We start from the raw sequence: 72,089 nt of genomic DNA, 5'->3' as shown, positions 1-72,089 counted from the left end.
AGAAATGTCTTTTCAAGTCCTTTGTCCATTTTTTAGTTATTTTTGTTGTTGCTGCTGCTGTAAGTTGTAGGATTTCATTATACATTCTGGATATTAAGCCTTTTCAAATATATGGTTTGTAAATATTTTATCCCACTCCAGGAGTTGTCTCTTTCTTTTCTTGATAATGCCCTTTAGGCATGCACCCCCCCAAATGTTTAGTTTGATGAAGTCCAACTTAACCTATTTTTTTCCTTAGTTACTCTTGTTTGTAAAGTCATATCTAAAATCCATCCCTATAAATGTCATGAAAGTTTTCTCTCTTTTCTTTAAGAGTTTTATGGTTTGAGCTATTACATGGAAGTTGTTGAGCCAGTTTGAGTTGATTTTTATATATGGCATGAGGTAAAAATTCAACTTCATTTTCATGCAGAAAATATTTTCATTTGCATGTGAAAATCCAATTGTCCTAAAACCATTTTTTGAAGAAAACATTACTTCCCTGTTAAATGGTCTTAGTAACCTGGTTGAAAATCACCTGACCAGAGTTGCATGGATTTATCTCTGAATTTTTGATACAATTCTATTGGTCAGTATGTTTATCCTTAGTCCAGTATCAGTGTTTGGACTGCTACAGCTTTGTTGTAAATTTTGGTATTGGAAAATGAAAGTCATCTAACATTTGTTCTACTTTTTGAAGATTGTTTTGATTATTCAAGCCCCTAGCAGTTCCATATGAATTGGGGAGTTAGCTTTTCTGCTTCTGCAAAAAAGGCTTTTGGGATATTGATAGGAACTGTACTGAGTACATATCAATATGTCAATTGGGGTAGTATTGTTATCTTAACAATGTTAAGTTTCCGAGATACCTTTTCAAATATTTAAGCCTTCTTTACTTTCTTTGAGTAATATTTTGTAGTTTTCAGTATACAAGTCTTTCACCGTTGTGGCAAAATTTTTATATTTAGAAATATTAGATGTTATTGTAAGCAAAATTTCTCTGTCTCTTTTTCAAATTGTTCATTGATGATGTATAGAAATACACTGATTTTCATGTTTTGAGCTTGAAGCATATGACTTTCCCGAATTTGTTTTTTAGCTCTAGTAGCTTTGTTGTGCATTCTCTAGGATTTTCTGTATATAGGATCTTGTCATCTGCAAAGAGAGAGTTTTATTTTTTCCTTTCCAACCTGGATACCCTTGATTTATTTTTGTTCATTTGTTGTTCTGACTAGAGCTTCTAGTATAGTCATGAACAGCAGTGATGAAAGCAGGCATCTTTGTCGTATTCCTGATATTAGGAAGGGAACTTTAATAATTGAGTGTAATGTTAGTTATCAGTTTTTCATCAATGCTCTTTCTCATATTGAGAAAGTTTCCATCTGTTTCTAGTGTTCTGAGTGTTTACCATGAAATGGTGTTGATTTTTTAAAATAATTTTTTTGTGTCAAGAGAGATGATTTTGTATTTCATCTACTGAAAACTGATGGTCCAATTTGGGTCTTTCCTGAATTGCCTGTCTTGAATAGACTCTTTTTACAATGCAGCAACCACCTTCGATAGAAAAGGTAAAACTAATCTATTGCAAAGAAACCCTAACCAACCAAGGAACAACAGTAACAAAAAAAAAAAAACCAAGAAATATCCCCCTCCCCCAACCCCCAAATAACAGTCCCAGGTTGAGAAGCTTCATGCATATCAGGCGAGGATCACAAAGCATATGCTGTTAGTACTGTCCTACTGTCCTCCTCTGATAGTAGGAAATATGTTAAATACACAAAGCCCCTTTAGTGGATTCTTAGAACTCCTGGTATTGTAGTCTATAAACCCTTGCCTCTGAGTGATGGGCCTTCTCACCTTAGGGAGCTTGCTTTTCTCTGGGCAGAAATTCAGTGAATGTGGAAACCTTAAGAGATTATCACCTCACCCCTTACTACCCCACACTTGGCCTCCTGAGCCAAAAAAAGCCAACTGAGAAGGGATAAGTGCTGAGGCCCAGCAGGTGATGCTTCCATCATGTCTCCCTGGCTTTCTATGCATCAGAAATAGAAGCTATTATCTGCCCTAGCAAGTAAAGGAGCTGGTCAGTGCTCATCTCCATCAGCCCCTCAAGGAATGAAGCAAGGTATTTTGGTAACATTTTACTTTATATCTTTAAAATAGGAAAGCAAAAGAAAAAAACAGAAACAAAACAGTAGTGATGTAATCCAGGAAACCACAGAGTCACTTTGTTTCTTTCTAGAATCATGTGTTGCAAGTAATAGATCATTCAGTGTGAGAGGCAAGGTCCATTTTTATACCTATTTATGAGATTGAATTCCTAAACAGAAATTTGGTTAATAAGGAACAAATGATGTTGTAAATGGTCTAGGCTAAATAGAAAGGGATGAGTGCTGCTGGCATAATAGCAAAGAAATTAACTCTTACTTCACATATCTTATAGGTGTACAAATGAAGGATACGTTAAATTTGTGGTGTAAACTGAAGTGAAAATAAAACAATCTGTATGACTAAAACTCAATAAAATTTCTGCTTTTATCCTTTAACATTTCAATGTTTACATGTTCACTGCTTAAGTGAAATACAGTGTTTCATCAAATTTAAGAAAGGATTAGTTTTTCTAAGCTTTCTTGGCAAAGGTGTTTCAATTGTGAAACTGAAATGTTGACATTGTGCATATTCTCTGAAATAGTAAGAGGACTCAGTTGAGAATGTAACAAAAAAGGAAAAATGTGAAACAATGAGTTACAGGGAATTAATTCCAGATGTTTGAGAGATTAAATTGCTTGTCAGAAGACTTATGAAAAACATAGGCAGAAATACAGCCGTGTTCATGCAATGCTGCTTTATTTTAAATGATGACATATTAATGTATAAATATATGGCATCACCAAATATTAACTAATACCAAAATTTAGCTACTTAAAATAATTAAAAGCATTACTTTTAAGTACAGTTAGTATAATATCCCATAATGAATATGCATTAGAATATTTGAAGTATTATACGTGATCTGAAACATTGAACATTTATGCAAACTACAAACATGCATTCTATATTTTGAGTCATTTTGTTTTGTACAAAAACATATTACTATTTTGCATTTAAAAATTATTGTTTTTAAATAAAACACTAAGCTGCATTTCCTTTAATTACAACTCCCCTTATTGCTAGTTCTTCTGAAATCCTATTACATGCTAGGAGCCTATAATGATCTGGATTTCCCCTTTTGTGTGCTATTTCCCACAATTTGTTGGGAAAGGCCAGCCAGGCTGCACACAATCAAGACTCCCTAAGAGAGGACAGAGCAGAGGATGTTGTAGTCACTCCCTCCTCACCGCCAGCCATTTCCATTTTTGGTATCCCAGAACTCTCTAGCTCACCACTTGAAGGCAACACATGACACGTAGGCCCACCTCCCAGTGACCTCACCACGCTTACAACAGTTGTGTGAAGAAAGGTCATTCTAGGATGCTCTGCAGTTGGACTACAGGGCTGCACGATGCTGCACTTAAGGTAAGGGTAGCAGGTGCCAACTCTGAGAAGCACTGATTTTTTTTGTTTTTAATTGGGGTATAGTTGCTTTTCAACGTTGCGTTAGTTTCTGGTGTACAGCAAGGTGAATCATCTGTTCGTATATATCTATCCCCTCTTTTTAGGATTTTCTGGTGTACAGCAAGGTGAATCATCTGTTCGTATACATCTATCCCCTCTTTTTAGGATTTGCTTCCCATTTACATCATCACAGAGCCTTGAGTTCCCTGTATTGTACAGTAGGTTCTCATTAGTTAACTATTTTATACATATTATCAGTAGGGTATATATGTCAATCCCAATATCCCAGTTCATCCCACCCTGCCTTTCCCACCCTCCCCCTACTTTCTTTCTCTCTTTCTTTCTTTCTCTTTCTTTCATTTTCTTTTTCTTTCTTTCTTTCTTTCTTTCTTTCTTTCTTTCTTTCTTTCTTTCTTTCTTTCTTTCTTTCTTTCTTTCTTTCTTTCTTTTTCTTTCTCTCTCTCTCTTTCTTTCTTCCTCCCCCCCTCCCTTCCTTCCTTCCTATTTTCCTCTCTTTTTCTTTCTTTCTTTCTCTCTCACTCTCTTTCTTTCTATCACTATAGTCATCCTTGTAAGTGTAAAATGGTACTTCATTGTGGTTTTGACTTCCATTTCCTAATGTCTAATGATGTTGAGCATATTTGCATGTACTTTTTGGCCAGTTATACATCTTATTTGGAGAAATATTTGTTAAAATCACTTGCTTATTTTTGAATTTTGTTGTTGTTTTTGAGTTTTAGGAGTTCTTTATGTATTCTGGGTGCATACAATTTGCAGATATTTTCTCCCATTTAATAGGTTGTCTTTTTGCTTTCTTGGTAGTGTCCTTCGATGCACAAATTTCTTAATTTTTTGATGAAGTCCTATTTTTTCTTTTATTGCTTGTGCATTTGGCATCTTATCCATGAACTGTTGCCAAATTTGGTGTCATGAAGTTGTTCTTTGTTTTCTTCTAGAATTTTATATTTTTAGCTCTTACAACTTGCTTTTTGATCCATTTTGAGTAAATTTTTATAGATGGTATAAGGTAAGAATGAAACTTCATTCTTTTGCATATGGAAATCCAGTTTCCCAGTTCCATTTTCTGAAAAGACTGTTCTTTCGCTATTGAATGGTTTTGTCTATTTTGTCGAAGATCACTTGCCCATATGTGTAAGGTTTTATTTCTGTTCTTACGCCACTGCTGTACTGTTTTAATTGTTTTAGGAGTGTATTATGTCTTTTTTAGGTTTTTTCAAGAACATTTAACTATTTATGGTTCTTTGCAATTCCAAATGAAACTGAGGATTGGTTTTTCCATTTCTGCAAAAAAGACTGTGAGAATTTTGATAGAGATTGAATCGAATCTGTAGATCGCCTTGACTACTGCTGACATTTTAACAATGTTAAGATTCCCTATTCATCAACAGGGGATACATTTCCATTTATTTAGGTCTTTAATTTCTTAAGCAATATTTTGTAGTTTTCATTAGAAAAGTATTTCATCTCCATGGTTAGATTTATTCTTAAGTATTTTGTCCTTTTACATGTTAATATAAATGCAACTGCTTTCCTTATTTTGCTTTTGGGTTGTTCTTGTTATAAAGAAACAAAACTAATTTTTCAGTATTAATTCTCTAACCTACAACTTTGTCAAATTCACTTATTAGATTTAGAAGTTTTCTTAGGGTTTCTTTGGGATTTTATATATATAGAATCATGTCATCTGTGAGTAGAGGTAGTTTTACATCATTCATTCCAATTTGCATACCTCTCATTTTATTTTCTTGTCTAATAGCTATAGCCAAATCTGCCAGTATTATGTTGGATAAAACACAGAAAAAAGGCATCTGATCTTGTCCTTGATCTTAGGGGGCAAGCTGTCAGTCTGTCACTATTGAATATGATGTTAGCTGTGGGGTTATGATAAATACTTCTATCATTTAAGGAACTTTTCCTCTGTTCCTAGTTTTCTAGTTATTTTTGGTCATAAAAGTGTTTTCTTATTTTGTCAGATTTTTCTTTATCAATTAAAATGATCATGTGTTTTTCTTGTTGTTGAATCACCCTTATATTCCTGGATAATCACACTTCATCATGGTGAGTGATTATTAATATCCTGTTGGATTTGACTTGGTATGACTTTATTGAACATTTTTAACGTTTATATTAATAAGGAATGCTGGAGTCCAATTTTCTTTTCTTGTGATATCCTTATTTGGCTTTGATATCAGAGTAATACTGGCCTCATAGAAAGTGTTAGGAACTGTTACTTCTTCTTCAGTTTTTTGGAAGAATTTGGGTAGGATTCGTGTTAATTATTCTTTAAATATTGGGTATAATTCACAAGCAAAGACATTTGGTCTGGCTTTTCTTTGTTGGGAAGTTTTTGATTATTGATTCAATCTGTTTACTTGTTATCTGTCTGTTGAGATTTTTCTGTTTCTTTTATCTCAACAAACAGATAACAAGTAAACAGATTCCTGGTACTCCTTGGAGTCAATTTAGGTAACTTGTGTTGGGAGGAATTTGTCCGTAACTTCAAGGTTATCTAAGTTGTCATACCATTGTTTATAGTATTCTTTTATAATTCTTTTTATCCTTCTAAGGTCAATGGTAATGACCTTTCATTTCTGATTTTAGTTATTTAGGTCCTTTCGCCTTATTTCTTTGTCAATTTAGCTAAAGGTTTGTCAATTTGTTTTATTTTCTCCAAGAACCAGATTAAGATTTCGTTTATCTTCTCTATTTTTAATTTTCTATTCACTCTTTTATCTCCATTCTTGTCTGTATTATTTTTTTCATTCTGCTAATTTTAGATTTAGTTTGCTCTTCCTTTTGTAGTTCCTTAAGGTGTAAAGTTAAGTTCCTTAAGTGGAAGATGAAATTTTTCATCCTTTTTAATGTTGGCATTTGTAGCTATAAATTCTCATTGGAGCAGTTCTTTCACTGCATCCCACTGGCTTCTGTGTGTTATATTTTGATTTTTATTTATTTCCCTAACCATTTTCTAATTTCCCTGTGATTTCATCTTTGACCCATTGGTTAGAGTGTGTTTAACTTTCATGTATTGTGAATCTTCCAGTTTTCTTCCTCTTTTTAGATTTCTAACTTTATCTTGTTCTGACCAGAGAGGATACCTTGTATAATACTTATTTTAAAAATAATCAGTTGAGACTGATTTTGCAGCCTAATATATAGCCTCTCCTGTAAAATAACCCATGTATACTTGAGAAGAATATGCATTCTGATTTCTTTAATGGAGTATTTTGTAGAAGTCTGTTAGGTCTGTTTGATTTATTGTGTTGTTCAAGTCTTCTCTTTCTTACTTATCTTCCGCCTGGTTGTTGTAACCATTATTGAAAATGGGATGTTGAACTTTCCAACTGTTATTTTAAAAATGTTTGTTTTTCCCTTTAATTCTGACAGTTTTTCCTTTATGTGTTTGGTGCACCTAATAACATGCATGTTTACAATTGTTATATTTACTTGAACATTTTGTTCATATATAATGTCATCTTTGTCTCCTGTAGTCTTTATGAATTTAAAGTCTACTTTGACATGAGTTCAGCTGCCTAGCTCTATTTTTGGTTATTATTTGAATGGAATATATTTTTCCATCCTTTCACTTTCATCCTGTTTTTGTCTTTGAATTGGAATTTTACAATGAATAATCTGCTAACCTCCCTCTTTTTTTTTTAATAGAATTTAATTTATTTACATTTGAAGCAATTACTGATAGGGAACTAATTATTTTAATCATTTTGCTACTTGTTGTCTATATACCTTGTATCTCTTTTGTCTTCCATTTCCTCCCTGTAGCCTGTTTTTTTTTAATGGAATTATTATGATTCTCTTCTCATTTCCTTCTGTGTGTCTTCTATAGATATTTCCTTAGTAGTTACTGTGGTATTTTGTTTATCACCCTAGAGTTACAATAATTTTTTTTTTTATTAAGATGACTTCCAACTTCCGACCTTCTCTTGTTGCTTTTCTTTTTTTTAAATTATTTATTTATTTTATTTATGGCTGTGTTAGGTCTTCGTTTCTGTGCGAGGGCTCTCTCCAGTCGCGGCAAGCGGGGACCACTCTTCATCGCGGTGCGCAGGCCTTTCACCGTCGCGGCCTCTCCTGTTGGGGAGCACAGGCTCCAGACGCGCAGGCTCAGCAATCGTGGCTCACGGGCCTAGTTGCTCCACGGCATGTGGGATCCTCCCAGACCAGGGCTCGAACCCGTGTGCCCTGCATTGGCAGGCAGATTCTCAACCACTGCGCCACCAGGGAAGCCCAAGTTACAATAATTTAATTTGAATTTATACCAGCTTAACATCAACAACATAAAAAATTTGACTCCTATAAAACTTGCCTCCCCACTTTCTGTTCTTAATGCCATAGATTATGTTTTCATATTTTGAAGGGAAGCCCTGCCCTTTTTTTCTTTACTTTTACTTGAGATACTTATTTCTTTGTGTAGCTTTGATTTAATATATGTCATCCTTTCATTTCAACTGAAGGGATTCCTGTAGCATTTCTTACAGGGAAGTCTAATGAGAGTGAACTCCTTCAGTTTTCTTTTCTGGAAATGTCTTAATTTAACCCTCATTTTAAAATGAGAGTTTTGTTGGGTATCAAATTATTGGTTGATAGTTTTTGCTCTTTCTGCAAGATCAATAGAATATATTATTCCAACCCCTTTTGACCGCCAAGGCCTCTAATGAGCAATTGGCTATAAATATCAGATGGTATGTGGTGAGTTGCTCCTCTCTTGCTGCTTTTGAGATGCTCTTTGTTTTTGTCTTTGGAGAGTGTGATTATAATATAGTTCAAAGAGAGTCTCTTTTGTTTTACTTCACTTGTAGTTCTTTGAGTTTCTTGAATTTGTAAATTCACGTGTTTCCTCAATTTGTGATTTTTTCCAGCGATTATTTCTTCAAATAATTTTTCTGCCCTTTTCTTTCTCTATTCTCCTTCTGTATTGCCCACAATGTATATGTTGATCTGCTTGTGGTGTCTCAAGTATCTCTTGGGCTCTGTTCTCTTTATTATTTTTTCCTTTTTGTTTCACAGTCTTGATAACTTCAATTGCCTTATCTTCAAGTTTACTGATTGTTTCTTCTTCTTGTTCTAGTCTGCTTTTGAACTCATCTGGTATATTTTTAATTTTAACTATTGTAGTTTATAGTGGCCAAATTTTTTGTTCCTTTTTATAATTTCTCTTTATTGATATTTCCATTTTGTCCATACATCATTTTTCCAGTGTCTGTTTCTGTCTTCCTTTAGCTTTTTGAGTATCTTTAAAATAGTTGTTTAAGAGCTTAGTCTACTAAGTTATATGTTTGGCTTTTTCATATAAATTTTCTGCTGTTTATTTTGATGCTTTGAATAACCATTCAAATAGAATGTTAGACTATTAAATTTTGCAGGATTAGTGCCCAAGTTCCATGTTCACACCTCAGAGACTAGGGCAGTAATACACAATCAAAACACAAAGTCCTGGTATTTGGAAAACAAGGTCCTTATAGCCTGTTCTGTTTCTAGCAAATAATGCTGCAAATTCAGATTACCATCCCCATAGTTGCTTGTCATGGGGCTGAGGGTAAGGAGTGGGACAGCTCTAATTGACCAAAATTTTCTGGAAGTTATCATACAAGCTCAGCCCTGAAGCTGAAGGCATTCAGATAACTTGCAGAGGTCCTAACGTTTCACTTGAGACAGTTTCTGCCAGTAGCATTATTGTCCACATGCAGAGATGGATATTGGGCACTTCCTATTCTGCTATCTTTCCTGAAGTCACTCCTCCAGCATTCCTTTGGTTAGAGTTGTCATTATATATCGTTATCCATCCCTTTATCTTTAAAAAATTGATGTGGTAGGGGCATCTGTGTCTGAAAGCCCTGGAAAACTTCTCCAGGTCTCTCTGAGTCTCTCTGGTCCAACATTTCACAAGGTTGCTGTAACTTCAAAGAACTATACCTGCCATATGGCTGACAGGGTCTTGGTGCTCCGGGCAGGGATCAGGCCTGAGCCTCTGAGGTGAAAGAAGCAAGTTCAGGACATTGGTCCACCAGAGACCTCACTGCTCCATGTAATATCAAACAGTGAAAGCTCTCCCAGAGATCTCAATCTCAATGCTAAGACCCAGCTCCACTCAATGAGCAGCAAGCTACAGTGCCGGACACCCTATGGCAAACAACTAGCAAGACAGGCACACAACACCACCCATTAGCAGAGAGGCTGACTAAAATCATAATAAGGTTACAAACACCCCAAAACACACCACCTGACATGATCCTGACAATCAGAAAGACAAGATCCAGCCTCATCCACCAGAACACAGGCACCAGTCCCCTCGACCAGGAAGCCTACAAAACACACTGAACCAAACTTACCCACTGGAAACAGACACCAAAACCAATGGGAAATATGAACCTGTGGCCTGCAAAAAGGAGACCCCAAACAAAGTAAGTTAAGAAAAATGAGAAGACAGAGAAACACAAAGCAGATGAAGGAGCAAGGTAAAAAGCCACCAGCACAAACAAATGAAGAGGAAATAGGCAGTCTATCTGAAAAAGAATTCAGAGTAATTATAGTAAAGATGATCCAAAATCTTGGAAATAGAGTGGAGAAATCATCCTTTAACAAGGCCCTAGAAGAACTAAAGAGCAAATAAACAATGATGAACAACACAATAAATGAAATTAAAAATTCTCTAGGAGGAATCAATAGCAGAATAACTGAGGCAGAAGAATGGATAAGTGACCTGGAAGATAAAATAGTGGAAATAACTACCACAATGCAGAATAAAGAAAAAAGAATGAAAAGAATTGAGGACAGTCTCAGAGACCTCTGGGACAACATTAAATGCACCAACATTCGAATTATAGGGGTCCCAGAAGAAGAAGAGAAAAAGAAAGGCACTGAGAAAATATTTGAAGAGATTATAGTAGAAAACTTCCCTAATATGGGAAAGGAAATACTCAATCAAGTCCAGGAGGCACAGAGAGTCCCATATGGGATAAATCCAAGGAGAAACATGCAAAGACACATATTAATGAAACTATCAAAAATTATACACAAGGAAAATATATTAAAGGCAAGGAAAAACAACAAATAACATACAAGGGAATCCCCATAAGGTTAACAGCTGATCGTTCAGCAGAAACACTGCAAGCCAGAAGGCAGTGGCAGGACATATTTAAAGTGATGAAAGGGAAAAACTTGCAACCAAGATTACTCTAACCAGCAAGAATTTCATTCACATTCGATGAAGAACTTAAAACCTTTACAGACAAGCAAAAGCTAAGAGCATTCAGCACCACCAAACCAGCTTTACAACAAATGCTAAAGGAATTTCTCTAGGCAGGAAACAAAAGAGAAGGAAAAGATCTACAATAACAAACCCAAAACAATTAAGAAAATAGTAATAGGAACATACATATCAATAACTACCTTAAATGTAAATGGATTAAATGCTCCAACCAAAAGACACAGACTGGCAGAATGCATACAAAAGCAAGACCCATATAAATGCTGTTTACAAGAGACCCACTTCAAACCTAAGGACACATACAAATGGAAAGTGAGGGGATGGAAAAAGATATTCCATGCAAATGAAGATCAAAAGAAAGCTGGAGTAGCAATTCTCATATCAGACAAAATAGACTTTAAAATAAAAACTATTACAAGAAACAAAGAAAGACACTACATAATGATCAAAGGATCAATCCAAGAAGAGGAAAAAACAATTATAAATATATATGCACCCAACATAGAAGCACCTCAATACATAAGGCAAATGCTAACAGCCATAAAAGGGGAAATCGACAGTAACACAATCATAGTAGGGGACTTTGTAACACCCCACTTTCACCAATGGACAGATCATCCAAAATGAAAATAAATAAGGAAAAACAAGCTTTAAATGATACATCAAACAAGATGGACTTAATTGATATTTATAGGACATTCCATCCAAAAACAACAAAATAAATTTTCTTCTCAAGTGCTCGTGGAGTATTCTCCAGGATAGATCATATTTTAGGTCACAAATCAAGCCTTGGTAAATTGAAGAAAATTGAAGTCATATCAAGTATCTTTTCTGACCACAATGCTCTGAGACTAGGTATCAATTACAGGAAAAAATCTGTAAAAAATACAAACACATGGAGGGTAAGCAATACACTACTAAATAACCAAGAGATCACTGAAGAAATCAAAGAGGAAATCAAAAAATACCTAGAAAAGAATGACAATGAAAACATGACTCAAAACGTATGGTATGCAGCAAAAGCAGTTCCAAGAGGGAAGATTCTAGCAATACAATCCTATCTCAAGAAACAAGACACGTCTCAAATAAACAACCTAACCTTACACCTAAAGCAATTAGAGAATGAAGAACAAAACCCCCCAAAGTTAGCAGAAGGAAAGAAATCATAAAGATCAAATCAGACATAAAGAGAAATGAAGGAAACAATAGCAAAGATCAATAAAACTAAAAGCTGGTTCTTTGAGAAGATAAACAAAATTGAAAAAACTTTAGCCAGACTCATCACAAAAAAAAGGGAGAAGACTCAAATCAATAGAATTAGAAATGAAAAAGGAGAAGTAGTAATCGACAATGCAGAAATACAAAGGATCATAAGAGATTACTACAAGCAACTATAAGCCAGACAAATGGATAACCTGGAAGAAATGGACAAATTCTTAGGAAAGCACAACCTTCTGAGACTGAACCAGGGAGAAATAGAAAATATAAATAGACCAATCATAAGTACTGAAATTGAGACTGAATAAATATCTTCCAACAAACAAAGGCTCATGACCATATGGCTTCACATGAATTCTATCAAACGGTTAGAGAAGAGCTAATACGTATCGTTCTCAAACTCTTCCAAAATATAGCATAGGAAGGAACACTCCCAAACGCATTCTACAAGGCCACAATCACCCTTATACCAAAACCAGACAAAGACGTCACAAAGAAAGAAAACTATAGGTCAATAACACTGATGAACATAGATGCAAAAATCCTCAAAAAATACTAGCAAACAGAAAGCAACAGCACATTAAAAGGATCATACACCATGATCATGTGGGGTTTATCCCAGGAATGCAAGGATTCTTCAATATACCCAAATCAATCAATGTGATAAACCATATTAAAAAGTTGAAGGAGAAAAACCATATAATCATCTCAATAGATGCAGAGAAACATTTCAAGAAAATTCAACACCCATTTAAAATAAAAAACATCCAGAAAGTAGGCATGGAGGGAACTTACCTCAACATAATAAAGGCCATATATGACAAACCCACAGCCAACATTGTTCTCTATGGTGAAAAACTGAAACCATTTCCTCTAAGATCAGGAACAAGACAAGGTTGTCCACTCTCACCACTATTATTCAACATAGTTTTGGAAATTTTAGCCACAGCAATCACAGAAGAAACAGAAATAAAAGGAATCCAAATTGGAAAAGAAGAAGTAAAGCTGTCATTGTTTGCAGAAGACATGATACTATACATAGAGAATTTTAAAGATGCTACCAGAAAACTACTAGAGCTAATCAATGAATTTGGTAAAGTAGCAGGATACAAAATTAATGCACAGAAATCTCTTGCATTCCTATACACTAATGATGAAAAATCTGAAACAGAAATTAAGGAAACACTCTCATTTACCATTGCAACAAAAAGAATAAAATACCTAGGATTAAATCTACCTAAGGAGGCAAAAGACCTGTAGGCAGAAAACTATAAGACACTGATGAAAGTAATTAAAGATGATACAAACAGATGGACAGATATACCATTTTCTTGGATTGGAAGAATCAACACTGTGAAAATGACTTTACTACTGAAAGCAATTTATTGATTCAATGCAATCCTTATCAAACGACCAATGGCATTTTTCACAGAACTAGAACAAAAAAATGTACAATTTGTATGGACACAGAAAAGACCCCAAATAACAAAAGCCATCTTGAGAAAGAAAAATGGAGAGGGAGGAATCAGGCTCCCAGACTTCAGAGTATACTACCAAGCTACAGTAATCAAGACAGTATGGTACTGGCACAAAAACAGAAATATAGCCCAATGGAACAGGTTAGAAAGCCCAGAGATAAACCCACGCACATATGGTCACCTTATCTTTGATAAAGGAGGCAAGAATATACAGTGGAGAAAAGACAACCTCTTCAATAAGTGGTGCTGGGAAAACTGGACAGCTACACGTAAAAGAATGAAATTAGAAAACTCCCTACCACCATACACAAAAATAAACTCAAAATAGATTAAAGACCTAAATATAAGGGCAGACAATATAAAACTCTTAGAGGAAAACATATGCAGAACACTCTATGACATACATCACAGCAAGATCCTTTTTGACTCACCTCCTAGAGAAATGGAAATAAAAACAAAATAAACAACTGGGACCTAATGAAACTTAATAGTTTTTGCACAGCAAAGGAAAACATAAACAAGATGAAAAGACAACCCTCAGAATGGGAGAAAATATTTGCAAATGAAAATACTGAGAGAGGATTTATCTCCAAAATTTACAAGGGGCTCATGCAGCTCAATATCAAAAACACAAATATGCCAATCCAAAAATGGGCAGAACACCTAAATAGACATTTCTCCAAAGAAGATGTACAGATTGCCAACAAATACATTAAAGGATGCTGAACATCACTAATCGTTAGAGAAATGCAAATCAGTACCATGATGTATCACCTCACACATGTCAGAATGGCCATCATCAAAATATCTACAAACAATAAATGCTGGAGAGAGTGTGGAGAAAAGGGAACCCACTTGTGCTGTTGGTGGGAATGTAACTTGATACATCCACTATGGAGAACAGTATGGAGGTTCCTTAAAAAACTAAAAATAGGACTACCATACAACCTAGCAATCCCACTACTGGGCATATACCCTGAGAAAACCATAACTTAAAAAGAGTCATGTACCACAGTGTTAATTGCAGCTCTATTTACAATAGCCAGGACATGGAAGCCACCTAAGTGACCATCAACAGATGAATGGATAAAGAAGATGGGGCACATATATACAATGGAATATTACTCAGCCATAAAAAGAAATGAAATTGAGTTTATAGTGAGGTGGATGGACCTAGAGTCTGTCATACAGAGTGAAGTAAGTCAGAAAGAGAAAATCAAATGCTGTATGCTATTTAGATTCCACATATGGAATCTAAAAAATAAAAAATGTTTTTGAAGAACCTAGGGGCAGGACACAAATAAAGACGTAGACATAGAGAATGGACTTGAGGACATGGAGAGGGGGAAGTGTAAGCTGGGACGAAGTGAGAGAGTGGTATGGACATATATACACTACCAAATGTAAAATAGATTGCTAGTGGGAAGCAGCTGCATAGCACAGGAGATCAGCTCTGTGCTTTGTGACCACCTAGAGGGGTGGGATAGGGAATGTGAGAGGGAGACGCAAGAGGGAGGAGATATGGTGATATATGTATATTTATAACTGATTCACTTTGTATAAAGCAGAAAATAACACACCATTGTAAAGCAATTACACTCCAACAGAGATGTTAAAAAAATTAATGTGGTAAAATATAAATTATATCTCTTTATTTCTCCTCAGCTTTACTGAGATATAATTTACACACAACATTGTGTACATTGAAGTTGTACCAAGTGTTCATTTCATACACATATATTACAAAATGTTCATCAACATAGTGTTAGCTAACAACTCTATCATTTCACAATATTACCATTTTTTGTAAGACATATAATAATTACTCTTTCAGAAAATTTTAGTGTATAATACAGTACAATTAACTATAATCAACATGCTGTACATTAGATCCCAACTACTTATTTATCTTATAACTGGAAGTTTGTACCATTTGAATAACATCTCCCCAGTATCTCCAGCTCCAAGACCCTGATAACCATCATTTTACTCTGTTTTGGTGACTTACACTTTTTTAGATTCCATGTATAAGTGAGATCATACAATATTAGTCTTTCTCGACCTGACTTATTTCCATTATCATATTGCCCCTATGGTCCGTGTTGCTACAAATGATGAATAATACTACATCACATATATCCAAAAACCACTGATGGACAAGCAGGTTGTTTGAATTATCTTGGCTAGTATGAATAATGCTGCAGTGAACAGGGGAGTACAGATATCTCTTTGATATACTTTTAAAATTTCCTTTGGATGTATACCCAAATATGGGATTTCTGGATAATAAGGTAGTTCTTGTTCTGATTTTTTGAGGAAGGACCATTCTGTTTTCCACAATGGCTGCATCAACATACATTCCCCCCTCAGCAGTGCACACAAGTTCTCTTTCTTCCACATGCTCACTAGTCCTTATTATCTTTTGTTTTTTGATGACAGACATCCAAACAGGTGGCCAGTTATATCTCATTGTGGTTTTTATTTGCATTATTCTCTCATGCCTAGTGATGTTGAGCATCTTTGCATGTGCCTGTTAACCATTTGCATGTCTTGTTTGGGAAAATGTCTGTTTAGGTCTTCTGCCCATTTTTTAATTAAGTTGTTTTTGGATTTTTTTGGCTATTGTTTTGTATAAACTCTTTTTACGTTTTGGATATTAACCCCTAATTAGATATATGATTTGTAAATATTTCCTCTCATTTTATAGGTTGCTATTTCATTTTGTTGATTGTTTCTTTGGCTGTGCAGAAGATTTGTAGTTTGATTCATTGTCACTTTAATTTTACTTCTTAGTTCTTTTGGTGTAATATTTTAAAAAAATCATTGTGAAGATCAGTGTCAAGGAGATTTTCTCTTTTTTTTTTTCCCTAGGGGTTTTTGGTTTCAAGTCTTATGTTTAAGTCTTTAATACATTTTGAGTCAGTTTTTGTAAGTGATGGAAGATAAGGGTCTCATGGCATTTATCTGCAGTGGTAAATCCCATCATCATTTATTGAAGAGACATCCTTTTCCCATTGAATAATTCCTAGTCAATTACTAGTTGACCTTACATGCAAGGGTTTATTTCTAGGCTTCTGATTCTGTTCGATTGGCTTGTATGTCTGTTTTATGCCAATACCATACTGTATTGATTACTATAGTTTTGTATTAAAGTTTGAATCAGGAAGTATGGTGCCTTCAGTTCTGTTTTTCTTCCTCAGGATTATGTTGGCTATTTAGGGTCTTTGGTTATTCCATACAAATTTTACAGTTGTTTGGTATTTCTGTGAAAAATTCTATTGAAATTTTGATAGAGATTGCATTGAATCTACAGACGGCTTTGAGTTTGGATGGATAGTTTAAAATATTATTTCAGTTCAAGAATGTGGGATATTTTTCCATTTGTTTGCATCTTCAGTTTTTTTTCATGAATATCTTAGAGTTTTCAGATATTTTCCCTCCTCCATTACATTTATTCCTAAGTATTTTATTATTTTTGATGCTATGAGGATAGAATTATTTAGTTTTTCCAGATATTTCATTGTTAGTGTGTAGAAGCACAACTGATTTTTGCCTGTTGCTTTGTATCCTTCAACTTTACTGAATTTATTGATAATTCTAACTTTTTATGTGGGGGAGAGTCTTTAGGATATTCTACATAAGAATATATTATCCACAAAGGAAGACAGTTTTACTTCCTCAATTCTAGATCTGCGATGCCTTTTATTTTTGTTGCTTAATTGCTCCGCTATGACTTCCAGAACTGTATTGCATAAAAGTGGTGAGAGTGGGTATTCTTGTTTTGTTCCTGATCTTGGAGGACAGCTTTCAATATTTCACCATTAAGTGTGATGAGCTTTAGTATTGCCATATATGGTATTTATTTTATTGAGTAATATTTCTTCTATGCCCGTTTTGTTAAGCGTTCTGTCATGAAGGGATGTTGATACTTGTTAAATGCCTCTTCTGCATCTATTGAAATCATCATACTATTTTTATCTTCAGTCTATAAATGTAGTGTATTACATTTGTTGTTTTACATTTGTTGAACGTTATTTGCATCCTAGGGATAAATCTTGCTTGATCATTGTGCGTGATCCTTTCAATATACTGCTGGATTCAGTTTGTTAGTACATTGTTGAGAGATTTTGCATCTATATTCACGGGGGATATTGGCCTGCAGTTTTTTGTAGTGTCCTTTTCTTGCTTTGGTTTCAGAGGAATACTGTCATCATGAAAATATTCTCTCCTTTTCAATTTTTGGAAGAATTTGAGAAGAATTGGTGACAATTTTTCTTTAAATGTTTGGTAGAATTAACCAGTGAACCATCTGAACTTTTCTTTATTTTAAAATTTTTATTGAAATATAATTGATGTATAACATTATATTAGTTCCAGTTGTACGATATAATGCTTTGATATTTGTATGTATTGTGAAATGATCACCATAATAAGTCTAGTTAACATTCATCACCATATGTAGTTACAAAGATTTTTTTCTTATGATTAGAATTTTTAATTTTTATTTTTTAATTGGTATAGTTGATTTACAACATTATATTAATTTTAAGTATACAACATAGTGATTCAGTATTTTTACAGATTATACTCCATTCAAAGTTATTACAAGATAATGGGAATAATTCCCTGTGTTGTACAGTATATCCTTGTTATCCATATTATACATAGTAGTTTGCATCTCATAATCCCAAACCGCTGATTTGCCCTCCCCCTCTTCCCTCTTCCCTCTGGTAACCCCTAGTTTGTCTTCTACATCTGTGAATCTGTTTCTCTTTTGCAGAAGTTATGGCTGAAAACTTCCCATTTGCAACAATATGGATGGATCTTTAGGGCATTTTGCTAAGTGAATAAGTCAGACACAGAAAGGATTGTATGTGGTTTCAAAAAAAAAAAAAAAAAGAATAAAGAAAAAACTGAACTCATGGATACAGAGAAAAGATTAGTGACTGTTAGATGTAGGGCTTGTGGGGGGTGGTTGGGCAATGGGTAAAGGTAGTCAAAAAGTACAAACTTACAGTTATAAAATAGGTCCTAGGGATGTAATGTATAGCATCGTGACTATAGTTAATAATGCTGTACTGTACATTTGAAAGGTGTTAAGTGAGTAGATCTTAAAAATTCTTATCCTTTCAAACACACTGTAAAAGGTCCATATTTTTTATTTCTGTCCCCCACATTTTGTTTTTTTATGTCATATTTTATATCTTCATGCTTATCCCTTAACTGTTTATTGTAGTTATACAATTTTTTTGTCTTTTAATCTACACACTGGCTTATTTATGTGATCTTCAATTCTTACTAAATATTTGCCTTTCCTCTTGAGATTTCGCATTTCCAATGGATTCCTATTTCTTTTCCATTTAGAGAAGACCCTTCAGTAATTCTTTGATGAGAGGCTTACTATTGATGAATACTTTTAGTTTTTGCTTTTCTGAGAAGTTCTTTCTCTCCCCTTCTATAATAAATGATAATCTTGCTGGGTACACTACCGTAGGTTGCAGGCTTTTCCCTTTCAGGACCTTAAATGTATCATGGCACTCCCTTCTGGCCTGCAAACTTTCTGCAGAGAAATCAGCTGATAGCCTTATGGGGGTTCTCTTATATGTGACTCTTTGTTTTTCTCTTTCTGCCTTTAAAATTCTCTCTGTAACTTTTGCCTTTTTAATTATGTGTCTTGGTGTGGGTTTGTTTGGGTTCATCTTGTTTGGGACCCTTTGTGCTTCCTATACCTGGGTACCTATTTCCATCATTGGGTTTGGGACGGTTTCAGCCTTAATTTTCTCAAATATAGTTTTGATCCCTTTCTCTTTTCTTTGTCTGGGTCCCCTAAAATGCGAATGTTTGAACATGTAATGTTATCTCAGAAATTTCTTAAACTGTTATCATTTTCAGAATTTGTTTTTCTTTTTGCTGTTCAGATTGGGTGATTTCCACTATTCTATCTTGCAGATTATTTATGCGTTCTTCTGTAACATGTAGTCTTCTCTTTATTCTGTCTAGAGTGTTTTTTTCTAATTTCAGTTATTGATTTCTTCATTTTTGATTGGGTCTTTATTATATTTTCTAGTTCTCTGTTAAAATTTTCCCGTGTACACCTTTTCTTTTCAGTTAACATTTTTATTACCAAAGTTTTGAACTTTTTATCTGCTCAATTGTTTATTTGTTTCATTATTTATTTTTCTAGGGATCTTCCCTTGCTCTTTCAATTTAGAATAGTTCCTCTGCCTTTTCATTTTGCATAACTTTCTCTGCATCTATGAACTTAGTTGAAACAGTTGCCTAATGTGGTCTTTAAAGGTGTGCTCTATATGAAAGCATCCCTTTACAAACAGTTTATACAATGGCTTTTGTTGGAGAGCTAGATCTGATGTGATCACTAGTCATGTCTTTCCTCAGGGTGTGCTGGCAGCTTTCACCTTGGTAGGTGGTGGGGTTGGAGATGGAGAGGCTAAGTCTGGAGTCAGGCCTGAGGCAGGACTTTCCTTCTGTTAAGTGACCATCCCTACCTTATCAGGGTGGGGTCTAATTTCAAGTTGCTGGGGCAGAAGCCCTAAGATTCAGGCTTGAGCTGGCTATGTTACCTTTAACTGTGTGTTTTCCTATCTCACAGCAGTGGACCATTGCCCAAAGTGGGCTGGTGCTGAAGAAACTGGGACCTGTGTGGGCTCTCAGCTCATGTTACCTGAAAGAAGAGGTCTGAGTTGTCTCTGAGATGCTGCCTGTGAAGGCATCTACATTTGTGTCCCTTGCTCTGCTCAGACAGCAGTCTTTGGTGTAAGTCCCCGTGTCCGTCAGATCTGATCACTGCCCCACCCCCAGCCTCTGCTACCCCCACCCGGTTTTTGAACTTCAGGGCAGGACAGGTGGGGCCTGCATGGAGACTCAGGGTGTATTAGGGGATAAGCTGTGGTGAAGTGGCTGCTAACAGATATCTGGGCTGCTTCTGATGCACTGCTTCAGTAAATGCTAACAATGGCCATCTCTGCTCCACCTAGGCTCTGCTCCAGGACTGAGTCACCTTGGTCTGCATCCCAGGTCTTCTAGCCAGTTGTGGCCACCCCATATCTAGTGTTTCATTGTGAAAGGGAGTTGATAGGGCCAGGTGGTTGTAGGAAACTCAGTAGTCACTAGTCTCTCCACCCCACCTGGGGGCCTAGCCAGTGTGTACACCTCATTAGCAGAGTCCAGACTTCTCCCAGCCCTATAGTTAGTTCCAGTGGCTTTCCAACTATCCAAGAAGGCTTGTCATCTCTGTGTCAGACCCAAGTACCAGGATGTCCAATCTGTGGCTCAAACTACTCACTCCCTAGGGTGGGTCTCCATGCATGCAATCTCCATATTTCTCTGAGTCCCTCAAAGGGAGACAGGTCCAGACCTGATCACTTTTCTTCCCTTCCTACCCAATTCCATGTGTATCTTTCTTACTGCCTTGGTTGTACAGGAGTCTTTCTGCCAGTTTCCAGTGAGGATTGTTTCACACATAGATGCATTTTTGATTTGTTTATGGGGGAAGATGAGTTGCATGGCCTAATACTCCTCCATCTTGATCAGTCTCTGATGCTGTAGCTATTATTTTTAATATTCATCTCTTTTAACAAAATTTAAATGTTATCTTAAGAATTGGAGTCTTAATGTACATTTCTACATGACAAAGACCTAGAGGGAAGTTCCTAGGCAGGGATCTAGGGCTAATTTCTAGGTGGGAAAGTCCTAGAATGAACTGTGGAGTGAACTGGGTCGCCTAACCTTTTAAAATGTGACTTAAAATTGGAAAGACTTGTTTATATCGATATATAGTCTGAAGAAACTGACAGTCAAATGAGAGACTGAATCCATTTAGCTCCATAGAGAATGGACAGTAGTTCTTTCCAGCCACAAGTCATTCTCGTGTGAATGAGAACCTAGGGGAAGTGTCTTGACAATAATCCTTATGAGTAGTGGTCCCATAGGGAACCCTATCATGACACTTTAAGTAATTGGTGGCTTGTCTGGGGACACACATACAGGATTGGTGATACATTGCTTCAAGTCCCCACAGTGTTTTTTTTTTTTTTAAACATCTTTATTGGACTAGAATTGCTTAATAATGGTGTGTTAGTTTCTGCTTTATAACAAAGTGAATCAGCTATATATATATATATATATATATATATATATCCCAATATCTCCTCTCTCTTGTGTCTGCCTCCCACCCTCCTTATCCCACCCTTCTAGGTGGTCACAAAGCTCCAAGCTCATCTCCCTGTGCTATGCAGCTGCTTCCCACTAGCTATCTATTTTACATTTGGTAGTGTATATATGTCCATGCCAGTCTCTCACTTTGTCCCAGCTTACCCTTCCCACTTCCTGTGTCCTCAAGTCCATTTTCTATGTCTGCCTCTTCATTCCTGTCCTGCCCCTAGGTTCATCAGTACCTTTTTTTTTTTTTTTTTAGATTCCATATATATGTGTTAGCATATGGTATTTGTTTTTCCCTTTCTGACTTACTTCACTCTGTATAACAGAGTCTATGTCCATCCACCTCTCTACAAATAACTTAATTTCATTCCCTTTTATGGCTGAGTAATATTCCATCATATATATGTACCGCATCTGCTTTATCCATTCATCTGTTGATGGACAATTACGTTGCTTCTATATCCTGATATTGTAAATAGAGCTGCAATGAACATGCGGTACATGACTCTTTTTGAATTATGGTTTCCTCAGGGTATATGCCCAGTAGTGGGATTGCTGGGTTGTGCAGTAGTTCTATTTTTACTTTTTTAAGGAACCTCCATACTGTTCTCCATAGTGGCTGTATCAATGTACATTCCAACAAACAGTGCAAGAGGGTTCCCTTTTCTCCACACCTCTCCAGCATTTATTGTTTGTAGACTTTTTGATGATGGCCATTCTGACATGTGTGAGGTGATACCTCATTGTAGTTTTGATCTGTATTTCTCTAATGATTAGTGATGTTGAGCTTCCTTTCATGTGTTTTTAGGCAGTCTGTACATATTCTTTGGAGAAATGTCTGTTTAGGTCTTCTGCCCATTTTTGGATTCTGTTTCTGTGCCAGTACTATATACTGTCTTGATTACTGTAGCTTTGTAGTATAGTCTGAAATCCAGGAGTCTGATTCCTCGAGCTCCATTTTTCTTTCTCAAGATTGCTTTGGCTATTCGGGGTCTTTTGTGTTTTCATAGAAATAGTGAAATTTTTTGTTCTAATTCTGTGAAAAATACCATTGGTAGTTTGATAGGGATTGCATTGAATCTGTAGATTGCTTTGGGTAGTATAGTCATTTTCACAATGTTGATTCTTCCAATCCAAGAACATGATATATCTCTCCATCTGTTTGTATCATCTTTAATTTATTTCACAGAAATATAGATCTATGGAACAGGATAGAAAGCCCAGAGATAAACCCATGCACATATGATCACCTTATTTTTGATAAAGGAGGCAAGAATATACAATGGAGAAAAGACAACCTCTTCAATAAGTGGTGCTGGGAAAACTGGACAGCTACATGTAAAAGAATGAAATTAGAACACTCCTTAACACCATACACAAAAATAAACTCAAAATGGATTAAATGTAAGGCCAGACACTATAAAACTCTTAGAGGAAAACAGGCAGAACACTCTATGACATAAATCACAACAAGATCCTTTTTAACCCACCTCCTATGGAAATGGAAATAAAAACAAAAATAAATAAATGAGACCTAACGAAACTTAAAAGCTTTTGCACAGCAAAGGAAGCCATAAACAAGATGAAAAGACAGCCCTCAGAATGGGAGAAAATATTTGCCAATGAAGCAACTGACAAAGGATTATCCAAAATTTAAAGCAGTTCATGCAGCTCAATATCAAAAAAATCCAAACAACCCACAATGGTTTTAAATTTCTGGTGAGAGGCATGGAGACACAAATGATCTGAACTGACTCAAGCATAACAACTTCAGGGCAAAGTTCACAAGCCCCACATTCTGACTCAGTACATTGTCTTTAGAAATTGTTCAGACTTTATAGTAGAATGAAACTAAAAGAAAATGAGAAATTATGCTGCTAAAGTTCCTGGACATGCTGCCACCCATTGGAAGTCTGCCTGGCTTCATGTACAATTGGTACAGAGCTAATACTTGTGATTACTTTTCAAAATGGGACGATCTAACAAAAGATAACTCTTTTTTTTTTGGTTGCATTGGGTCTTCATTGCTGCATGTGGGCTTTCTCTAGTTGCGGCAGCGGGAGCTACTCTTCGTTACGTTGTGTGGTTTCTTGTTGCAGTGGCTTCTCTTGTTGCAGAGCAAGGGCTGTCGGTGTGTGGGCTTCAGTAGTTGTGGCCTACAGGCCCTAGAGCATGCAGTTTTCAGCAGTTGCATTGCGTGGGCTCAGTAGTTGTGGCTCGCTGGCTCTAGAGCACAGGCTCAGTAGTTGTGGTGCACGGGCTTATTTGCTCTGTGGCATGTGGGATCTTCCTGGACCAGGGCTTGAACCTGTGCCTCTGTGTTGGCAGGTGATTCTTAACCACTGCACCACCAGAGAAGTCCAAAAGATAACTCTTAAATAACCAAGCCCCAGGGTTCTTTTGATGTTACAAAGGTGTTCTTATGTACACAGGGAAAGCCAGCTTGATAAAATGTATTTTCATAATTTTGATGCTGAAGGAACAAAATTACTAGGAGATAGCTTCAAGTTGTAACTCTTACATGTCCTTGAAATTTAAACACAGCCTACATCTCCTGAGACTACGGCCTTGGCTAAATTATTAGAACCAAAACTGAAAATTAAAAAAGGATAAAGAGAACTATTAAAACTAAAACAAAGACAACTTTTTAAACTCAAACAAACTTAATTTATTACTAGATTACATGATCTAGAGTTAAGCTATAATGAATGAAAACAAGTTTAAATTTTTGATTTCATACAACATGTCTTTAGAGGTGGCAACATTAAGTATAATACTATTTTGTACCTACATTTACTGAAAGTCAATAAGCTCATGTTATCTCTGTTACAAAATTTGTAAACAAGAAAATTAACTTGCTTGATGATATTTTTATAAGTAATGAAATAGAGATAAATGGGATAAGAGTTTTTTAGGTGAACTCTTTATAATTATGGTATGTTTTCTGCAGATTTTTGGTAACTTGAAATTTTAAGAATTTTGCTAAATTAAGTTAAATGATGAAAATTTGTTGAGTGGCTAGATCATTTTTAATTAAGATAAAATATTGAAATCTTAGTTGCTATAAAGTCTGTATACCTACTTTTGACCTCTTCTTACAGAGAGATTAAATATGTTTGAGACTATTAACCAATATTTTGTGGTTTATTGAGATACTGTACTATAACATGGCATATGTTTTTAGAAATTAAGATGAAAGAGATTGTATGTGTAAAGTAGGATATGTATTTCGTAAGAGAAAGTATGAAGAATGCTGATTTGTTGTTGTTGTTAAGGAAAAGGAAAGTGATTTTTTACTAAAGCTGGTTATTTCTAAACAGGAAAGAAATCAAATGAACACAAAGTTGTAAAAAATTTGTGAAAAAGGGAACCTTTAAAGAGGAATTAAAAATAACTGTTAGAAAAATGTGTTTTCCACTTGGAGTATACCTTCCAGAGTCTCCAGTGATCAAGGCACCCACTTCATTGGGCAAATTACAGGATCCTTAGCAGAAACCTTGCAAACTACCTAAAATTATCACTGTCTCTGTTTCCCTCAATCATCAGGCATGGTGGACAGAAGTAATGGAAAAACTGAACTCAAGCAGAACAAGTATTAATTACATGGAATTGAATGAACTTATAACTTTTATGATTTTTTGTCTGAAATACTATTGATTTTTTATCTTTGTTCTCCCAAATATAGGGACACTTTTCCCCTTAGGCTAACTGTGACTTACAGCAGTTTGGCAAATTATACATTTATAAGCAGAATTTAAGCATTTATCTTTTCTCTCTACCTAATCCCTCCAGAATTCAGAAATTCTTAGTGAGTCATTTGCATGAGTTCAATAAGAATCTTTTCTCCTTTTAACAGGATACCATCAGAAATATTGGTTGCATTAGTGTAGTTTTGACTGAAATGTCATATTTGGAAAAATACATAAAATCAAATCTGAACAGATTTAAAGAACTAAGAACTTTAAAGAACTTTAAAGATCTAAGGTAGAATTTATGGAGCCATAAAATGCCTTGGAAAAACAACCTGGTACCTTGCTTATAGAGTTCCCAGCAGCCTTACCAGGAAGGCCATTTGTTGAGAGGTGCAGGAACCTCAAGATATTTTGGACCCTGAGAAGAGAGGAATTCAGTCAAATCTATAAGTATTGGAGGTGAAATTTGATGGCAAGTCATTACTTTGCTGGCCTTGAAAGTCCTTTTAAAAGTTTGATATGAGATTCCTTATGAAAAGTTCCAGGAGATCCTCAAGATGGCAAAGGAGTAGGAGGATGTGGAGTTCATCTCTCCCACAGACGCATCAAGAATATATCTAGAGGGTATGGGGAGGGGGAGGGGTGAGATGTGACAGGGTGAGAGAGTGTCATGGACATATATACACTACCAAATGTAAAATAGATAGCTAGTGGGAAGCAGCCGCATAGCACAGGGAGATCAGCTCGTTGCTTTGTGACCACCTAGAGGGGTGGGATGGGGGGGTGGGAGGGAGGGAGATGCAAGAGGGAAGAGATATGGGAACATATGTATATGTATAACTGATTCACTTTGTTTTAAAGCAGAAACGAACACACCATTTTAAAGCAATTATACTTCAATAAAGATGTTAAAAACAAAAGAATATATCTATAAATGGAACAATTCTCACAGATCACCAGCTGGACACTAACAGAGGACCTCAGACACCTAAAAGGACAAGGAAGATCCACATGTAACTGGCTAGGATGAAAGAAATAAGAAGGGAAAAGGAAGAGGAGAGGAATGGGACAGGACCTGTGCCCCTGGACAGGGAGCTAAAGGAGAGGAAAGATTCCCGTACCTGGGGAAGTCCCCTCACCAGCAGTGAGATCAGGTGGGACAGAAGGGGAGTTTCGGGGGCTCAGAGGAAGCACAGCAACTGGTCTGTGGCAGGCAGGACAGAGTGTGACCTACACAGATGGTCTGGGCCACAGCCCTGCATGCCCCAGCCTGAGACATGTGTCCACCAGTACAGACATGGGCTGGATGCTGAAGCATGGGGTTTGGAGAGCAGACCTGGGTAGGTGACTGCTGTTGTCTGTGAGGAGACAGGCTGAGGGGACAGCAGTGAGGAGTTCTGCAAGCAGGAATGCTCATGGAGGAAGCCCTGACCACCACAGAAGTAAAGTACCATTGTTGAGTGATGAGCAAAGGATGGGGCCGCCATTGCAGTCTCTCTCCCCACACGCCAGTCGTTGCCTCCAGAGGCACTGGGAGGGGTCCCACCAGAGTGAGCTCATATGCCCACAGCCATCTCCTTCTCTGCTCCCTCCCGCCTGGGTGGCCCGTTCACCCCATCGCCACCTTGGCTCCCTCCCACCTGAAGGGATCCTGTGCTCCAGCAGCCTCAGGAGCAGACACTTGAGGGTGGCCCATATACATAGGTGGGACTGAAACCACAACTGAGCCCCAGGGACCATGTGACTAAAGAAGAAGACCTAAAACTCTCCTCCCACCTGCGGATATTGAATTTTGTCAGAAGACTTTTCTGCATCCATTGAGATGACCATATGGTTTTCATTCTTCAGTTTGTTAATATGGTGTATTACATTGACTGATTTGTGGGTATTGAGCCATACCTACATTTCAGGGATAAATCCCCCTTGATCATGGTCTAGCATCCTTTTAATGTGTTATTAGATTCTGTATGCTAATATAATGTTGAGAATTTTTGTATCTATGTTCATCAGTGATATTGGCCTATAATTTTCTTTTTTTGTGATATCTTTGTTTGGTTTCAGTATCAGGGTGATGCTGGCCTCATAGGATGAGTTCAGAAACTTTCCTTTCTCTGCAAACTTTCCTTTCTCTGCAATATTGGAATAGTTTGAGATGAATAGGTGTTAACTCCTCTTAAATATTTGGTAGATTTTACCTGTGAAATTATCTGGTCCTGGACTTTTGTTTGTTGGAAATTTTTAAAATTATCAATTCAATTTTATTACTGGTTGTTGTTCTATTCATATTTTCTATTTCTTCCTGGTTCAATCTTAGGAGATTGTAAATTTCTGGGGATTTATCCATTTCTTCTAGGTTGTCCACTTTATTGGCATATAGTTGTTTACAGTAGTCTCTTATGATCATTTGTATTTCTGCAGTGTTGTTTGTAGCTTCTCCTTTTTCATTTCTGATTTTATTGACATGGGCCCTTCTTTTTTTTCTTGATGAGTCTGCTGAAGTTTTATCAATTTTATTTTTCTTTTCAGAGAATGAACTCAATTTCATTTGTCTTTTCTATTTTTTTTAACCTCTCTTTTATTTCTTCTCTGGTCTTTATAACTTCTTTCTTCCACTAACTTTAGGTCTTGTTTGCTTTTCTTTTTCTAGTTCCTTTAAGTGTAAGTTTGGGTTGTTTATTTTATATTTTTCTTATTTTCTGAGGTAAGTTTGTATCACTATAAACATACTTCTTAGAATTGCATTTAGGTCTTTGTGCTTTTGTTTTCATTTGTCTCTAGTGTTTTTTAAAATTTTTTTCTTTGATTTCTTCAGTGATCCATTTATTGTTTAGTAGTGTTTGTGTTTTTTTGCAATTTTTTTCTTGTAGTTGATTTTCCATCTCATAGTGTTGTGATTGATATAATTTCAATCTTCTGAAATTTACTGAGACTTGTTTTGTGGCTTAGCATGTAATCTATCCCGGAGAATGTCCCGTGTGCACGTGAAAAGAATGAGTGTTCTTCTGCTTTTGTATGGCATGTTCTATGTGTGTCTGTTGAGTCCATCTGGTTTAATGTGTCATTTAAGGCCAGTGTTTTCTTATTGATTTTCTGTCTGGAATATCTCTCCATTGATGTAAGTGGGGTATTAAAGTCCTATTATTACTGTGTTACTGTCAATTTCTCTCTTTATGTCTGTTTATTTGCTTTATGTACTTAGGTGCTCCTATGTTGAGGGCATATGTATTCACAATTGTTATATTGTCTTCTTGGATTGATCCTTTGATCATTACACAATGTTCTTCTTTGTCTCTTGTTTTAAAGTCTATTTTGTCTGATGTAAGTATTGCTACACTTGGAGTTCTTTTTATTTGCATTCACATGAAATACATTTTCCTATACTCTCATTTTCAGTCTGTTTGTGTCTTTCTTTTTGAAATGAGTCTCTCAGAGGGAACCTATATTTGTGTCTTGCTTTTGTAGCTGGTCAGCCATTCTACATCTTTTGATTGGAGCATTTAACCCATTTACATTTAAAGTAATTATTGATAGATATGTATTTATTGCCATTTTTTGGTAGTTCTTTTTGTTTCTTTCTTCTTTTGCTGTTTGTGATTTGATAACGATATTAGTGTTATGTTTTGATTCCCTTCTCTTTATTGTTGTGTATCTATTGTTGTGTACCCATGTATCTAGTTTTTTTTTTTTTTGGTTTGTGGTTACCATGGTATTTATATATACCAATCTCACTTTTTGTATATACATGATTATTTTCAGTTACTGATCTCTTAAGTTCTAACACAGTTCACAGCCCTGAATTTTTACTCCACCATCTCCCTCCCATGTTTACTGTTTTGACATCATATTTTACATCTTTTTGTTTTCTGTATCACTTAAGTACTTTTTGTGGATACATATAATTTTAGTACTTTTATCTTTAACCTTCTTACTAGCTTTATACATGGTTTATTTACTACCTTTAGTTTGTATTTGCCTTTACCAATGAGTTTTTTTTTTTTCTTGTAATGTTAATATTTCTAGTTGTGGCCATCATTTTCAGCTAGAGAAATCCCTTTAACATTTCTTGTAAAGCTTGTTTGGCATTGCTGAACTCTTTTACTTTCTGCTTGTTTGTAAAGCTTCGTTTGTGTGTGGTAGGATGAATTCCTAAAAAGACTACTGCCAGCATCTCTATTCCCAGGTTGAACTCCTGTTGCCTCCTATCTCTCTGGGAGGTTATCCAAGATCAGCAAGTGGGACTGACCCCAGGGCCTTCTAATTGCTGCTTCTGCCTTGGGTCCTGTAGTGTGTGAGATTTTGTGTGCACCCTTTAAGGCTGGAGTCTATTTCACACAGCTTTTGGTCTCTTTAAAGAATTGCTCACTAGTTCTCAAAGCCAAACATTCTCAGGGCTCATCTTGTTTAGGCAGGACCTCCTGGCTGGGGAGACTGAAGTAGGACTTGGACCCCTTGTTCCTTGGGGAGAACTTTGCAATTGTGATTACCCTCCCATTTGTGTGTCACTCATCAGGAGTATGGTTTCTTCACTGTACTGCACCTCTGCCCACCTACCTGTCTTCTTGTGGTTCCTTCTTTACATCTTTAGTTGTAGAAGGTCTTTTCTGCTAGTCTTCTTGTATTTCTCATCAGTAAGTGCTTGGCAAATAGCTGTATTTTTTTGCTGGGTCTATGAACTCAGGGTCTCCCTACTCCACCGTCTTCATTACAGCTCCTGCTTACATTTCTTATGACAGGTTTTCTCTCCCAGGTGTAAGTAGCATGGTCAATGCAGCAGCGATGAGTGGCTCTGGAAACCTGATGGATTTCCTTGACGGGCCATTCCCTGGTGTGGGGACATATGAGGACTTCCACACCATTGACTGGCTGAGGGAGAAGTCACGGGACACCGACAGACACAGAAAGGTACATGCTGTTCATAGGGATACTTTGAGAGGAATCCCTTTGGAGGCCATGCTTTCATTGGACAGTCACTGAGCTAGAGCTTGGGTTCATTTGTCATGTGCTGAGCTAGGTTCTAGAGAAGAGAAAGGGCTAGTGGGAGAGGCAGAGATGTGGATAGGTAATTATAATACCAGGCGCTTTGGGTGGAAGGTGGTGTCATACAGAGGTGTGTGGAGGGCAAGGAGGGGACTCTGGAACCAGACAGATCGGGTACATCCTGCCTTTGACACCTTTAGGCTGGCTGACTTTTGGGGTGCCATTTCTGGACCCCACCTTCTCATCTGTAAGGATGGAGTTAATTATACCAGAAGATTAAATGGGGCTGTGTGTGTATGAAAGCACGTATTACAGTGCCTGGCCTCTAGTAGGCAATCAATATATATTTTTATGGGCTGCAGTAAAGTTATGTATCAAGTGCTGTGGGATCATTTAGGAGGTATGGTTAGGGAGGGAGTTTTTAGAGAGGGTGAGATTTCAGTGGGGTCTTGAAGTATGACTAAGAATTTGCCAGGCAGAGGAAGGGGAAAGGATTCTTATCAGGAGTGGCTCTTTTTTAGGTCACAGAGGCATGAAAGACTGTGGCACATTTAGGCAGTTCAAGGAGCTCTAAGGTTTGGTGGCAGATTCACGGAAGGGGAGGACTAGAGATGAGTCCGGCCACGTGGGCGATGGGGCCGCATTGGGAACGACTGAGTAGAACATGAAGAGGAGTTTGGATTTCCTTTTTTTTTTAAGATTTATTTTATTATTTATTTATTTAATTAATTTATTTTTGGCTGCTTCGGGTCTTAGCTGCGGCACACAGGATCTTCGCTGAGGCATGCGGGATCTTTTCTTTGCGGCGCGCAGGCTTCTCTCTAGTTGTGGTGGGCAGGTTTTCTCTCTTTAGTTGTGGCTCACAGGCTCCAGGGTGCGTGGGCTCTGTAGTTTGCAGCATGCGGGCTCTCTAGCTGAGGCATGTGAGCTCAGTAGTTGTGGTGCGTGGGCTTAGTTGCCCCACGGCATGTGGGATCTTAGTTCCCTGACCAGGGATCGAACCCGCGTCCCCTGCATTGGAAGGTGGACTCTCCACCACTGGACCACCAGGGAAGTCCCTGGATTTCCTATTTATTTATTTATTTGTTTGTTTGTTTGTTTGTTTTTGGCTGCGTTGGGTCTTCATTGCTGCGCGTGGGCTTTCTCTAGTTGTGGTGAACGGGGCCTACTCTTTGTTGTGGTGCATGGGCTGCTCGTTGCGGTGGCTTCTCTTGTTGCAGAGCACGGGCTCTAGGCACGCGGACTCAGTAGTTGTGGCTCACGGGCTCTAGAGCGCAGGCTCAGTAGTTGTGGCTCACGGGCTTAGTTGCTCTGCGGCATGTGGGATCTTCCTGGACCAGGGCTTGAACCCGTGTCCCCTGCAATGGCAGGTGGATTCTCAACCACTGCGCCACCGGGAAAGCCCTGGATTTCTTTTTCATGGCCACAGGATACAAGAGAGATGCACTGCCAGGGGAGAAACAGGAAGCTTGGAAATGAGCTCAGGAGAAAGAGGAAGAAGATCTGTCAGAGGGCAGTGAAGTGCCGACGGAGAGAGGCTTGGGGTCCAGGTCCTTCACAGGAGCCGTTGCCAGGATGGAGGCGGGTAGCGGGGCCAGGATGACGCCCTGGCTGTGGTCAGAAGAGGGTGATGCCTTGGACGACGAGAGGGGAGAAAAGGGACGCGGCCGATTTCAGGGGGAGGCCACTGAGTTCGGTTTCAGGCGCTGTAAGTCTGAGCCGTTTGTCCAGCCTGTGGCTGGAGGTGGTCGGCAGGCGAGAGAACCCTGTGCAGTTCAAGGGCAGGGTCAGGGCTGTTGGTGGAGCACGGGGGGTCCTTGGCGTGCGAGTGGGCGCTGAAGCTTTAGAAGCGGCCCAGGTGGCCTGGGTCTGGAGAGAGAGGGGTCAGGAGCAGTTGGGCCCCGGAGCAGTGCCAAGATTTAGCGGGTTCCGGGGGGCGGGCTGGGGGGTCAGTGACCGATGCTTAGAAGAAGCAGGTAGAGGTGAAGGAGGGCAGCCAGCAGAGTGGCCACAAGTGAAAGGGGGAGAGAGTGGCGAGGACGGGGCCCCCTCCACGGAGGGGTCAAGTCGGAGACGAAGCAGCCGCGAGGGGGCTGTCGGCGACCGAGGGAGAGCAGCTTCCGAGGGTGCGCCGAGGGGGCAGTGCCGTCGAGAGTGTGACTGTGTCGCATCATTTCACGCAGGTTGACAGGGAAGGAGGCAGAGAGATGTGTAGGGAGCGAGGTAGCGTCGAGAAGCTGACGCAGCCGCTTGGCTCCGACCTGGAGGAACGGGGGAGCTGGGGCACCCTTCCGTCCGGAGCAGGGGTCGTGGACTGTGGCCCTCGGGCAAATCCAGCGCAGCGCGTGTCCGGCTCTGCGCCGGTTCCTTGGCTCGCAGCCCCGCCCGCGCATGCGCATGCTCCATATGGCTCCTTTTGTGCTACAGCAGCAGAGTCCGGTAGTTGCCACGGAGACCATCTGACCTGCCCAGCCGAAAATAGTTACTTTCTGTCTCTTTACAGGAAATGTTTGCCAGCCCTTGCTCTGAAGGGTCATGAGGGGAATGATGATCTCAGGAATGTACGATTCTGTTAACACAGGGAGGCAGAGGGGTCCTCTTACAACGTGTTTAGATGTAACCATCTGCCTGGAAAGCGTGATCCAGGCTGGCTCATTGAGCCTTCTTGCTGGTAATCAAAACTACAACGAGGTATCACCGCACACCGGTCAGAATGGCTATCATCAAAAAATCTACAAACAACAGTGCTGGAGAGGGTGTGGAGAAAAGGGAACCCTCCTCCTACACTGTTGGTGGGAATGTAAATTGATACAGCCACTATGGAGACCAGTATGGAGGTTCCTTAAAAAACTGAAAGTAGAGTTATCATGTGATCCAGCAACCCCACTCCTGGGCATGTATCCAGAGAAAACTCTAACTCGAAAAGATACATGCACCCCAGCGTTCACAGCAGCACTATTTACAATTAGCAGTAATCACGCCTCGGATAAACCTCATTGGCTGTGATACTGCCACTGCACAAAGCTAACGGCACTATTCACAATAGCCAAGACATGGAAGCAACCTAAATGTCCACTGACAGAGGAATGGATAAAGAGGGTGTGGTACACATATACAATGGAATATTACTCAGCCATAAAAAAGAATGAAATAATGCCATTTGCAGCAACATGGATGGACCTAGAGATTATCATACTGAGTGAAGTTAAGTCAGAGAAAGACAAATATCATATAATATTGCTTATACGTGGAATCTAAAAAAATGGTACAAGTGAACTTATTTACAAAACAGAAATAGACTCACAGACATAGAAAACCAACTTATGGTTACCAAAGAGGAAAGGGGGTGGGGGAGGGATAAATTAGGAGTTCGGGATTAACATATATACACTATTATATACAAAATAGATAAACAACAAGGTCCTACTGTATAGCACAGGGAACTATAGTTAATATTTTGTAATACGTATAATGGAAAAGAATCTGAAAAAGAATATATATATATATAGGTATAACTGAATCACTTTGCTGTACACCTGAAATTAACATTGTAAATCAATTATACTTAAATTAAAAAAAAGGTTCTTGGGACTTCCCTGGTGGCGCAGTGGTTAAGAATCCACCTGCCAATGCAGGGGACACGGGTTTGAGCCCTGGTCCGGGAAGATCCCACATGCCGCGGAGCAACTAAGCCCGTGTGCCACAGCTACTGAGCCTCCGCTCTAGAGCCCGCAAGCCACAACTACTGAGCCCACGAGCCACAACTACTGAAGCCTGCATACCTAGAGCCCGTGCTCCGCAACAAGAGAAGCCACCGCAATGAGAAGCCCACGCACCGCAACGAAGAGTAGCCCCTGCTCACCACAGCTAGAGAAAGCCCTCGCACAGCAATGAAGACCCAACGCAGCCATAAAGGGAGGGAGGGAGGAAGGAAGGAAGGAAGAAAGAAAGAGAAAGTAAGTTCATTCTTGTTGTTAACATGTAGCCTGGAAAATGAAAGAAGGAAATGAAGTCTTTGTCGAAGAGGGTCTTTTGTGAACAGACCTTATGATTTAAGCTAAAATAATGATTTGTATTCAAAACGGTGACACCGAAGTGATGTCTTCCTTCAGAATGGCTTTGAAATAGTCAAAGATCAAATCACACTTAGTGAGGTTTTTTTAATTAAGTGAATTTTTTTGGATTCTTTGGAGACTATTATGGCATCTTTATAGCTCTGTGAACTAGAAAGCCCATGTAACCATTGTGCTAGGTAACTGAAAGAATCACGTAAGTGGCAGTCTAGTTGCTTCATTATATTCGTTTTCTCAATCGCCGTGTGTCCTGAGGAAACAGTTTCAGAGAAGGAAGCATGAATTGGAAGGTGTATCCACGTCAACTCCGATGTCTTTCTGTTTCTAGATAACGAGCAAGAGCAAGGAGTCCATATGGGAGTTCATCAAGAGCTTGCTGGACGCCTGGTCGGGATGGGCGGTAATGCTGCTCATCGGCCTGCTGGCGGGTACGTGGGGCGTTTCTCTTGTCCTTCATGCGAGGGGGTTGTTCCTTCAAATACCTAGGAGCACAATACACGACGATGCACTTAACATAAATCTATCATCAGTAAAGCAAGAAGGCCCCAAGGCACGGACGGGCCCAGGTGCGGTCATTGGAGAGCGGTACCGAGAGAGCGGGTTGGCCCTTTCCACACTGTACAGAGGTTTACTGCCATGCTGGATTTTACTGAAGGCACACATTTCACATTCTATAGTACTTGACCACGTAGAAGGCGAGAAAGGACGGGAACATGTTGATCTCTAAAAATAAAACATCCTATGAGACTGGCCTTTACTAACACCGGCAGGCCCTGAGATGAACTGTAAACATCGAGAGACGCTCACTGTAACGCGAGACACCACAGGGTCTGAGGTAGGCCCGGGGGAGGTACCTCCAGCCCATGGGTTGTTCTGGCCCTCAGGGACTCCGTGTCCTTCATTTGTATAATCCCAACACCGTGTTTGTGAGCAGTAGCTGTTTCCAGAGTGAACGAACGAGTATCTCGAGGGGACACCTCCCCTTTTAATAGCAAATGCACCAGCCCTCCGTGGAAATTGTTTCCTGAAACTTACTTCCTTTTAGGAGGCTGTGAAGGTTAATGTCTAAGAAGAAAAAAAATTTGATCATGCTAAAGAGATTCCCTTAGGAAAACCCCCCTGCCTGTAGTAACACGCTAGTTGTGGTGATAGGACTGATTAGAGAATGGCTGTGCGATACAGGTTGAATATAGTACCTACTTGCAGAGCACCTGCGGGGCATAGAGTAAGATTTTGTGATTAGAGGACTTGGATTTCTGGCCGCCCTGTCACTCGTTACATCTACAGTGGTAGGAGGGGCTTGGTTGCCAGGGAGGGACTCCCTCTGCCTTGCATGTGCTGAAGGGCCCAGGAGAGAGCTGAAGGGGCAGTCCTCTCCTTCCGGTCACCGCAGCTGCCCGCCCATCCCCCGCGCCCTGTCCTTCCCCTCCCAGCGGCGCGCCCGGTGTATGTTGGCAGCAATGCTGGGAGGGAATTCGAGTTCATGGACATACGGCGTTTCGCCACCCATTCGTCTGGCTCTGTGAAGACCTTTAAAGGTAGGTGGCGGGGGGCGGGGAGGGTAGTCTGCTGCGAATTTTGATGTCTTTCTTTAGAATAGATTTATAAAACTGTACCCTGTGTTATTCTTGGCTCCTGGGAAGAAGGGATGAGTACGGGAAATGAAGGAATCAGAGTAGATGTCTTGGCATCCTGCTGGAGTCACACAGCGTAGATTTATCAACTGATCTCAGAGCCCTGTCGGGCTGTCTTTAACAAGTCAGATACCGACCATCGGGCTTCACTGTTAATCCGATTTCCATCAGTTCTTTCAGGAAGAATCACCTGGGGAATTAAAAAAAAAAATGCTGCTGCCCAAGCTTCAATTAAATAGTACCCCTGGAGATGACACCCTAGCAGTGAGTAAAGCCCCCTTTCCCCTGTGATTCTAATGTGCAGCCAGGGGTGAGGACCACTGGAGAAGGGCGATCCCATGGTCACATCAGCAGGTGAATATAGGAGGGAGGCAAGAAAGGGGTGATCTTGGCAGTGAAGGTGGCTAAAGTGTTCTTTTGATCTGGATGAAGGAAAAGCCAGAAAACTGCCCCATTCACCTTCCCGTTCCCCAGTGGCGAGACCCAGGGGTCCCACTGTCTGGCCTGTCCCCTCCTTAGTGGCAGCCCAGACATTATATTCTGACGCCCAAGACGGAGAGGCCCAAAAGCTGCGGCTCCTCTGCAGGGCATTAACCAGGAGCCACCACTGGGTGTCGCTGTTGCTCCACACAAGGCAGTTTTTGTTCAAATGTCATCTGCTTGAGGTGTTCTCTGACCACCTTTTCTAGAAGTACGTCTCTCCCTCTCTGAGCCTCGTCGCCCGCGCCCACTATATGTATGTTTGTGTGTATGTATGTAACGGCTTTATTGAGATATAACTCACATACCAAACAGTTCACCTAGTTAAAGTGTACAACTTGGTGGTTTTTAGTGTATTCACAGAGTTTTGCAACCATCACCAAGGTCAATTTTAGAGCATTTTCATCAGCTCCCAAAGAACCTCCCTACCCTTTAGCTATCAGCCCCAGTGCCCCTAGCCTCCTCTCAGTCCTGGGCAACCGCTAATCTACTTTCTGTCTCTGTAGATTTGCCTATTCTGGACATTTCATAAAATGGAATCATACAACATATGGTCCTTTGTGACTGGCCTCTTTTACAGCATAACGTTTCCGTGGTTCATCCATGCTGTCGCGTGTGTCAGTACTTCATTCCTTTTTGTTGCCATTGTGGGTGGACCACACTTTGTTTCTCCGTTCAGCAACTGTTTGGCTTTTGTGAATATGCTGTTGTGAACATTTGCGTACATGTCTTGTGTTGGGTATATGTTTTCATTTCTCGCGGGCAGATGCCTAGGAATGGAAGTGTTTGGTCAGGTGGTGACTCCTTGCTTAACTTTTTGAGGACCTGTCCGACCGTTCTCCTGCACCATTGTAGGAAATGGCTGCCATTGGAACGTGCTGTATTCTCCTCTCTAGCACCTACCACCTTCTGTTGGAGCCCCTCATTTACTTACTTATTCAGTCTAGTGTCTTCTCGCCCAAGGTGAGATTCCATGAAGGCAGGGACCTGAGTTTGCTGTGTTCACTGCTGTACCCCAGGGTGTGGAACAGTACGTGGCACGTAGTAAGTAGGTGCTCAATAAATAGCCCTTGAGTGAATGGACGGACCTGAGTTTTATGATTTTCATTCGTTTGTTGCTCTCATTCATTCAACATGGATGTATAGTTCCAGCTATGTACCTGACATGAATACAACAATGGCCCTTGCCCACTTAAAGGGGACACAGGGTCTAGACACCTGGTTTGATCCCCACCGTGGCACACAAACTAGACAAGAGACTCCCCCCACCCTTATAGACTAGTTGGAGTGTGTGTGTGTGCATGTGTGGGATGTGTGTGTGTGTATACACATATATATAAATACTGATCATATCAGGATGTGGTAAGTATGGTGATGGGAGAATGCCTGGGAAGTATACTTAGCCCAGACTTAGGAAATCAGGGAAGGCTTCCTGAAGGAGGTGATATAAATGCCAGCACCTGGAAGATAAATAGGAGCTTGCCGGGTTGGGGGAGGACAGTGCTATCTGAGGCGGTGCAGAGAGGAGGGCCTGGTGTGCCAAGGAACACTGTGTGGGCAGGGTGTGGGATTCGTGATGGGGAGAGAGGAGCCTGGAGAGAAACGTGGGAACGGCGGTCAGAGCCTGCGCACTGCTGAGGATTCAGGTGTTCTGGCTAGAACAGTGGGCGACTGCTGATGGAACCAGGAGAGTGGCAAGGCCAGGTCGCCTGAGGCTGGCGTATGGCTGCCTTTGGTGTCGATGCCGGTGGGGAATTGATGTTGTAATGAGGATCCAGTAAAAAGTGTGAAAAGCTTGGTAGCCCAAAAGTATTCCCTGCCTTTGTAAAAGACTGGAATGGGTTATTCTAGAAGGAGACCTAAAATGGCCTTCTCTGACCCACTGCATACTCGATTTTATCCCACTTCTATCGGCCTTTAAAGTAGTTATTTACTTATGTAGCTCCTCTGTCCTTTATCCACAATTTTTTAAAAATCCAGAAAGTTCTAACAAGTGAGATTTTTCAAGCTGGACTCCATTTGGTGGCAAAACTTTATGTCGGTGACGAGGCTGTTGTAAATCGTTTTGTCTCCGTTCTGTCTGAGTTGTCAGGTTTCCTGGAGGATACTCATGTGTGTGATCCCAGCATCCTGCCCCAGAAGCCACTGAGGGGGTTACATGATGTATAGGGTGTAGGTACCCTGTTTCTAAGATTCAGAAGGGCTGGGTTCTGAAAGCCGCTCGGCCCCAGGGGCTTGCGGTGGGCTCAGCGCTGCGGGTCTCTCCCTCCCGCCCGATCAAAGCCCCCCGAGGACAGCGTATCGTTGGCCTTTGTGTCTCACTGGGCTGGGCACCACCTTTGCCACACCTGGTGCCCTGCCACTCGCTCAGGTGACCTCAAGACTGAAGAAAGAGGCTTCCTGGGTGCGTGGCAGCCCGGGGCACGGGCATCTCCGCCTGGCCCTCCGGGCGCACGTGCTGCCCTGGCCCACGCCGGCCGTCCCTCTGAGTGGCTCTCGCTGCTTCTTCCAGGCACCCTGGCCGGGGTCGTCGATCTTGCCGTCGGCTGGATGACAGAACTGAAGGAGGGCATCTGCCTGTCGGCCTCCTGGTACAGCCACGAGCAGTGCTGCTGGACTTCCAATGAGACCACGTTTGAGGACAGGGACAAGTGTCCCCTGTGGCAGAAGTGGTCGGAGCTGCTGGTGAAACAGTCGGAGGTGGGTGCAGGGGCGGGTCCTGGCTGGGAGCCCCGTGGCTGGTGTGGGGGGACGGCTGGGAGCCCCGTGGCTGGTGCGGGGGGACGTCCGAGCTCTCACCTTGCAGCGTCTGTCCTGACCGTCGTCGTGGCTACTACGAGTGCCACTTGCCGCTTGGCTTTTTCTAGCTCTAGGGTTCAAACTTCACTTGGAAAATCCTTTCCCACTATTTCATGTGCACGATGTATGTATTTTCTTTAAAGCCTTTTGTTTGGCTTTATTTTTCTTACTGAGAGTGATTTCTTGATCATGCTGAAGAAATAGGGTTGATTTTTATCTCTTCCGATAGAGAAGAAAAGATGTTACTATTTTTTAATAACAGCTTTAGTGAGACATAATTCATATTCCGTGGGGTGTACCCATTAACGGGTACAATGCGATGGCTTTTAGGATATTCACAGAGGTGTGCCACCGTCACCCCAATCTAATTTTAGAACTTTTTTATCACCCCCAAAGAATCCTTGTACCCATCAGCAGTCACTCCCCATTTGCCCCCAGGTCTGCCAGCCCTAGGCAACCACGAATCTCCTTTCTTCTCTCTGCAGATTTCCCTGTTCTGGACATTTCATGTAACTGGAATCATACAATCTGTGGACTTTTGTGTCTGGCTTCATTCACTTAGCGTAATGTCTTCCAAGTTCATTTGTGTCGTAGCATACATTGGTACTTCTTTTCATGGCCAAATAACATTCCATTGTCTGGATAGAGCACATTTCATTTCTCCATTCATCAGCTAAGGAACATGGGTTGCTTCCACTTTTGTGCTATTATGAATGATTTTGCTTTGAACGTTTGTCTACAAGTTTTTGTGTGGACATATGTTTTCATTTCTTTTGGGTAGATACCTAGGAGGTGAATTGCTGGCTCACATGGCAACTCTATATTTAACCTTTTGAGGAGCTGCCAGACTCTCTTCCAGAGTGGCTGCACCACTTGAGATTCCAGCAGCAGTGTATGTGGGTTCCAGTTTCCCCACATCCTCACCGACCCCAGTTGTTATCTGGTTTGGATTATAGCCCTCCTAGCAGGTGTGAAGTGCTATCTCATTGTGGATTAAGTTATCATCTTCCAATGCATCTTAGGAACACATTACAGAGGATGTTTGTGGGCTTTCCGTGATGGGAATATCCCAGGCCCAGGGGATGCAGCAGTGAAGCACAGACCAGGCGCTTGCCTTCATGGCACTCCAAGCTTCAGATCCACATACAAATCTTAGTTGGGGTAAAGGGTTAATTTCTACCCAAATTCAGTGGTTACCACAATGCCTATGGGTCATCGCCAGATCAGAAGCCCCAGGTGAGGGGGAGTTAGTTGCCAAGATGCACATCAGGGGTAATGTGAGGACCATTCAAGCTAGAACTCTTCTTGGAAGATAGACGTAATCCCTTTATTCTCCTCCTCCCTCTCCCACTCTCTTGCCTGATTGACTTAATGCAGCTGAAGACATTTGGAATGCACTTTGCCATTTGCTAAACCTCTTTCTCAGTGGAGTTGAAAATTAATTCCTTCAAATCTCAGAAGTAGACCGGGATCTTGAAATCTCGCACGTTCTCAGTGCTCTCCATTACTTCCAAAAAATAAATTCTCTACTTGAGTTGATGGAGGTGGGTAGGCAGAATTGGCTGGGCACCATGTTTGATTTCTTCTCTCTTACTTTGGAGGGAAATATGGCCGTCTAGCTTCCCAGCCATTTCTAAGACTTATACTTTGATTCAAAGCATTACTGTTAGCAAGGGTGAGACGTTATTTTTAGTCTCAAAAGAGTCCATTTTTCACTGGGTGAAATGTATTCCTCACCACATAGGGTGTGATTTCTCACCACATAGGGTAATTAAAGGATCATCGAAAGGAGAGCTCAACTTTGTCTTGATCCAGGAAAAAATAAAATTTAAAAAAAAAGACTATTTCATGCTGAACTTTGGATGGTTTATATGAACATGTTGCTGCAGGAGCCTGAAAAATAAGCTGCAATACCATCCTGTTTCCTTGGTACAGCCAGTGCTGCTCTAAGGCACCATATGCATTCCTAAAAATCACAAAACTGCATCATCAAGACCACAGAGCTTGTGGGGAAGATGGGGCTAGGGGCACAGCACTCAGAAACTTCAACTGGTGACACATAAAAAAGATGGGAACCTCATAAAAGCAGTAGCAGAGTTAGACGCACGTTAAATGGTTAAGAAATGTATGAATACTCCCCTAGTGCATGCGTGAGCTGGAAGTCCTCTGAGACGTGTGCCTGTGTGCATTTTGTGTATCCCTGCACGGCTTGATTTGCAGCTGCAGTTTTCTGCCTTGTGTTTCTCCCAGATGAAATTGTGCAGAAACAGATGTGAAATTGGCATTATGCTCAAGTTCTGCCCTGAGGCATGAATCACACTGGAACAAATATGCGTTTTCCAAACAAGTGTTCAGGCAGAACTGACTGCGTTTTATTGGATATCGGAGACCGAAGGCACCCGGGACACTAAAAAGAACAGATTACTGTTGGCATCTTGGTTTCTGATCGCAATGCCCAACAGCAGGCGCTTTTGGACTCAAGCCGCCTATCAAAATAAGGAGATGGCCAGTGGGGAACTGGTGGGAAATTTAAAGCAGCAATAAAAGATGTGGGGGCAATACCATCTTCCCCTTCCAAGAACCAGAGATGCGTAGCTCAGCTCGTAGACAGACAGGGAACTCCATCTGGGAGTGGCTGGCTGGACCTGGTCTTCGTCCAAAGCGGGCATCTTTATTTGTGACAGCTGAACTCAAAAGGAATAAACTACTGAGTTGAGCATTGTTTCCCGTGTGACAAAGCGCAAGGAACACATTGATGTGGATAAAACTCAAAAAAGCGGTATCAAGTGAAAAAAGTAAGTTGCAGAAGAATATCTAAATAAAGTAAGAATCTATTTCTGTAGAGTCCCTAAAACAGCCAAAATGAAACAAGCATACTGTTTAGTGATACACATATGTGCTAAAGCTATTAAGAAAGGCAAGAGAATGATTGGAGGGGGGAGGAGGAAGGTTCCACTGGGGAAGCAAACACAGGGCTTTCAAAGGTACCTGCTCTTCTGTCCTGAACTTGGTAGTGGGTACATGGTAGTGGGTACATGAATATGCTTTCAGCCGTATATAATATGTAACAGATTCATGTCTCTATTTATAAAAGGGTTCACAATAATCTTTTCAAGTATCAGGAGCCCAATGGAGATTTTATAATTAAGCTTTGGTTATTATGACTCAGTAGTAGAAAAATTTCCCTGTTATTATAGTAGAGCTTGAAATTCCTAACCTAAGGGTGCAAATACCTACCCCGGTTCTTGGAGGAGAGGGGCAGAGTGAAAAGTAAGTGCAAATAAGTAGTTCCTGGATATAAAGAATGTCCTTCCAGTTAAAACCCAACTAACCATGCAAACAGCTCTACCCAGTTTGAGATACAGGGCTGTTCTTCACTTCAGGAAAGATACTAAATGAGATCTTTAGAAAATACACTTCCCATCATAGGAGGTGATCTGCCTTAAGCTGTTCCTGGTGTGCAGTGTCGCAACAAACTTTGAAGGCAGTGCACTTCTGCACAGTTTAAAAATCACTCATCCTTTGTAATGTTTGCTTCTGAAACATTTAGATTACTTTGGATGACAATGTTACTGACCAGGGTTCTTGACCTCCTTAATCAATAGAAATTGATCAGAGGCCAGGCAAGAAATTCAGGCAAAGCTTTATTGGGGCCTGAGCTGCAGCAGGCCGGGAGGGAGAACAAGTAACAGGTTCCTTTGCTGGCCTACTTGCTGGGGGGCAAGGCGAGCTGGTTCCTTATATGCGGTGAGGGTAGGGGTGTGTCCAGGGGTCGGGCCAGAGGAGTTGCTTAGGTGGTCTGCCCACCCCTTTGGTGGTGTTGAGTGCAGGGGGCATGCGCAGTGACCTGCTTTTGCTCCCGCTCTTCAGAAGTGGCAGTGGGGCTCTTTGGTGTCCTTGTATCTTGTTGTCCAGAATTTGCCCCAACTGGGCATGCATGCAGTTACTTTTAGTCCCTTATAGTTTCTTTGTATTTTGTTGATAGATGTTTGTCCGGGTGCAAGCATTGCAGCAGTGCAGCAGAGGGTTCCAGGTCCCAGCCAGTGTCAAAAATTCCTTTGAAACATTAAAAAAAAAAAAAAATACAAATTTAGAGACCATTTTTTTTCTGTGTAAAAAATGCTTTTGTATGCTCTACAAAGCACACTTAAAAGTGCACACTAGTTCTTGGGCTTCAGAACTTAGAGCGAACTGGGCAATGATGATTCTACTACTGTCTGCTTCATTCATAGAACCACTGTGGACCGTATAAGAAATCATGTCCTCCTAGGGCGTTCCCTGGTGGCGCTGTGGTTAAGAATCTACCTGCCAGTGCAGGAGACATGGGTTCGAGCCCTGGTCTGGGAAGATCCCACATGCCGCAGAGCAACTAAGCCCCTGCACCACAACTACCTGAGCCTGCGCTCTAGAGCCCACGAGCCACAGCTCCTGGGCCCGCGTGCCACAACTACTGAAGCCCGCACGCCTAGAGCCCGTGCTCCGCAACAAGAGAAGCCACCGCAACGAGAAGGCCATGCACTGCAACGAAGAGTAGCCCCCGCTCGCCACAACTAGAGAAAGCCCGCACACAGCAACAAAGACCCAACACAGCCAAAAATAAATAAATAAATAATAAAATAAATTAAAGAAAAAAAAGAAATCATATTCTCCTAGAACTTACTTTGAGTTGCTGTTTCAGTTCTATACAATGTGAACTCTTTCACAAATATTTATTTGCCAGAGAGGTTTTAAAGTTACCACCATGAAGTCACAAATGTGCTGCAATACATCGCCTTAAAGCCCTGCTTGATTCAGTCCCTGTTGATCCAAATTAAAGCAAGTGATTGGATTTTGGCATCTATGAATTTGCCTTCTTTAGTCCCTAATTTGATCATGACAATTTTATAAAGTCATTTTAGAGAATTACAAAATACCTCTTACATTGTTCAATTCACCACATGTCATGGCTGGCAAAGGCTCAGGTAATTTAGATGCTTGTAATTTTCTAAATGGTATTACACTATTCAGCTGTACCCTGGGGTCCAAATCCATATTAACTAACTGACAAAAAATTGTAGATAATTTTATTCTAGGCAACACAAAAGGGCAGGATTGTGGCAGGCATAATAAAACGTCCCTTAAATAAAGGGATCTGAGATCCCCAGAGCACAGGCTCAAATAGGCCCACTAGCACTAGTTAAAGACCAGTTTAACCACTGCTAGTTTGTCTGCCTTTAGGAAGGAGCTTAGTGAGTGCTTTCGAACGGATGCCCACACGCTCGCTCACTGTTGGTCTTTCTCCCTGAATTAAGAAACAGATCTCTATCAAGAACTCCTGAGATGAAAATGGTCCAGTCACCCCCCTGTAAAATTGCTAGGATTAGTTCACTTCACAACCCTCTCCAAATCATCACAGGTGACATGATGCCAGAGAGCGTTTCAGGACCGCCCTTAAATACAGAGGAATTAGGAATAGCTGTACTGCTCTTCTCAGGACGAGAGCAGTGCTTCTCTACCTGGACTGCATTTTAGAATCACCTGGGGAGGCTGTAAACCTCCTATGCCCAGGATACACCTCAGACCAGTTGCATCAGATCTCGGGGCGGGGGGATACCTCGTCCTCACTGGTGCCTGATTCTCCAGGTGATGCCACGGAGTGCCGGTGGAGAAGGATTGTAATAGCTACGTGAGAAACTGATCTCTTGGCGCCCACTGGGAGGCTCTTTGACGTTATGTAAACATCCTGACGGTGACAGGAGCTGAGACTGTCCCATTATGTATTATACAATGGGAAAACGGATACTGACCATGAATTTCATTAGCTGACTCACTCAGTGTCTAATAAATCTCTGATTACAGGCTTGTAAATTGCTAGCTGGGCAGTAAACATTCACTCCATTTCAGCCAGTCGCGGGAGAGGTTGAAGGTAAAATGTTACTTACCCATTGGAGATGCTTCCATATCCAGAAGAACCCTGTTTTGGGGGAAGAGGACTTCCATATCCAGGGTGATGCTTCCATATCCAGAAGAACCCTGTTTTGGGGGAAGAGGACTCCAGTAGATGAAGTTAATCACTGAGATGGACACCCCGTTGAATTCTAAAAGCGTTACGCAAATTCACGTGCACCTTTAGGGAGAAAGCCATTATTTGGCGTGCACAAAACGTCGCAGGTCTGAAAGTGGTGCAGGAGTCAGCTCTACCTGTAGTCAAAGTACTTTTCAGGACAAGAGGGCAAGATTCAACGGAAGGGAAGGGGTTGCCATGGATTCAGATACCCTTACATCCCCCAGGGGTGCGTTATTAGAATGTTGAGCATCTTCTTTTTCCAATATTGTATTAAGAATATTTTCAAACATACAGGCAAGTTGAAAGAATTGGACAGTAAACACCCATATGCCCCTGGCCTGCATCAGGGGTTGGCAAACTTTTCCGATAAAGGGCAGAGAGTCAATATTTTGGGCTTTGTGAGTCAAGAGGCAAAATTGAGGAACTATTCTCACTAAAAGGCTAGTAGTCTTGTTTACATATTACATTTAAAAACATTAAAAGCACTCCTAGCTCGTAGGTCATACAAAACAGGCTGTGGGCTGGATTTGGCCCACGGGCCATAGTTTGCCGACCCGGATCTAAAGTTAAATTGATATTTTGTTCTATTTGCGTTGTCACATGGCCAGCCAGATGTTCCTTTATCTTGGCCATCTTTCAGTAGTGAAAAATTAACAGTTAAAATCAATAGATACACGTGTCTTTTCAACACAACAGAGGGCAAAATGCACATGATAAAATGCCATAAATAAAATGAGACTGATAATTACTTATTCAGTCCTCTTTATGATCTCTCATTACTCTTGGAATTATTAAGATTTACTATGCATTGAAATTGTTTCAGGGTTCCATTAATATATAAAATTAGGCGTTAATATAAATTCTCAATATAAAATTATAGCTAAATTAACAACTAAAGCAGCCTGTCTTCCATATGATTTAGCGAATCTCGGTTTGAAAGCTGCTCCTCAGAGGAGGGAGAGGTTACTTTCCTAGCCGTGGCGCTGAAGCGCCTCACTCCCCATCGCTCTCCATCCTGTGTTTCAGGTAAAGACCATCCTGAGCGGCTTCATCATCAGGGGCTACTTGGGCAAGTGGACCCTGCTGATCAAGACTGTCACCCTGGTGCTGGGGGTGTCCTCGGGCCTGAGCCTTGGCAAGGAAGGGCCGCTGGTGCACGTGGCATGCTGCTGTGGCAACTTCCTCAGCAGCCTCTTCTCCAAGTACAGCAAGAACGAGGGCAAGAGGCGCGAGGTGAGCAGGTGCAGAATGAAGCGCCCTCCCGCCCTCTCCAGCCTCTCCAGTACCCGCTGATTTGCCGGAAAGGCCTCGGGCTGACGGGGAGCTCTTTGCTTCACAGGTGCTGTCAGCTGCGGCCGCTGCCGGGGTCTCTGTCGCCTTTGGTGCTCCGATCGGGGGTGTGCTTTTCAGTCTGGAAGAGGTGAGCGTGGGCACCGGAGGGCCCCGTGGTTCTGAGCGCCGAGGAACACATCGGGGGTCGGGGCGGCAGGAGGCTTCCCTCTCTAGCCCTCTGAGGGCTGAGAGATTCCTGCGGCTCATTAAGGAGCCGCAGTGTTCGCCATGAAATACGTGTTTTCAACTCCTGTTTTAAAAGTTGCCAGTGTGATTTCTGGGGGGAGATTTGCAGTCTCCTCTCTCGTTTTCATAAACAACATAATGAAGCATTTTTATGTTTTGCAACCCAAATGGATCCAGTCCAGCAGTCGGCCCACGTTGTCCGTAAAGGGCCAGGTAGCAAATATTTTAGGCTTTGCGGGTCTCAGGGCTCGGTCGCAACCACTGGGCTCTGCCCTTGTAGCGTGGAGGGCGCCGCAGACAACACGCACGTGCACGGCGTGGCTGCCTTCCAACGAGACCTTCCCTATGGATGCTGAAGTTTGAATTTTATGTAATTACCACTTGTCACTAAGTCTTGTTCTTTTGAATATTTCACGTGTCACAAAATAATTCTCTCTTCCCCCAACCATTTAAAAACGTACAAACCATTCTTAACTCATGTGCCCTCCAGATACATCTGCTGGGCCAGGGGTTTCAACCCATGATCTGTTGCCTGGAGAATCAAATCAGAGGTTTCTTTTCTTTTAGGAGGGTCTCTGTGCTATAAACAGAATGATGATGAAGTGTTCTCATTTGTCTTAAAAAATAGCGCAAACACACCTTGACTAGTGTCCGTTCCAATTGTAGACATAGAGTCCTTTAACTATCTTTGTTAGTGCATTTGGGCCATCCTCACACGTAGGTTGAGGAAGTGAGTACCGCCCGTCTTTGGTCTTGAGTGTGACTTTATGGCCTGTGCCAGCAGGTGGGGCTGGGGCTCTGGGCGGCTCTTTCTGCCGCCGGTCTCTGATTTTCCACCTGTTGCTTGGTCGCAGGTCAGCTACTACTTTCCCTTAAAGACCTTGTGGCGGTCCTTCTTTGCGGCCCTGGTGGCAGCCTTCACGCTGCGACCCATCAATCCCTTTGGGAACAGCCGCCTCGTCCTCTTCTACGTGGAGTATCACACGCCCTGGTACATGGCCGAGCTCTTCCCCTTCATCCTGCTTGGGGTCTTCGGGGGCCTGTGGGGAACCCTCTTCATCCGCTGCAACATCGCCTGGTGCAGGAGGCGCAAAACCACCAAGCTGGGGAGGTACCCGGTGCTGGAGGTCATCGCGGTGACCGCCATCACTGCCATCGTCGCCTACCCCAACCCCTACACGCGCCGCAGCACGAGCGAGCTCATATCCGAGCTCTTCAATGACTGCGGGGCCCTCGAGTCCTCCCAGCTCTGTGACTACATCAATGACCCCAACATGACGCGGCCCGTGGACGACATCCCCCACCGGCCGGCCGGGGTCGGCGTTTGCACGGCCATGTGGCAGCTGGCCCTGGCGCTGATCTTCAAAATCATCATTACCATATTTACCTTTGGCATGAAGGTAAGTGAAGGGGAGGGAAGGTGTCAGGGGAGGGAGGCAACCTCTGTCCTTCTGGGGATAGCACCCTAGTCCCCAGAATAAGATTGTGACGGGGGGAAAAGGGGAGGTGACCTTTCTTTACTGAATGTTCTCATGCGCAGGGCACTTGACATTCTTTTAATCAACAAGAAACAACGCTTTTGATAAACAGCAAGCCTATGGAATAGAGATTTATAACCCCATTTTACCAGTGAAGAAGCTAAGGCTTGGAGTATATCATTCATATGGAGACGTGTACAGCTTGGGGAATTCTCACAAAACATACACACTTGTGTGACCAGCACCCAGGACCAGGAGCAGAACGCTGGCAACCCTCCAGAACCCCCTTGTGTTCCATGACTGTTGCTTTTTGTGGTATTCTTACGAATTAAAAAAAAAAAAAAAAAAGTCTAGGGACTTCCCTGGTGGTCCAGTGGTTGAGAATCCACCTTGCAGTGCAGGCGACACAGGTTCAATCCCTAGTGGTAACTAAGATCCCACATACCGAGGGGCAACTAAACCCGCCTGCTGCAGACTACAGAGCCCACGCGATCAGGAGTCCCCATGCCACAACTAGAGAGAAGCCTGCACGCAGCAACGAAAGATCCCACATACCGCAACTAAGACCTGACACAGCCAAAAAAATAAATATTAAAAAAAAGTCTAAGGATCTGTGTACTTGGGTGCAGTGGTCAAACACAAACCTGAATTTTTGCCTTAAGAACAAGGAAGGATAAACGGTATTAAATAGGTGACTGTCTCTGATGCAAAGGGATCTGTTTTCTTCTGGTGCCTGCTGGGAGAAGTCTGCTTTGAAGTTACAAGGGATTAAAAGATGGGGGGGATAAGTAAGGGGTGCTCAGAAAGGAACAATTTCCTCAGGAATGTCTCACACTCTGGAAATCACACCCGAGGATCCAAACTTAACTCGAATTTGGGTAAAGATCCACTTGCATCCTCAGCTTGATGACAGCTGGGGGGCAGGGGTGGGGTAGGGGTGACATAAATGCAGCTCCCGGTCAGGATCGGCGGTCACATGCAGTCTCCACGAACAGAGTCAAGTCTGCTCTGTAGCAAATGTCTGATCACTAGAGAAATGAACATGTTTTTCACACAGCAAAATATAAAACACGCTATTACCTAGACCTTTCAGTTTCCATGGTCTTATTTCTTTGCTGCATCTAGCCTGGCTTGAAAATATTCAGAATACTTTTCGGAAAATGGACTTTGTTAGGAAGACAGACCTGCCCCCCATCTCTCTCTGAGATTCTTTAATCCACAGCAGGCAAACCAGGCCAGCTTTTGAAGGCGAGGAAATGAAAGTGTAAAATTGCATTCTCTCCAAGTCACAGTAGATACGACCAAGCAGGTGAAATCATTGGTCCCATGGTTTCCCAGCTGACCCATGTTTTGAAGCGTTGCCCCTCCTTTGAAGACCGAAGCAAAATGCAAGCTTGTCGAGGGGGCCTGACTTTCCTGGTGGTGGGGCAGCGGGAACGGGGGCCCCCTTCCCTCATGCTGCTTTCCCCTGCGCTCCCCGCAGATCCCGTCCGGTCTCTTCATCCCCAGCATGGCTGTGGGGGCCATGGCAGGCAGGATGGTGGGAATTGGCGTGGAGCAACTGGCTTACCATCACCACGACTGGATCATCTTCAGGAATTGGTGCAGGCCCGGAGCAGACTGCGTCACCCCAGGGCTCTACGCCATGGTGGGAGCCGCCGCCTGCCTAGGTACCGAGTGTGTGTGTGTGTGTGTGTGTGTGTGTGTGTGTGTGTGTGTGTGGTGTGTGTGTGTGTGTGATGTGAGTAGTAGAGGGCTTTTCTCCGCTCAGTCATCCGGGGACTCAGGCTGATGGGGTCTCCACCATCTTGCAGCTGTACCGTCTACAGTAGTGGGTGGGGCAGGGGTGCTGCTAAACATCCTGCAGTGCACAGGACACTCCTCCCCCACCCCCAACAGAGAATGATCCGGCTTCAAATGTTCCTCGTGCTGAGGTCCAGAAACCCTGGTTTAAGCTCACTGGCAGATCGGGAGTCGATATGGATTCTTCCCTTGAATACCAAGGGACGCAAGGGTGGGTCTGTCTCCTGTCTGTAGCCCCTAAAAGTCTCTACAATTTTCCAGCTCGAGGGGTTCTGGTAGAGAGCGATGCTTGCTGAGTCAGAAACCTGCAGAGCCCACATAGGCTCCACTCACCAAAAAGCAAGGCGGGTCCTGGGTGAATAGACAACTTGCTGTCCCTCACGGGAGAAGAGCCCCTCGGTGAGATGTGACTTACGGCTCCTGATGCAAGGCTGTGTTTACCAAGACTGGCCTCTATCCTAGAGGTCTGAGCCTGGGCGCCGTGTAGGACTGTCTCCGCGGAACAGGTGCCGGGAGGGTAGAGCCGGCTTGTCCGTTTGCACGGTTCATGTCCTCTCGCGGGTGTGGGGGTCGAGTCCTGCAATTTCATTCCTCCCTTTGGTTGCAGGTGGAGTTACCAGGATGACGGTGTCGTTGGTGGTCATCATGTTTGAATTGACGGGTGGTCTCGAGTACATCGTGCCCCTGATGGCGGCGGCCGTGACCAGCAAGTGGGTGGCTGATGCCTTTGGGAAGGAAGGCATCTACGAGGCCCACATCCACTTAAATGGGTACCCGTTCCTGGACGTGAAGGACGAGTTCACCCACCGCACGCTGGCCACCCACGTCATGCGGCCACGGCGGGGGGAGCCGCCGCTGTCCGTGCTCACCCAGGACAGCATGACCGTTGAGGACGTGGAGACGCTCATCAAGGAGACCGACTACAATGGCTTCCCCGTGGTCGTCCCCAGTGACTCGGAGCGCCTCATCGGGTTCGCCCAGAGGAGGGAGCTGATTCCCGCCATAAGTGAGTAAAGCAGGGAGGCTCACGCTTCACGGAGACGAACGGCACCCCTGTGCCCCGACATTCTCAAAGAGGTTCGAGAGAGTGGACAAGGGTCGGAGGGCTTCAGGCCAGGGTCTCTCACGCTTTAATGCTTATTCGTTTCACGTGGGCGTCTGGCCAGAATGCAGTAGGTCTGGGGTGGGACCCGAGACTCTGCATTTCTCCCGAGCTCCCTCTTAGTGCTGCTGCTGCTGCCCCCAGGTCACACCGTGAGGGACAGTGTCCCGTCGGAGGCATTCTTGGCTGGACACCGAGCACCACGTTTGCAAGCAGCCCCCTGGGCCCCTCCCGCCAGGAGACACGCGCTCCGCCCTTTAGGGACTTCCTGGGCGAAGCTGAGCAGGACGAGGTGGGAGAGCGCGGGCTGGCCGGGCAGGCCGGTCGCGGAGACGGACTTGCAGGCAGGCTGACCGACCCAGATGCTGAGCTCTCGGCCTCAGGCGCCTCCCTCGGCGCCGCTCAAGCCCTTCACTTCGCGACTCTATGTCCGGCGCCTTCAGTTAGAGGCCCGCGTGGGTCCAGTCAGTTCCGTGGGATGCTCTTCCTCCTCGTGCGCTGACTGGATCAGCTGGGCTGAGGGGCAGGCTGCTGAGTTGGGAGAGCGGAGAGGGGATGAGGCCCAGCTGGGATGTTCCCGACACGGGCGGCTCGGAGAAGCCCGGGGCTCCCGTTGGCCCAGGGATGAGCGCCTTGGAGGGGGAGCGGGAGGTAGGAGGATTCCACAGACAGAGGCCTGGGTGTGAGTCTTTGGAGGCCCAGGCAGGGAGGAGCAGTGACTCTTAGAGTGTTTTCTCCAGGTGGAGAAGGGGCAGGGACCAGCAAATGAGATCCTGCTCACTATCCCATCATTTCAAGGTAGGCTGTAGCCTACCTTGACATGGCTTATGTGTGCACTTGAGTTTACTGTGTATGTCGTCTTCAAGAGTATTTATGAATTTTGCCACCGGGACTTGTCGAGGTATAATGGTGAAATGCTCCACTGGGAATATACATTGTGCAGACAACCCTTTGCTTATCCCTGTTCTTTGTTAACTATTTCTAAGGCTCTCCCTTTGAATTTCTGAAACTTCTTGCCAATGTTAAAAAAAGTTTATAAACAGCTTTGTAATATTTTAAAATTATCTTCATCAAAGATTTTATCAAAATAAGGGCTCAAAGAAGACCCAGTGGGAATGGAAAATCAGAGTTATGGGAGAAGAGTTAAAGAAACTCTTTGTTTTCTTACTAGTGTAAGATACTAGGGTATCTTCTGGCCAGTTGAAAGAGCTCTATGTCATGACTGAACAACAACATAAATGTCAGATCTGTTGGATAATTATTTAGGGCTAAAGATGTTTCTGTCTGAGAGGTTAATTACATAATAAGCCATGGAGAATTGGTCAGATTCCCTGCTTGTTTCTGCTGGGGATATTAAAACATATGCAGAGGGACTTCTCTATGCCTTACTGAACTATAACTTGTCATAAAATAATCTGCTTTTTATTCTAAGTATTATTTACCATTTTATCATACTGTTTTTGTACTGACCACGACTGTGGCTTCTTCTGGTTTTTCGCTGTTAAAACTTCCTTATTAATTACATCTGTTTTATGGAAGCAATTAAAATTCACAGGATTAGTATTACCTCCTTAAAAACATAATTACTGTACAATAGGGTTTTTCAACCATGGCTTCTTTGGCATTTAAAGTCAAATAATTCTCTGTTGTGAGGGGGCTGCCCTGTTCATTGTGTGATCAGCATCCCTGGTCTCTACCACCACATATCAGTAACATCCTCCTGTCAGTAGTGACAGTCAATAATGTTTCCAGATACTGAGAAATGTCCCCTGAGGGTGCAGGCAGAATTACTCCCAGTTGAGAACCATTGCTCTAAAGCCATTGTAATCACTTACTGGATATGTGATTATTTCCAGTCTTTTAAAATTTCTTGGCCTATCATAGTTTGTGGAATTCACTTTATCAACACTTTCCTCATTACCCTCCTTGCACCTGGCATTATGATCGTACTGCTGCTAACAAGTGGAATGTCAGGTTGAATGACCTTAACAGGCGCTCGTAAAGGGTACATCATTTTTCAGGAGCTGCAGCCACTGAGAGTAGTTGTGGTAGAATAGAACAGCAGACCCCCAATACTAACAACAACTTTAAAAACAGTTTAACCACTTGATCTTTACAACAAATATGAAGTTTGTTACATTTTTGAAGTAAAACTAATATGCATAGAATACTGGGGAAATCAATAGCAAATGGGAAAATAAAAAAATTTACCCATATTCTCAACACCACAGAAGGCCATTGTTAATATTTGGTGTATTTTCTTCTTGTTTTTTGGGCCTTTTACACATGGCAAATGTTGGGCCATCTTCTTTTCTTTCATCCCTTCCCCCTCTCTCCTTCCCTCCCTCCCTTCTTTCCTTCCTTTCTTCCTTCCTTCCTACACTCCTTCTTCTTTTCTTACACAGGCAGGCTCCCATGAGTCCCTGGGGTCTGGGAGTCTATACTCTAGTAGCACTGGATCATGCCCTGGGTGAGGGCTTGGTTTACCCTCTTGCACAGGAAATATTTCTTGCTGGTAGCATCCACTATGTGCTGGTGCTGTCCCGGAAGCTGGGAGCACAGCTTCCAGGGAAGCTGGGATGACAGTAGTCAGGCTCTGCCCTCTGTGAACTTATATCCTTGAGTTTGTTGCAGCCATTCTGGTGACTGATAAAGATTTCTTGTCCAAACAAGGAATAGATGGTTCACCCTAGTAGAAAGATGTGAAGAGCTTTCCTGTTGGCTCTTCTTCCATTCACCAGCTTCCAGCTTTCCATTAGAGTACTCTATTGCAATAAATCACTTCAGAACAGGCAGTTGGAATTTTTTTAAAATGAACAATATAGATGAACAGTAGTCTTTGAGAAAGCAAAAATTGTAGAAATCAGGATCCATTTTAAGGTAAGCCTCACTGTACATTTTCCCTAATTCCTCACGTGATCTAAAACAGAGATTAAATTTTTTACCAAAGGAAATTTGCCTTGGAGATACGTCTACTCATGAATCTACTTCATGTATGAATCTAAATAGCCTGGTTTCTAGCACTTCATTTAGGTATATGAGTTCCTGTTAGCATATTTTATTTTAGCTTTCTTTCACATGATATTCTCTGTAGACAGAAATTGGCTAATTGTAACCACAGCAGTTCTAATTCCTTTGAGAAATTCACAAAAAAGGAGATTAAAAGGGGTAAAATATACTTTTTCTAGGGTTATTTCTTGGGTCCCAAAAATCATGATTAGACTGAGCTGCGTTTCTGGGCTGTGAGCCTAGGATGGTCCTCTTGGTTTCTTGTTCCTTTCAGGATTTATAATGCCATCTGGGCCAGTTATACGTTAGTTTGTAAAAAAAAAAAAAAAAAAAAACCCAAACCATGTATTAAGGTCATTGGGCAGCTAAGTGAGGTTCCTTTTCACGTCAAACCTCGGCCCCTGATGAGGTGAAGGTGTGTCAGGAAAGCAAGGGTGGCAGGCCCTGGGCCAGCTGGGTGCCCTGACGTCCAGGCAGAAGCAGTGCATTTCCCTAAAGGAAGTAGCCTGGTCAGGCCCGCGTTGCAAGACTTTGGCAGTGAATGATCAGGTCACAGCAGGGGGGTCTCGCACAGCATTAGCTTGAGAGAGAGAGATGCCAATTTCACAGATGTTTGGCTGAAGCTCCAAGTTAAGAATGTAGAGTCTGCCTGCTGCGCCCCTCCTCTGTGGGATTCTAGGCTGCTGGGGGAGGGAAGTCGTGTGTCGCTGTGGGATGGGGTGGGATGGGGTGGGGGAAGGGACCCCGCAAGGGAGTCTCGTGGGGCTCACCGTCCTGCTCGCCCATTCCAGAGAACGCCAGACAGAGGCAGGAGGGCATCGTGAGCGACTCGGTCATGTACTTCACCGAGGAGCCCCCTGAGCTGCCAGCCAACAGCCCGCAGCCCCTGAAGCTGCGGCGCGTCCTGAACCTCAGCCCTTTCACCGTCACGGACCACACCCTCATGGAGACGGTGGTGGACATTTTCCGGAAGCTGGGGCTCCGCCAGTGCCTGGTGACGCGGAGCGGGTGAGCGGCGGGACCCTGGGGGGAACAAGATGAAGGGGACGCGGGCTCAGCCCTTGCGGGACTGGCGGGGACCGGGGCAGGGGGGTGGGTGGCAGTGCTCGGAAGAGATGTCAGCAGGGGAGCCCAGGAGGAGGAGTTGCCAGCGAGCGTGGGACTCCGGCTTCCAGGTGGGGCTGCTGTCTCTGCCCTGAGGTTGAAGGTTGAGTCCCGAGGGGAGGAGCCAACGGGGAGGGGCTTTGGCTGCTTTTCCAGTGCCCTGGTTCTGGCGCCAGAAGAGGTTCAGACTCTGAACTGGCATACCCGTCTTCCAAGTCACGGCTTTCTGCAGAAACGAGCAACGAAAATCTCAGGGCTAATGAAAGAAATGGGGTTAGACGCACAACGCTCAAACTTGGTTGACACACACACAAGATGCAACCCTAATAAAAGAAATGACACAGTTTTACACATTTAGTGGATAAGAAAGACATAAATATTATAATAAATATGTCATTCTGTACATTAAGGAAGACCTGGCAAATTTTGTGGAAGTAGGCATCAAAGCGCTGAGTTACTGTGATTTACTGTGAAGAGATGTATGGCTCTTAGCATATGCATGAGCTGAGGTAGCTTATAGATGTATGACATGAACAGGTGTGCGTTTTGTGTATTTTTGTGCCACTGGGCTCAGACGGGTGTCGTTATATGCATTCAGAAATCACATAAGCAAATGGTAAATTTATATTATGCTTAAATTTTCTGTTAATTTTGTTAATTTAGTTGTACAGATTCACATTTTCAAAACAAATGTTATCTGTGAACTAAGAGTTGTGATGACTCCATGGCATTTTATAACCCAATAAACTTTTTCTTTGTTTTAATCACATGTTGTGAAAACAAAAATGAAAATCTTGAGCAGCAGATCGAAAGATTATAACATTTTGAGAGGTATAGCAAACTGAGGGTCATTCTTTTGGATTACAGACATGCCTAAATTTGGGTAGAAAAACGGATTGGCTCTGTCAATGTAGCCTGAAATCTGGGGTTGTCTGCCTATATTCTATTTCCATAGGCTGGAGATAGGAGGTGGGTAAGTGTTGTGGGATATTGGCACTGTGTATAGTTTAGGCCTTTATAGAATTCATAGTCTTAACTATCCAATGTAGTTTACTTTCCAGAGCCAGCTCACTTGGTTTAACCCAGTGTTCTCAACAAAGGTGTTTTTGTCCCCTGTGGCAGTGTCTGTTGTGTGGCTCTACTGACATATCTAGTACATAGAGGCCAGGGATGCTGCTAAACATATGATCAATGAACAGGGCAGCCCCCAAAGACAAAGAATTATATTATCATGTGCCCAAACTCAATAATGCTCAGGATGAGACACCCTGCACTGGCTGTCCGTGAATAGCCAAATGAGCAATTTTTATTCATTTGACTTCCTTCCTGCTGTTCTGGCAACTAAGACACAGGGCTTTACAAGGGATACATTTGCATATTGACCCAGAGAATTGGTAGCTGGCAAGATGTATCCTCCTTAGCTTTGATTGTAGCTGAGGGTAAGGAGAGTGTCTTGCACATGGTGAGGGGTAATCAGTAGGGAGGAATAAGTGTTTGAGGCTAGAGATCATTTCTGCTGGTGGTTTTTAAAGGCACTCGGTCGTTCTCAAACTTGAGTGGGCATCAGAATCCCCCAGAGGATTAAACTTCCAGGTTAAATGCAGAGTGCCAGGGCCCCATTGCAGTTACTGATTCCTCCGATCTGGGACAGATGTGTATTTCTAACCAGCTCCCAGGTGCTGCTGCTGGTCAGGGTCCCTACTCTGCAAACTGCTGAAGCCCATTAATGTACTTGAAATTCCAGGACTCAGCATAAATACCACTGTGATCACTTGTGTCATTTCAAGTGTGTAGCAGTTTCTCTTTTCCTTTAAAATAATAATCCAATGTCAGTTATCATTAGAACTTCCAGTTCTGGCAGGAAGTTCTTCCCTTAACTCCCGCTCACACCTCAAGAAGCTCCATAAGGTTTTCTGTTGAAGATCTGGGTGCTGAAATGTGCTCTGAATGTTCTGCAAGAAAGCAAAAATCTCTCCCTCTCTCTGTCTCTCAATATTTTAAACAAACACAGATGCTGATACATTACTGCTGATAAGAGATCCTTGTTTGCAGGACATTTCATCTCCCTGAGCTTTTCTCCTCGTAACACCAAACCCAAGGTCTTTTAGATTTTCTTCTGTGTTATTTTCTAGGAATTTTATAATTTTGTTTTATATTTAGATCTGTGATTCAATTTGAATTAATTTTTGTGGCAGGTGTTAAGGGCTGTATCTACATTCTTTTTTTTTTTTTTTTTTTTGACATGTAGGTGTCCAGTTGTTTCAGCACCATTTGTTGAACACACTATTTTTCTTCATTGTATTGATGTTGCTTCTTTGTCAAAGATCAGGGTTTACTTCCGGACTCTCTGTTCCATAGATCTGTTTCTATTCTATCTCTTTTCTTTCACCAGTACCACACTGTGTTGATTACTGTAGCTTTGTAGTTAACATTGAAGTTAGATAGTGTCATTCTTCTGAATTTAATCGTCTATATTATCGTGTTAGCTGTTCTGGGTGTGTTTCCTCTCCATTTAACTGTTAGAATCAGTTTGCTGATATCCACAAAATAAGTTGCTGGGATTTTTATTGGAATTGCATTAGATTAAGTTGGGAAGAACAGGCATCTTGACAATATTGAGCCTTTCTATTCAGTATGGGGTATCCCTCCACTTAGTTTTTCTTTGATTTGTACATCAGAGTTTTATAGTTTTCCTCCCGAGGATCTTGCACATATTTTGTTAGGCTTATGCCTAAGTATTTAATTTTGGGGGTTCTAATGTAAATGGCATTGTATTTTAAATTTCAAATTCCACTTGTTCTTACTGGTATATACAAAAGCTATTTACTTTGGTATATTAACTTGTCGCTGCAACCTTGCTATACTTGCTTATTAGTTCTAGGAGGTTTTTTTTTTTTTTTTTTTTCTCAGTTCTTTCATATTTTCTACTTGGATGAGCATGTCATCTGTGAGGAAAGATGATTTTATTTCTTCTTTCCTTATGTGTATGCCTTTTATATCCTTTTGTTGTGTTGTTGCATTAGCTAGGAAGTCCAGCACAATGTTGAAAAGCACTGCTAATAAGGGATTTTCATGTTTTGTTCCTGATCTTAGTGGGAAAGCTTTGAGATTCTCACAGTTAAGTATGACATTAGATCTTCCTTGTCTAATTGAGGAAGTACCTCTCTATTCTTAATCTACTGAGATTTTTTATTATGAAAGGAGGTTAGATTTTTTTCAAATATTTTTACTGCATCTGTTGATATGATCATGTGATTTTTCTGCTTTAACCTGTTGATGTGATGGATTACATTAATTGATTTTCAAACATTGAAGCAACTTTGTGTACCTGAGATAAATCTCACTTGGTTGCAGTGTATAATTCTTCTTATACATTGTAGAATTTGATTTACTAATTTTTTTTTTTAGACTTCTACTTTTTTTTTTTTAAGTATTTGTTTTTTTATTTATTTATGGCTGTGTTGGGTCTTCGTGTCTGTGCGAGGGCTTTCTCTAGTTGTGGCAAGAGGGGACCACTCTTCATCGCGGTGCGCAGGCCTCTCACTATCGCGGCCTCTCCTTGCAGAGCACAGGCTCCAGACGCGCGGGCTCAGTAATTGTGGCTCACGGGCCCAGCTGCTCCGCGGCACGTGGGATCTTCCCAGACCAGGGCTCGAACCCGTGTCCCCTGCATTGGCAGGCAGACTCTCAACCACTGCGGCACCAGGGAAGCCCTACTAATGTTTTGTGTTGAGGATTTTTGTTTATGAGAATTATTAGGATATCTTTTGTAGATATCTTTCATGTGATGTCTTTGGTTTTGGTATTAGGGTAATGTTGGCCACATAAAATGAGTTCAAATGTATTCCTTCTGCTTCTATTCTCTGAAAGACATTGTAGAGCATTAGTATAAATTCTTCCTTAAATGTTTGGTAGAATTTACCAGTGATCTCATCTGGACCCACTGCTTCCGGCTTTGGAAGATTATTAATTAGCGATTCAATTTTTAAAATAGATATAGGCCTATTCATGTTGTTTGTTTTCCTGTTGTGTGCATAAGCATTCTATTTTTCAGCAATTGGTCCGTTTCATCTACGTTTTCAAATTGATGGGGATAGAATTGTTCAAGTGCTGCTTAACTATCCTTTTAATGCCCCTGGGATCTTTAGTGAAGAGTCCCCTCTTTTGTTTCTGACATTTGTTAGTTTTGTCTTTTCTCTTCTTTTGTTAGTTAGCCTGGTTAGAGGCTTATTAATTTTACTGATCTTTTTTAAAAAAAAACAACCCAGGATTTTGGTTTCACTGATTTTCTGTCTTGAGTTCTTGTTTTCATTTTCCTTGATTTCTGCTCTACTATTACTTTTCTGCTTTCTTTGGATTTAATATGCTCTTTTTCTAGTTTTTTAAGATGCAAATATAGATGATTGATTTTAGATTGTTCTTCTTTTCTAATACTATAAATTCTCCTCTAAGTGCTGCTTTTGTTATATTCCATAAAGGGTATTTTGATAAGTTGTGTTTTAATTTTCATTTAATTCAAAATATTTTTAGTTTCCCTTGAGACTTCTCTATTGATCCGTGCTGTTTTATCTCCCAAGTATCTTGAGATTTTCCAGCTGTCTTTCTGTTGTTGATTTCTAGTTAAATTCCATTGTGGTGAGAGCAGACCTTGTATGATTTCTATTTTTTAAAGTTTGTTAAGGTGTGTTTTATGTCCCAGAATGTGGTGTGTGTCTGTGTGTGTGTGTGTGTGTGTGTGTGTGTCTGTGTGATGAATGTTCCACATAAACTTGAGAACAGTGTGTATTTTGCTGTTGTTGGGTGGGGTAGTATATAGATATCAGTTACGTCCAGTTGAATGATGGTGTAGTTGAGTTCAACTATGTCCTTACTGATTTTTAGCGTGCTGGAGATGTCCATTTCTGTTAGGGGTGTGTTGAAATCTACACTTATGACAGTGGATTCATCTATTTCTCCTTTCAGTTCTGTCAGTTTTTGACTCACACAGTTTAATGCTTTTATTAAGCATGGGTTATATTCTTGGTTATAGATCTGTTAATTATAATTCATTGAATTTTCTTGAACTGCTACCAAAAGGGGCTGGACATTCAAAAACTTGATTTAAATCAAACTGGGCATTTCATATGATTAATGGGCCTGCTGGATTTGATATGCCTCCATTTGAGTTGATGTGCAGTTTCTTATGGTGATAAGTGCTATTAAAATTATCGTTACAATTATAAACATTACAATTATTGTACACAATTATTATTACAGACCAGGGCATAATTTACAAACAAATAGAAGACAGCTTCTATGTTCATATTCCATAGTGTAGTCCTTACCAGCTTAATAGACAGATGTGACAGTTACAAGAGATTTTCAGGTCTGCTTTAGGCAAATGCCTGATCTTTTGATACTATTTCCAGCATGAAGATAAGGAAGTAAAAACTGACTTTTATAGATACAGGAGATTTTTGTTTTTGGTGGGAGGTTAGAGTTTTGAGAGAATGTTATGATAGAGTTGTCATCTGTAAACATTAACAAGTCATTTTTTTCAAAGCATCATTGACTATAAATCATCACTTAACTGAGAATCTATTTTGACTTAGAATTGGAGAAGGCTCAAAGTAAGTTCAAACAAATATAATGAAGTAAAGGATCTTGTTCTCTACTGAAGAACATGGATATAATCCAATCAAAGAGGCATTACTCAAGACAGGCTTATTAGAGGGAAGCATTCTGGCCTAGGCTTTCAGGTAGAAAATAGGAAAGAAAATGAGTTTTAACCTGAGGGATGTCTACTATTCGTGATTGTCAATAGTAGTGTCCCCTTCCATGGGCAAGAACACCTTTAGGTGGATCAAACTGTTTAAACCCACTGTATTTTCTGAGACCACACTTTCTAATTGGTGTATTATAGGTGCAGGCTGCTAGCCTTACAGCTATTTCTTTTTCATTTTGAAAGGACAGTGAAAATCCCAACAGTCACAAATGCTAATTTCTAAAATCCTCCATCTACTCTCCCCTTGCCCTTAATTCTTTCAATTATACTTTCTGAGAGAGAAGTTAGGAAGAGACATTTTCATTTGTGCCTTGTTCTTGTCATCATATTCTAGCAACTGAGTGGTGAGTGAGACTTTATGAATCACATGGGTGATATATTATTAATTTCCAGGGGCTTCTATAACAAATTGCCATAAACTTTGTACGTAAACAACAGAAATTTATTCTCTCAGAATTCTGGAGGCCAGGGTCTAAAAGCAAGCAGGGTGCTCTAAAGGAAAATATGTTTCTTGCCTCTTCCTGCTTCTGCTGCTGTAGGTATTCCTGAACATGTGGATACCTCACTCTAGTCTCTACCTTTGTGGTCACATGTATCCTCCTCTGTGTATCATGTAGTGGGTCATGGGTCATTGTGGACCATTACAAGATTAAGAAGGAATGTTATTTTTTTAAGGAATTGTCTTGTTGGTGCTAAAAGGATGTCACTATTTACGGTTGAGCAGGTATTTCTGCTTGGGGAGGTGCATAATACCGACACACAATGCGCAGTAGAGGGGAGAAAGGATACCAAAGGGCAGAAAACATTTTTTATGTTTAAATTTTTATTATCTTTCCATAAAATATGAATTTTATTTCACAATTTCTCCCTTTTGGTTATAAATCTTTTGATAGAAAGCATTAGGTAATCAAATATTTGGTCCCTTGATGCCAGGGTGGTTGCTTACTTGCTCTGGGTTTCTCATGTTCCTTGATGCTGGGTCCTAATAGCCTGGTTTTCTCCTTTTTTTGGGTTTTACTGGCAGAACATCTGGCAAGGACTGAGAGTCAATTCTACGTTGTGAAAGTAAGGCTTAAGCCAATTTTCCATTTATGTGCACTGTATATGACCATTATTTTATGGACAACTATAGGTGTGATTTATACTTTCAAGTCATTTAGATATCATTATCTTAGTACAAGTAGGTGACACACAATGTGAAAGGCAAGAAACTATCAGCTTATAAGTTCCACAAGCTATAATTAAAATTGCCAGTAGGATGAACAATGTCATTAGCAAAGATTTGAGCCCAAATCCTCCTGAACCAAACCATTTTCCTAGTATTCACCCTAAACCGAGAAAAAGATTGTTCAGAGTGGAAATTTGACTCTTCATATGTCATAAGATGAGTTAACAAATATCATGGTCAAGTGGTCATACTGTGGGAAAAGTGATAGAAACCAGTATGCTCATATTAAAGACAGATTGGCAGGAGCTGTTTCCAAGGCTACCTGTAGGTGACCTTGGGCCCAAGGGGTACTAACTGTGCATCTTTCTAACCAAGTTGGGGAGAGTCAAGGCCATAAACTTGTTCCATAAATCCACTGGGTTCCATTAGGAGGTACCCAACATTTTAACATCTAGTGAAAAGTAGTATTTATGGCCAGGTTCAGAACAGGTGTCATTGACTGGCTTAGTGATATTGGCTGTGAACACTAGAGTTTCTTCTAAGATAAAATCCTGTAGGGCTAGCCAGTCTGAACACTGAAGAGGTGTAATCCACCAGGGTAATCCAGAAGTGTGGAACATAGATAACTGGCCACAAATCCAGCAACTGGACTTATTTTTCACATTTGCAAATGATTGAGGCCAAGGAAGAAATAATACGTTTCATTCATAAGCAAAAGTATAAGTAATTATCAAAGTAATTAATATACAGGCCTGGTCTGGCATCTTGGGTCATCTTCAGATGTCATCCTCTTCTGATCCTCGTCTGGTAGTGCTGGTCTCAGTTAGTTGAAGTTGAGTGTCAGAAATGGGAGTTGTAGTTCATCTGAGAGACCTGATATGGTTCCTTCCAACATGGCTATAAAGAGTCCTTTATCTGATGTCTTTTCCAGTGTGCGTAATCTCCTGGTTGCAGGTCATGGGGCATCTAATTGTCATCCAAAGTTAGATTGCTGTGGTAAGCTTCAGACACAAACTTAGAGTGCCCTTTTAATAACTCAAGTAAACTTTACAATAATAACATAACAATAAGGAGCCTTCTGGGAAGTGAGTCTTAGGCAGTAAATACAGACCCCAGTTAACAAAAACTAGAATTTAATGTCCACTGAAACATAATCTTCTTTTCTCTAAAATTACCGCCCTTTCTACCAAATGTAGCCATATTCCACCTAATTTGTTTGCAACATAAACCTGGTTAATTGACCACATAAGCTCTTTTAAATTGGATGTTCTGGCACTTTTCATTAGGAATCTCAGATTGAACTTTTAAAAAACTATCAAGATAAGGAATGTCACCCCAAGGGGGTGTCACAGATTCTGCCTGCAATATCTATAGATTTGGGTGATAGGTTTCAGTCAATTCCTCTCTTCTCCAGGTCCTCAGAATACCTTAGGAGGCAGCCTTCCTTATTTACTTGATAAATGCCTGGGAACCTAAGAGTTTCTAAATTCTGGAGGGATCAGAAAGAGTGAAAAGGTAAATATTTCAATTCTACTTAAAAAGATATAATTTACCAAATTGCTGTAAATCATAATTATCTGAAGGGGAAAGGTTTCCTTATGCCTGGAAAACACAGATTAAAAACCAGTAGTATTTCAGACAGAATCCCCCAAATTAACCATACTCATCAGTTTACTCAGTTTTATCACTGATCTTTATCTGCTATTAATAGTTGTAAGAAGCCAACAGGTTTTCCATTTGAATTCTTTAATCTCTTACCCAGTTCAGCAGTATGATCTGAAAGTTATCAGAAACCTGTACTTGTCAGAAAGCCCTTTCTGTGAATGCTCTTGAAGATGAAGCATTTTTTGGAAAAGTGTCAGAGTACAGCACTGTCTATGAATGACGAAAGACTTAAAAAGACAAGGTTAAAGACCTAATTACAATGCAATTGACATAAATTGGCTATTGCTGTGGCATACAACGGTTTAAGATAATAACTAGAATTATGATGGATGACATTTGCAAGGACATATCAGATATTCAGGAGTTTCATATAATTTCTAGGTTATCTATATTAATAACACTTACCTGTACAACTCAACAATATAACCTAAGAAGTTTTATCACCATTTGTCAATGGTTCCCATGTAATAACATACCAAATAAACCTAATTAGTTTAATATTCCTCTCTCTGAGATGGAGAGAAAACAAATATTTGAGGTGTCCCGGGTTTAGCTAGAGGTCAAATGAACTTCATGTAGAATTTGCTCTTTGGGAAGTTTGTCAGAAATATCAAAGAAGTTTCAAATATTCACAATGACCTATGATCCTATTTGACCAGGTGTTTGAAGAAACGATACCCATTCACTTAACAAAAGGGACAATAAGAGATCTCAAAGGTTGTAATGAATCACTTAAAGTCAAAGCAACTCACACAACCTATTATGAGAAACAGGTCAATATTTTAAGAAAACTCTGTTTTCCCAGCGGAGAGAGAAAACCAAACTCATGTCTTGCATCAGCATACTCTTAATAACAAAATTCATTTACCTTATTAAATTCAATACAATCTTAGCCAATCCTGGCTATGCATAAAACTCTTCTCTCAGTGTTCCTTCTTCACAAACGTTTCACAGTTTTCTGTATCCATATTAACTTGTCCCACTCTTTTCCATTCAAAAACAGCCAGCTCTAGGACAAAAGCACTTCTTTTTCCTTTTACAAAATTCATTTCCATTCCTTGTATCCTCTTCTTCTGAAAACTCACTTCCCATTTTCCTTCCATACTGAAATGTTTCCCCCACTAGTTTAGTAGCTTTAGTTACATATAGAAGAATGTAATCTTAACCTTAAAGCCTAGTTTCTAGCAAAAATAAGAAGTAAGCAATTATAAACTGTACTTTTACATTAACATTCTGTAGGTTGGCAAGCTTGTAATTACTATTTATGGTTTCTAGAAAACACACTTGCTCTTTATGGTTAAGCAGGTATTTCTGCTGATGCGGAAGTTTGGTTGATGCATAATGCAGATATATGATGCACAGTGGGGGAGAGAGGAGGCCAAAGGGCAGAGAAGACTTTTTTATTTTTAAGTTTTTCTTGTCTTGCCATAAAATATGAATGTTATTTCATACAATCATTACCACTATTTCCAGAACATTTTATCATTCCAAACAGAAACTCTGCATTCATTATGCAATAATTTCCCTTTCCTCCCTCCTCTGTATTATTTTCTATTCTATTGTCTGTCTTCATGAATTCCCCTATTCTAGATACTTCATGTAAGTGGAATCATACAACATTTGTCCTTTTGTGTATGACTTATTTCATTGTCATGTTCTCAAGTTTCATACATGTAGCATATTTATGAACTCCTTTTCTTTTTAAGCCTGAATAATATTCCATTTTATGTAAATTCCAGCTTTTTAATATTCATTTATTTTGTTTTTTAATTTTAGGGTTTTTTTCAAAATTGCAGTAACATTGCTTTATAACATTCCATAAATTTCATGTATACAACATTGTATTTCTACTATATACCCTATAGCATGCTCACCACCAAAAACTTTGTTCCCATTTCTCACCATAAAGTTGATCCTCTATACCCATTTTATCCTCCCCTCACAACTTCTTCCCCTCTGGGAGTCACTACTCTGTTGCTTGTATCTACATATTTGTTTTTCTTTGCTTTGTTCACTTATTTTTAAGTTGTTATTTTTATCTGTTTTTAATATTCTCACATTCTACGTGTCAGCGAATCAACGTGATATTTGTCTTTCTCTGACTGACTTATTTCACTTAGCGTAATTCTCTCTAGGTCAATCCATGTTGTAGCAAATGGCAAGGTCACCTTTTTTTTTTATGGCTGAGTAGTATCCCATTGTATAAATGTACCGCATATTCTTTACCCATTCATCTGTCAATGGACACTTGGGTTGCTTCCGTATCTTGGCTATTGTGAATAATGCTGGTCTGAACATTTGGGGTGCATGTATCTTTTTGAATTAGTGTTTTCATTTTCTTTGGATAGATACCCTGAATTGGGATAGCTGGATCATATGCTAGTTCTAGTCTTAAGTTTTTGAGGAATTTTTATACTGTTTTCCATAGTGCCTGCACCAATTTATATTCCCACCAACAGTGTAGGAGGGGTCTCTTGTATCCACATTCTCGCCAACACTTGTTTTTTCTTGCCTTTTTTTGATAATAGCCATTCTGAGAGGTTCATCAGGTGATATCTCATTGTGGTTTCAGTAATGATTTCCCAATAATTAGTGATATTGAATATCTTTTCATGTTGAACATCTGTGTGTTTTCCTTGGAAAAATGTCTAAGTCCTCTGCCCATTTTTAATTGGGTTGTCTTTTTGTTTTTGAGTTGTATAAATTCCTTATATATTTTGGATATCGGATATTTGATTTGTGACCAACTTCTCCCATTCAGTATGTTGTCGTTTCCTTTTGTTGATACATTCCTTTGCTGTGCAGAAGATTTTTCAGTTTGATGTAGTCCCGTTTGTTTAATTTTGTTTTTGTTTCTCTTGCCTGAGGAAGCATATGTTGAAAGGTATTGCAACACCAGTGTCAAAGAGCATAACTGCCTGTATTTTCTTCCGAGAGTTTTAAGGTTCCAGGTCTTACATTCAACTCTTTAATTCACTTTGAGTTGCCTTTTATGGGTGGTATGAGATAGTGGTCTAGCTTCATTTTTAATTTTTTAAAAAATTTTGCATGTGGCTGTCCAGTTTTCCCAGCTCCATTTACTGAAAAGACTGTCGTCTCTACATTGTGTACTCTTTGCTCTTTGTTGAAAATTAATTGTACCTATATCTGTGGGATTATTTTTGGTCTCTCAATTCTGTTCCATTGATCTACATATCTGTTTTCCTGCCAATACCATGATGTTGTGATTACGGTGGTTTTGTAATATAGTTTAAATCAGGGAGTGTGATACCTCCAGCTTTGTTCTTTTTGGTTATTTGGGGTCTTGGTGGTTTCATATAAATTTCAGACTTTTTAATTGTATTTTTGTGAAAAATGTCCTTATGATTTTGATAGGGATTGCAACGATCTGTAGATTACTTTAGGTAATGTGGACATTAAAACAATGTTAACTCTTCCAATTCATGAACCTTTTATATCTGTCTTTCATTTCTTGATGCCTTCTTCAATTTCTTTCAAAAATATCTTATAGTTTAACGGTGGGAGTCTTGCACAAATTTGGTAAAATTTATTCCTGGGTTGTTTTTTTTTTTTTTTTTTTGGTATGTGTGATTGTAAATGGGACTGTTTTCTTAATTTCTCTTTCTGCTAGCTCATTGTTGTATAGAAACTCAACAGGTTTTTGGGTTTTTTTAAACATCCTTATTGGAGTATAATTGCTTTACAATGGTGTGTCAGTTTCTGCTTTACAACAAAGTTAATCAGCTCTACGTATACATATATCCCCGTATCTCCTCCCTCTTGCATCTCCCTCCCACCCTCCCTATCGCAACCCTCTAGGTGGTCACAAAGCACTGAGCTATGTGGCTGCTTCCCACTAGCTATCTATTTCACATGTGGTAGTGTATATATGTCCATGCCACTCTCTCACTTCATGCCGACTTACCTTTCCCGCTGCCCTCAAGTCCTCAAGTGTCCTCAGGTCCATTCTCTACATCTGTGTCTTTATTCCTGTCCTGCCCTACGTTCTTCAGAACCATTTCTTTTTTAAGATTCCATATATATGTGTTAGCATACGGTATTTGTTTTTCTCTTTCTTACTTCGGTCTGTATGACAGACTCTAGGTCCATCGACCTCACTACAAATAACTCAATTTCATTTCTTTTTATGGCTGAGTAATACTGCATTGTATATATGTGCCACATCTTCTTTATCCATTCATATGTCAATGGATACTTAGGTTGCTTCCATGTCCTGGCTATTGTAAATAGAGCTGCAATGAATATTGTGGTACATGACTCTTTTTGAATTATGGTTTTCTCAGGGTATATGCCCAGTAGTGGGATTGCTGGGTCATATGGTAGTTCTATTTTTAGTTTATTAAGAAACCTCCATATTGTTCTCCATAGTGGCTGTATCAATTTACATTCCCACCAACAGTGCAAGAGGGTTCCCTTTTCTCCACACCCTCTCCAGCATGTATTGTTTGTAGATTTTTTGATGATTGCCATTCTGACTGGTGTGAGATGATATCTCATTGTAGTTTTGATTTGCATTTCTCTAATGATTAATGATGTTGAGCATTCTTTCATGTGTTTGTTGGCAATCTGTATATCTTCTTTGGAGAAATGTCTATTTAAGTCTTCTGCCTATTTTTGGATTGGGTTGTTGTTTAGTTGATATTGAGCTGCATGAGCTGCTTGTAAATTTTGGAGGTTAATCCTTTGTCAGTTGCTTCATTTGCAAATATCTTCTACTATTCTGAGGGTTGTCTTTTTGTCTTGTTTATGGTTTCCTTTGCTGTGCAAATGCTTTTAAGTTTCATTAGGTCCCATTTGTTTATTTTTGTTTTTATTTCCATTTCTGAAGGAGATGGGTCAAAAAGGATCTTGCTGTATGTCATGGAGGGTTCTGCCTATGTTTTCCTCTAAGAGTTTGATAGTGTCTGGCCCTACATTTAGGTCTTTAATCCATTTTGAGTTTATTTTTGTGCATGGTGTCAGGACATGTTCTAATTTCATACTATTACATGTACCTGTCCAGTTTTCCCAGCACCACTTATTGAAGAGGCTGCCTTTTCTCCACTGTATATTCTTGCCTCCTTTATCAAAAATAAGGTGTCCGTATGTGCGTGGGTTTATCTCTGGGCTTTCTATCCTGTTCCACTGGTCTATATTTCTGTTTTTGTGCCAGTGCCATACTGTTTTGATTACTGCAGCATAGTCTGAAGTCTGGGAGCCTGATTCCTCCTACTTCGTTTTTCTTTCTCAAGATTGCCTTGGCTAGTTGGGGTCTTTTGTGTGTCCATACAAATTGTGAAATTTTTTGTTCTAGTTCTGTGAAAAATGTCATTGGTAGTTTGATAGGGATTGCAGTGAATCTGTAGATAGCTTTGGAATCTGTAGATTGCGTTGAATCTGTAGATAGCTTTGGGTAGTATAGTCATGTTCACAGTGTTGATTCTTCCAAACCAAGAACATGGTATATCTCTCCATCTGTTTGTATCATCTTTAATTTCCTTCATCAGTGTCTTACAGTTTTCTGCATAGAGGTCTTTTGTCTCCTTAGGTAGGTTTACCCCTAGGTATTTTATTCTTTTGTTGCAATGGTAAATGAGAGTGTTTCCTTGATTTCTGTTTCAGACTTTTCATCATTAGTGTATAGGAATGCAAGAGATTTCTGCGCATTAATTTTGTATCCTGCTACTTTACCAATCAATGATTAGGATCTCGTAGTTTTCTGGTAGCATGTTTGGGATTCTCTATGTATATTATCATGTCATCTGCTAACAGTGACAGCTTTACTTCTTCTTTTCTGATTTGTATTCCTTTTATTTCCTTTTCTTCTCTGATTGCTGTGGCTAAAACTTCCAAAACTATGTTGAATAATAGTGGTGAGAGTTGACAACCTTGTCTTATTCCTGATCTTAGAGGAAACGGTTTCAATTTTTCACCATTGAGAATGATGTTGGCTGTGGGTTTGTCAAGTATGGCCTTTATTATGTTGAGGTAAGTTCCCACTATGACTACTTTCTGGAGGGTTTTTATCATAAATCGGTGTTGAATTTTGTCAAAAGCATTTTGTACATCTATTGAGATGATCATTTGGTTTTTCTCCTTCAATTTGTTAATATGGTTTATCACATTGATTGATTTGGGAATATTGAAGAATCCTTGCATTCCAGGTATAAACCCCACTTGATCATAGTGTATGATCCTTTTAATATGGTGTTGGATTCTTTTTGCTTGTATTTTGTTGAGGATTTTTGCATTTATGTTCATCAGTGATATTGGCCTGTAGTTTTCTTTCTTTGTGATATCTTTGGTTTTTGATATCAGGGTGATGGTGGCCTCGTAGAATGAGTTTAGGAGTGTTCCTCCCTCTGAGTTTGGAAGTGTTCCCCACTTGATCACGGTGCATGATCCTTTTAATATGGTGTTGGTTTCTGTTTGCTAGTATTTTGTGGAGTATTTTTGCATTTATGTTCATCAGTGATATTGGCCTGTAGTTTTCTTTCTTTGTGATATCTTTGTCTGGTTTTTGATATCAGGGTGATTGTGCCCTTGTAGATTGAGTTTTGGGAGTGTGCCTCCCTCTGTTCCTTCCTCCAAAATCTCCCTCAAAATTTTGGAAAAGTTTGAGACTATAGGTGCTAACTCTTCTCTAAATGTTTGATAGAATTCGCCTGTGAAGCCTTCTGGTCCTGGGCTTTTTTGTCGGAAGATTTTTAATCACAGTCTCAATTTCAGTGATTGTGAGTGGACTGCTTATATTTTCTATTTCTTCCTGCTTCAGTCTCGGAAGGTTGTGCTTTTCTAAGAATTTGTCCATTTCTTCCATGTTGTCCATTTTATTGGCATATAGTTGCTTGTAGTAATCTCTCATGATCCTTTGTATTTATGCAGTGTCTGTTGTTACCTGTCCTTTTTCATTTCTAATTCTATTGATTTGAGTCTTCTGCCTTTTTTACTTAATGAGAAATGGCGAATGGTTTATCAATTTTGTTTATCTTCTCGAAGAACCAGCTTTTAGTTTTTTGATCTTTGCTTTTGTTTCCTTCATTTCTTTTTCATGTATTTCTGATCTGATCTTTATGATATTTCCTACTGCTAGCTTTGGGTTATTTTTCTTTCTTCTTCTTTCTCTAATTGCTTTCAGTGTTAGGTTAGGTTGTTTATTTGAGATGTTTCTTGTTTCTTGAGGTAGGATTGTATTGCTAGAAACTTCACTTTTGGAACTGCTTTTGCTGCATACCATAGGTTTGGGGTCATGTTTTCATTGTCATTTTTTTCTAGGTATTTTTTGATTTCCTCTTTGATTTCTTCAGTGATCTCTTGGTTATTTAGTAGTGTATTGTTTACCCTCCATGTGTTTGTAGTTTTTACAGATTTTTTTTCCTGTAATTGATACCTAGTCTCATAGCGTGGTCAGAAAAGATACTTGATATGATTTCAATTTTCTTAAATTTACCAAGGCTTGATTTGTGACCCAAGATATAATCTGTCCTGGAGAATGTTGCGTGAGCACTTGAGAAGAAAGTTTATTTTGTTGTTTTTGGATGGAATGTCCTATAAATATCAATTAAATCCATGTTGTTTAATGTTTCATTTAAAGCTTGCATTTCCTTATTTATTTTCATTTTGGAGTTCTGTCCATTGGTGAAAGTGAGGCATTGTAGTCCCCTACTATGATTGTGTTACTGTCAATTTCCCCTTTTATGGCTGTTAGCATTTGCCTTATGTATTGAGGTTCTCATATTTTGGATCCATTTTATCCATTTTCTTTTGTATCCATTCTGCCAGTCTATGTCTTTTGGTTGGAGCATTTAATCCATTTATATTTAAGGTAGTTATTGGTATGTATGTTCCTATTACCGTTTTCTTAATTATTTTGGGTTTGTTATTGTAGGTCTTTTCCTTCTCTTGTGTTTCCTGCCTAGAGAAGTTCCTTTAGCATTTGTTGTAAAGCTGGTTTGTTGGTGCTGAATTCTCTTAGCTTTTGCTTGTCTGTAAAGGTTTTAATTTCTCCATCGAATCTAAATGAGATCATAGCTGGGTAGAGTAATCTTCATTGTAGGTTTTTCCCTTTCATCACTTTAAATATGTCCTGCCACTCCCTTCTGGCTTGCAGAGTTTCTGCTGAA

The 72,089-nt window shown here is 40.6% G+C and overlaps 1 protein-coding gene and 1 pseudogene across 2 annotated transcripts; one reads left to right on the top strand and one right to left on the bottom strand.

The window, feature by feature from the left end:
• Positions 1-30,097: 30,097 nt before the first annotated feature.
• LOC137757651 (H(+)/Cl(-) exchange transporter 4-like) lies at positions 30,098-55,303 on the top strand. 2 transcript variants are annotated; one of them, XM_068534265.1, is made up of 10 exons: positions 30,098-30,248; positions 34,725-34,824; positions 39,023-39,210; positions 39,795-39,872; positions 46,382-46,588; positions 46,695-46,775; positions 47,728-48,273; positions 49,835-50,021; positions 50,762-51,160; positions 55,057-55,303. In XM_068534265.1, the coding sequence occupies exons 1-10, from the start codon at positions 30,105-30,107 to the stop codon at positions 55,275-55,277; spliced, it is 2,151 nt and encodes a 716-aa protein (XP_068390366.1). In that variant the 5' UTR covers positions 30,098-30,104; the 3' UTR covers positions 55,278-55,303. The 2 variants fall into 2 exon arrangements, with proteins under 2 accessions (XP_068390366.1, XP_068390367.1); XM_068534266.1 differs by lacking the exon at positions 39,795-39,872.
• On the bottom strand, positions 33,227-33,349 carry LOC137757675 (U4 spliceosomal RNA; annotated as a pseudogene).
• Positions 55,304-72,089: the final 16,786 nt, after the last annotated feature.

Source organism: Eschrichtius robustus (assembly GCF_028021215.1).
Source record: "Eschrichtius robustus isolate mEscRob2 chromosome Y unlocalized genomic scaffold, mEscRob2.pri SUPER_Y_unloc_1, whole genome shotgun sequence".
In the NCBI taxonomy this organism is placed as follows: Eukaryota; Metazoa; Chordata; class Mammalia; order Artiodactyla; family Eschrichtiidae; genus Eschrichtius; species Eschrichtius robustus.
This window is presented reverse-complemented; position numbering and strand designations above follow the sequence as displayed.

Excerpts from the sequence above, each read along its gene's own strand:
- LOC137757651 (XM_068534265.1), top strand. The coding sequence starts at position 30,105 with ATGGTCAATGCAGCAGCGATGAGTGGCTCTGGAAACCTGATGGATTTC. Across the intron at positions 34,825-39,022 it reads GCTCATCGGCCTGCTGGCGG|GCACCCTGGCCGGGGTCGTC; the intron begins GTACGTGGGGCG and ends TGCTTCTTCCAG. Across the intron at positions 50,022-50,761 it reads GGGAGCCGCCGCCTGCCTAG|GTGGAGTTACCAGGATGACG; the intron begins GTACCGAGTGTG and ends CTTTGGTTGCAG.